The sequence below is a fragment of the Phyllobates terribilis genome, unplaced genomic scaffold (assembly GCF_046119375.1).
Source record: "Phyllobates terribilis strain yellow unplaced genomic scaffold, ASM4611937v1 Scaffold_5__5_contigs__length_657084704, whole genome shotgun sequence".
NCBI lineage: Eukaryota > Metazoa > Chordata > Amphibia > Anura > Dendrobatidae > Phyllobates > Phyllobates terribilis.
The window spans coordinates 573,656,071-573,717,018 of NW_027362765.1; the positions used below are offsets into that span (position 1 = coordinate 573,656,071).

General features: G+C 43.6%; 1 protein-coding gene across 1 annotated transcript; it reads left to right on the forward strand.

Annotated features, from left to right (window-relative positions):
• Window positions 1–2,499: 2,499 nt before the first annotated feature.
• Window positions 2,500–59,383, forward strand: LOC141271348 (elastase-1-like). The gene is made up of 6 exons (XM_073681453.1): window positions 2,500–2,596; window positions 31,167–31,276; window positions 33,205–33,299; window positions 47,498–47,778; window positions 49,790–49,953; window positions 58,765–59,383. The coding sequence occupies exons 1-6, from the start codon at window positions 2,500–2,502 to the stop codon at window positions 58,942–58,944; spliced, it is 927 nt and encodes a 308-aa protein (XP_073537554.1). The 3' UTR covers window positions 58,945–59,383.
• The last annotated feature ends 1,565 nt before the right edge of the window (window positions 59,384–60,948 follow it).

The window sequence follows — 60,948 nt, forward strand, 5'->3', positions numbered from 1 at the left end:
GAGGCACGGTGCAAGCAGCTCCGAGTGCAGGCCAAAGCTGCGAAGTGCAGAGCCCACCAAAGGGAGGAGTCCCACCCAAGCCCCCGTGAAGAGGGGCAGGTGGTCCGCTTCCACAAAGAGGCAGGATGGGGCTTCATCATTAGTTCCGGGCTGAGGCAGGACGTCTTCTTCAACCGATGCGACGTCGAGCCCCAGCTCAAAAAGTGACACCCTAGTCGGAACCTCACCCCGGGTGATGTAGTGTCCTTCACCAGCCACAGTGGGGTGCGAGGGTGGTACGCCCTGGATATTCACAAAGTCTCCAGGAGTGAGGCCCCCGCGTACCCACCTGTGGAGGGCCGGCCAGCCTCTGTCGGGAGGAATGAGTCCTTTCCCCGGCGGGAGTGCATGGACTAAGCAGCCTCCCCCCCCCCCCCGGCTGCTGTTGTAGTTAAATTGATTTTATAATTTTTGTTGATTTATTTCCCGTTACCAGAGACATTGGTCCATGTGGACTATATCAGGCGACAGACTTTACCTGTATATAGTTTGCATCTTTTCAGGAGCTCCATATTGGTTTTATGTAAAACCGTGTATACTTTTCTACCTCAACCCATCAGGAGGGAAAACCTGTCGGGGTGGCTCTCTGGGAGGTCCAACTTGGGATCTTCATGCCCTGCAGCCATCCCAGGGCCCACATTGAGGGATTGGGACAGGTCTCTTGCACTTCTGAATTGACTCTGTGTCTTTGCACTTTAACCCGCCTGTCAGCACAAAATGTCTCTGGAAAAATGCTAGCACTTTTATAATTTTATATTTTTGTACTTTTATACTGTATACCCTGTGCCTCCCATAAAGGGAAGATGGTTATGTTTATACTAAAAAGAAAATTCCTGGGTGTTACTTCTTTTGCAGCCCGCGGACGTGCTGTGTTTTACCAGGGGGGAATGTGGCGCCCCTGAGGGTTCGACCGCCACAGGGATGCTGCACTTCTCTAATGGAGTGTGGTGTTCCTCCTCTGAGGTAAGAACAGTGTGATAGTCGTGACCCAACCTTTGCATCCAACACCACATTTCTCCACCAGAGGGAGCTAGTATGCACTAGGTGCTGCTCCCCTGGTTACAGGGAGACTGGGGAACCAAGAGTTAGGGGAACCAGTTAGTGGGTGAGGGTGGAGGACTTACAAGTTAGTTACACTTTAAATTTCATATTTAATAAAAAGCCATAAACAGGCCTCCGGACTGTTTATTCTGCGCTACACCACACGACGCGGCGCCCCTTCTCCTCTACTACTACCCCCTCCATCCTGTCCCTCTGTCCTGAGGCCTTGCTCCGCCTGTGGGGAGTAGTAATAACTTTGGCCGCCATAACACCATGCCTCAACGGACTGTGGCAGCGCTGGTGGCCTTCACCAGGTGCCACAGGTGGCGTAGTCGTAAATCAGCCACTCAACCCGGATAAGCCCACACCATCCTTTTTAATGTGACGGCCCTGAGCACGGGTCGGGTCCAGGCCACGGCTGCACCCCATCTCTCCATCACAGGACCCGACTCCGAGTCACCCAACACCCAGGGTAAAATAAAGGGCTTTCTGAGAAGAGGCGTCACAGCGCCAGGTCTTATATAGACCTGATGACGCTATGCGGCCAGCCAATCACTGTAATGCCCACAACCAACATGGCTACAGCATTACAGTGCATGGCAGGCAATCTCTGCATGTTCATTGGCTCTCTAAAGAGCGCCAAACATTCAGGGAGGGGACCGAGTTCCCGCCCGAGCAACCCGGAAATACTCGCCGAGCTTGTCGAGCACGGGCGAGTACCGAGTAGTGGCGAGCGCGTTCGCTCATCACTAGTGACTAGTACTCCTGTGCGCCCTCTGCTACGTCTATCACACAACTGAGCAGCGCAGCGCAGTCAGAGAAGAGGATAGTTGTTCCTCCTCACAGAAGTTGGTGTACATTGTCCATGTCCACGCTGTCAGTCAGTGAGAATAGTACAATCTAGTATGTCATACTAACCCTTCAGCGCTCCGCAATCGCTTCATGGAACGCCAACAAATGCTCACACCGGCTGTCAGCATCTAAATGGTTAACAGCTGCAGCCAGAACTCAGAACTATTTACTATAGCCTGCATCAGGTGCATGTGCAGTCAATGCAGGGCAGATGTGCAGTACTCGCCTAATGAATCATAGCTTATATAATTCATTATATTCAGAACATAAATCCACTTATTAAATTATTTAATAAACCAGTTATTTTTATGGACTGACATTTCATATTGTCCAAACTGAGCCTGTTTTCTGCTTGTCAGTATAAAACTGCTGATATTCGTCCCAGTGGTCAGTTTTAAAGTAGAATGCAGAACCATCCAGGCCCATGTGTTTTGATCAGGATGCATTGTGTACGTGCATCAGGACCCTGGTAACAGCAAAAGTCCCCTGTGTAAAGCTCATAATGACACTGCCCCTGCTGTATAAATACCAACAGCACCATCCGCACAGCAGTTCAGGAACCTGGAAATGATTTTAAAGGATCTCCTTATTCTGCTTTTTGTGCTGTCATTAGCACAGGCAACCTCACCTCAACATATTATCCATCCCAAGTTTCTGCACCTGGGTGAGTGATTTTTATTTTCACATCTGATGAAATGGTGTAAAACGATATTAGTTTGCAGTTTTAAAAATTTGAAATATATAAAACATGTCTCCATATTTTTAAATATAGCAAATGATAACAGAAGGTTTGTGTTTGAGGATCCCTAAGGGTTCACTGACGAGGAAAACTGTCCTCCCTAACTAAACCATCTGTTGATTGTTGCAGAATTTGAGAACTATTATATGTACATATGCTGAGAATATCCAAGTAACCAAAGCAAAGTGACCTGAAAACAGCACAAATTTGCTATGGACGTTTCATCGTTATCCAGGCACAATTTCTGTTCTTTTTCATAGGCACAGTGATAAATTGGTAGAGTAATATTTGCCCATTGCATAGAGACCAATTGAGATCTATGGTTATGACAAGTAGGTCATTTATAATCATTATTTTGATAGAGAGCATGAAGATAAATTGTGATCTTAACTTGGATGATAACATGTGGTTAAAGTGATCATTACTCTGGTACTGATACATAGGTGATAAGTGATTACTATTTTGATAGTATAATCTATGTGCTGTTGGATCTTACCTTTGGTGGCAACACGGTGGCTCAGTGGTTAGCTTTGCAGCGCTGGGGTCCTGGGTTCAAATCCCACTAAGGATAACATCTGCAAGGAGTTTGTATGCTCTCCCTGTGGGCTTGCTCCCACACTACAAAGACATACTGATAGGGAATGTAGATTGTGAGCCCCAATGGGGACAGTGCCCATAAGGTCTGTAAAGCGCTGTGGAATTAATGGTGCTATATAGTGAGTAAAATAAACTAATTTAGTGATAACATATACATATACTTTTTGCTTGGATGTGTGGGCCCTTGTGGCTCTGCTAAGTATTAGAAAGTTATATGTTCCCCTTTCCTCAAAAAAATGCAGTATTCCACGGTATTTAATTCATTCTGTATTTGGGTGTGTATGCAGTGATTTGTCTACTTTATTGTTCTTGAAGCGACACCGTCCTTTCTGATGGGTTAACCACTTAAAATCCCCTAAATGCCTTAAATAAATGCAAGTTATATTGAACAAATTTTGCCACTATTACCACTATCATGAAGTACATTATGTTACGAAAAAAAACTATCTCAGAATCACTGGGATCTGTTGAAGCGTTCCAGAGTAATTACCTCATAAAATGACAGTGGTCAGATTTAAAAAATGAGACCCGGTCATTAACTTACAAAGTAGCTAGGTCCTTAAAGAAGTTGTCCACTACTTTTACATTGATGCCCTATCCGTAGGATTTACTTGCTGAGCTTGTCCGTCTAGTTGTAGTGGCCGCCGCAGGGTACAGCACATCCATCCCCTATTCAATTCAATGGGAGGCGGATGTGTTGTACCCCGAGATGGCAACTACAACTAGATGGCCAAGCTCAGCATGTAAGCACTTCCGGCAGGCAGCTGCCGCGGCCGACGCCGATGACAGCTGATCAGCAGGGGTGCCAGGTGTTGGACCCCGGCCGATCAGAAATTGATGCCCTATTCCTCGGATAGGGCATCAATGTAAAAGTAGTGGACAACCTCTTTAAAGGGTTTGTCCGGTCCAAATCGATAAGTCTGCAGTCATTCTGTGTGACTGCAGACTTATGAATCCCCACCAGCGCACGCACATACCCCCGGCCAGTACACTTAGTACCCCCGGCCATACACTTGTATTGAGCTTGAACCGCGCCCCGTCTAGAGATGCAGCCATCTAGTGGCTGTGGCCGACTAGAGGGTGCTGCCTTGCTCCATACAAGTGTATGGAGCGAGGCTGCAGCCACTGGCTGGGAGTATGTATATGATTTGGTCTGAAATCACCAAATCCCCGCAGCGCACAGTGCGACAGAGTGACAGCAGACTTACCTGTTTGCACTGGACAAACACTTTAAGGGCCGAGCCACTTTGTAAGTTGATGACCAGGCCCATTTTTTAAATCTGACCAGTGTCACTTTATGAGGTAATAACTCTGGAACGCTTCAATGGATCCCGGTGTTTCTCAGATATTTTTTTTCGTGACATATAGTACTTCATGATAGTGGTAAAATTTGTTCAATACAACTTGGAATTATTTGTGAAAATATCAGTAATTTGGTGAAAATTTTGAAAATTTCACAATTTTCAAACTTTTAATTCTTATGTCCTTAAACCAGATAGTTATATCACACAAAATGGTTAATAAATAACATTTCCCACATGACTACTTTACATCAGCACAATTTTTTTAAACAAATTTTTTTTTTGTTAGGAAGTTAGAAGGGTTAAAAGTTGATCAGCAATTTCTATTTTTTCCAATAAAATTTACAAAAACATTTTTTTTTAGAAACCACATCACATTTGAAGTGACTTTAGGGAGCCTATTGTTATGATCTGCAACAAGTACTAAGGAAAGAAAGGGGAAAGCTGTTCCTACAGTAAAACTAAGCTGAATCCCTACGATGTAGCGGGCTGCCTGTTCCTAGCAAACAGACCCGCCTTTGTCCTCGGCTAGTCTGAACGAAGACCTATAGCATAAGGGGAGGGGTCCCTAAAAGAACTAAGGACTGGGACAAAAATGGGACACCTCCTAAACAGCGAAGTTGTTGCAGAACACAAAAAGACAAGCTGACAAAAAGGTACTAGAGGTCCCAAAAGAACCAAGCGAACTGACAGAGAAAGGCACAGAAGCACCTGGCTAGAGAAACAGTCAAACACTGAAGTTCAGCACAGCCAAAAGGGCGGAGCTGGAATATAAAGGCAGATGGTCACGTGACCGCAAAACACAAGTTGGAAAAAAACAAACAGGAGGGTTCTAAAAGTACCCCCTCTTTTATGAGGATCCTCCGGATCCTCCAGGCCCAGGCCTATCCGGAAACCTTTTGTGGAAAGCTTTAACAAGCCTAGGAGCAGAGATATCATCCGTCCTTACCCAGGAGTTGTCTTCGGGACCGAAACCCTTCCAGGAGACAAGAACTGTAATCTCCCTCTATGCCATCTAGAATTCAAGATATGAGAAATTTAATATTCGCCGTGTTCAACCACAGGAGGAACTGTGACAGTGGCATCCCTATCTGACACATCAACCTTTTTTAACAAGGAAACATGAAACACAGGATTAATCTTCCAGGAAGTAGGGACATCCAACCTAACAGCAGACGGGTTAACAACCTGAAGCGCTTTAAATGGACCCACAAACTTAGGACCCAGTTTTTTAGAAGGAATCCTCAACCGCAGGTTCTTTGAAGACAGCCAAACCATGTCACCTACAGTAAACAAAACCTCCTTACATTTCCTGTCAAAATACTTCTTGGACTTCTTGTTAGCCTCTTGAAGGTTGCAACGTACATTAGTCCAAACTCTCTCCAAATCACCGGAAAAATTCTCCTCCTCCGGCACCACCGACCCCAATTTGGAGAACGAACCAAAAGACGGATGTCTCCCAGTACAACAAAAAAAAGGAGAACACCCAGCAGAGGAGGATGTATGATTGTTAAGAGCAAATTCCACGAGAGGCAGAAACTCAGACCACACCTCTTGATTGTCCGCCACAAAACAACGCAAAAACTGTTCTACATCCTGGTTCTTTCTTTCAGTCTCTCCATTAGACTCAGGATGATACCCAGACGAAAATGACAAATGGACTCCCAACCTGTCACAAAAAGCACGCCAAAAGCGAGCCACAAACTGAGGTCCTCTATCAGAAACAATATCCGTGGGAACGCCATGAAGCTTGACAATCTCCTTAACAAACGCCTTAGTGAGTGTCTTGGCGCAGGGCAACTTAATGAATGGAACCAAATGACACATCTTACTAAAACGGTCCACGACCACCCAGATGACAGTAAAACCCTCGGACAACGATACAACCTGTCAGGGATCGTTGCTGCGTCGCTATGTGGTCGCTGGTGAGCTGTCAAACAGGCAGGCTCACCAACGATCAGGGGAGCAGCGACATTGTGGAAAGAATCTTTCCACGATGTCCTGCTCCTGGTTACGAGCCTGCTGAAGCAGGAGCAGGCTGGTAACTATGGTAAACATCGGGTTACTAGGGGCACACGCGCTCCTAGTAACCCGTTGTTTATCATGCTTACCACTCTGCTACAGTGAGCGGGAGGTTACCGCTCACTTTAGCAGGCTCGTAACCATGATAAACAGCGGGTTACTAAGTGCGCGTGTGCCCCTAGTAACCCGATGTTTACCATAGTTACCAGCCTGATCGCTGCTCCCGCTGGTCACACACAACGATGTGTGCTGACCAGAGGGAGAGCAACGACCAAAAAATGGTCCAGGACACTTTGCAGCGATCAGCGACCTCACAGCAGGGGCTTGATCGTTGCAAAGTGTCACACATAGCAACATCGCTGGTGAGGTCGCTGTCGCGTCACCAAAACCGTGACACAGCAGCGATCTCGCTAGCGATCTCGCTATGTGAGATGGGGGCTTAAGCTGAATCCCTACAATGTAGCGGGCTGCCTGTTCTTAGCGAACAGACCCGCCTTTGTCCTCGGCTAGTCTGAAAGAAGACCTATTGCATAAGGGGAGGGGTCCCTAAAAGAACTAAGGACTGGGACAAAAATGGGACACCTCCTAAACAGAGAAGTTATGGCAGAACACAAAAAGACAAACTGACAAAAAGATACTAGAGGTCCCAGAAGGACCGAGCGACCTGACAGAGAAAGGCACAGAAGCACCTGGCTAGAGAAATAGTCAAACACTGAAGTCCAGCACAGCCAAAAGGGCGGAGCTGGAATATAAAGGCAGATAGTCACGTGACCGCAAAACACAAGATGGTAAAAAAACAAACAGGAGGGTTCTAACACCTATATGACATAAAATACCCAAAAGTGACACCATTCTCAAAATTGCACCCCCTCAAAGTCCTCAAAACCACATTCAAGAAGTTTATTAAACATTCAGGTGCTTCACAGGAATTAATGCAATGTGGAAGGAAAAAATTAACATTTTACTTTTTGTTCACAAAAATTATAATTTAGCCCCAAAGTTTTTATTTTCACAAGGGTAACAGGAGAAAATGAATCTCAAAATTTGTTGTGCAATTTCTCCTGAGTACACCGATACCCCATATTTATCGCGAAAACTACTGTTTGGGCGCACAGCAAAACTCGGAAGGGAAGGAGCACCGTTTGACTTTTTGAATGCAAAAATTAGTGGAATCGAGAGTGGACTTCTTGTTGCGTTTGGAGAGCCTCCGATGTGCCTAAACAGTGGAAACCCCTGCACAAGTGACCCCATTTTGGAAATTAGGCCCCTAAAGGAATGTATCTAGATATTTGGTGAGCACATTGAACCCCCAAGTGCGTCACAGAAGTTTATAACGTAGAGCTGTGAAAATAAACAGAAAATCACATCTTTCTCACAAAAATGTTCTTTTAGACCCAATATTTTATTTTCACAAGGGTAACAGGAGAAAATGGATCCCAAAATTTGTTGTGCAATTTCTCCTGAGTATGCGGATACACTATATATGGGGCAAAACTACTGTTTGGGTGCATGGCAGGGCTCGGAAGGGAAGGAGCACCATTTGACTTTTTGAATGCAAAAATGGCTGGAATCGAGAGCGAACGCCATGTCACGTTTGGAGAGCCCCTGATGTGCCTGAACAGTGGAAACTCCCCTTATTGACCCCGTTTTGTAAATACTAGACCCCTCAATGAATGTATCTAGATGTTTGGGGAGCACTTTGAACCCCCAGTTGCTTCACAGAATTTTATAACTTAGAGCGTGTGAATACACCATATGTGGTCAAAAATTACGTTTGAGGCACAGGGCAAAGTTCAGAAGGGAAGAAGCGCAATTTTGGAGTTTTGATTTTGCAGGAATGGTTTGAGGCTGCCATGTCACATTAGCAGAGCCCCTGAGGTGCCAGAACAGTAGAAAACACCCATAAGTGATGTCATTTTACAAACTATACTCAATGAATTCATCTAAGGATGCCGTGATCATATTGACACCCCATGTGACTGACAGAAATTTATACCATTGGGCGGTGAAGAACGAATAATTACATTTTTAATGCTAAAATGTTGTTTTAGCCCCAAATTTTAATTTTTTCATAAGGGCTAATAGGAAAAAATGTACCTTTCAGTTTGTTGTGCAATTTTTCCTGACTGCGCCAGTGCAACATGTAATCGAGAACTACTTTTCAGGCACAGTACAAATCTCAGAAGGGAAGGAGCGCCATATTATAGTGCACATTTATTGTTATGGTTTGCGGGTGCCATGACCTACTGGAAGAGCCCCTGAGGTGGCAGAACAGCAGAGTCCCCCTTAAGTGGCCCCTATTTTACAAACTACACCTCTCAGTGAATTTATACAGGGATGCAGCAATCATATTGACACCACGGGTGTGTCACAGAATTTTATACCACTGGGCAGTGAAGAAAAAAATAATTACATGTTTACCATAAAAATGTTGTTTTAGCCCCAGATTTTACATTTCTCATGGGAAATGAGTAAAAATGGCACCAAAATGTGTCACACAATTTCTGCTGAACATGGCAATACAGTACTGCTTAGCCTTAGGGCGAGACTTAGGAAGGGACGGAGAGCTATTTGCCTACTGGAACACAGATTTTCCTAGAATAGTTTGCGGACTCAATATACAGAGCCCCTAAGTGCAAGAAGAGCAGAATACCCCACTCATTGACCTAATTTTGGAAATTATACCCTTGTGGACACTAAATGTGGTCTTGGCACACTGGGGCTCAAAAGGGAGGGGGCATTAGGTTTTGGAGAGCAGAATTCGCTGAATGTCTTTTGAGAGGGGAGGAACCATAGCGCTTTTCCAGAGCCTTTTGTACTACTAGTAACGTGGAAGCCCCCTATATTTCCATTGACAGATGACAGCCCAGAATGGTGACTTGCTTTTTTTGTGGATTGAGTTGAAGCTTTTGTTGGGAACATTTTACATAACATTTTGGATCACGTTTATCCTGTGCACTACGCTGAGCACTTACATCAGGGTTTCCATCTAAATCTTCGAATGACGTGATTCAGATGAAACCCCTGAGGGATCCATTCTCTATGATGAGTCAGAAGAGTTACTCTGGACTCCATCTGGCCTTTGTTCAGCATTGTCCTTCTTTTCAGAAGTGCACAAAACTGAGGTCGACGGCACGTTTATGCACGCCTAAAAAGACGGACACCGCTGGATCATAGGCCAGACGGCATCCACAGTGCCTCCATCTGCCTTATTATAGGGAATCTTCTGCCGGGGGTTCCATCTGAATCACATATTTCAGAGATTTACTTGGAAACCCCGGTGTAAGTGCTCAGGGTAGAGCGCAGGATAAAGGTGAGCTGAGCCTTACTGCAATCTTTGGGAGACAGAATGAAAAAATCAACAGCAGGTGAAAATTTGGTTTTATTTATTTTTTACGCCTTTTCTCATGCGGTATAAGTGATTAGATAACTTTATTCTTCGGGTCGGTGCGATTACAGCGATACCAGATTTATATTGGGTTTTTATGTTTGGCAGCTATCACACACTAAAAGACGCTTTTTTTTGCAAAAAATAGTTTTTGCATCACCATATTTTAAGAGCTATAATTTTCCTATATTTCTGCCTACAGAGTGATGTAAGGGCTTGTTTTTTGCGGGATGAGTTGACGTTTTTATTGGTACCATTTTCGGGCACATGACATTTTTTGATCGCTTTCTATTCCTTATTTGCTGGGTTTTGTTCATTCTGCTTCCCAAAAATCGGAATTGTTTTTTGTTTTTTATGCCGTGTGGTAAAATTGGTAAGGCAGCTTTATTCTTCAGGTCAGTACGATTACAGCGGATACCTCATTTATGTCATTTTTTTATGTTTTGGCGCTAAAAAAAACTTTTATAGAAAAAAATCATTATTTTTACATAACTGTATGCTGAGAGCTATAACTTTTTAATTTTACCGCAGACGGAGCTGTACAGTCATGGCCAAAAGTTTTGAGAATGACACTAAAATTATATTTTCACATGATCTGCTGGCCTCTGGTTTTTATTAGTGTTTATCTGATGTTTATATCACATACAGAAATATAATTGCAATCATATTATGAGTACCAATAGGTTATATTGACAGTTAGAATGAGTTAATGCAGCAAGTCAATATTTGCAGTGTTGCCCCTTCTTCTTCAAGACCTCTGTAATTCTCCCTGGCATGCTCTCAATCAACTTTTGGACCAAATCCTGACTGATAGCAGTCCATTCTTGCATAATCAATGCTTGCATTTTGCCAGAATTTGTTGGTTTTTGTTTGTCCACCCGTCTCTTGATGATTGACCACAAGTTCTCAATGGGATTAAGATCTGGGGAGTTTCCAGGCCATGGACCCAAAATCTCTATGTTTTGTTCCATGAGCCATTTAGTTATCACCTTTGCTTTATGGCAAGGTGCTCCATCATGCTGGAAAAGGCATTGTTGGGCGCCAAACTGCTCTTGGACGGTTGGGAGAAGCTGCTCTTGGAGGACATTCTGGTACCATTCTTTATTCATGGCTGTGTTTTTAGGCAAGACTGTGAGTGAGCCGATTCCCTTGGCTGAGAAGCAACCCCACACATGAATGGTTTCAGGATGCTTTACAGTTGGCATGAGACAAGACTGGTGGTAGCGATCACCTCTTCTTCTCCGAATAAGCTGTTTTCCAGATGTCCCAAACAATCGAAAAGGGGATTCATCAGAGAAAATGACTTTGCCCCAGTCCTCAGCAGTCCACTCCCTGTACCTTTTGCAGAATATCAGTCGGTCCCTGATGTTTTTTCTGGAGAGAAGTGACTTCTTTGCTGCCCTCCTTGAAACCAGCCCTTGCTCAAAGAGTCTCCGCCTCACAGTGCGTGCAGAAGCACTCACACCAGCCTGCTGCCATTCCTGAGCAAGCTCGGCACTGCTGGTAGTCCGATCCCGCAGCTGAAACAGTTTTAAGATACGGTCCTGGCTCTTGCTGGTCTTTCTTGGGCGCCCTGGAGCCTTTTTGACAACAATGGAAGCTCTCTCCTTGAAGTTCTTGATGATGCGATAGATTGTTGACTGAGGTGCAATCTTTGTAGCTGCGATACTCTTCCCTGTTAGGCCATTTTTGTGCAGTGCAATGATGGCTGCACGTGTTTCTTTAGAGATAACCATGGTTAACTGAAGAGAAACAATGATACCAAGAACCAGCCTCCTTTTAAAGTGTCCAGTGATGTCATTCTTACTTAATCATGACTGATTTATCGCCAGCCCTGTCCTCATCAACACCCACACCTGTGTTAATGGATCAATCACTAAAACGATGTTAGCTGCTCCTTTTAAGGCAGGACTGCAATGATGTTGAAATGTGTTTTGGGGGTTAAAGTTCATTTTCTGGGCAAATATTGACTTTGCAAGTACAGTAATTGCTGTTAAGCTGATTACTCTGACATTCAGGAGTATATGCAAATTGCCATTACAAAAAATGAAGCAGTAAACTTTGGAAAAATTACTATTTGTCTCATTCTCAATACTTTTGGCCATGACTGTATAGTGGCTTGTTTTTTGCGGGACAAGATGATGTTTTCAGGGATACCATTTTTATATACATTCGTCTTTTTGATTGCATTTTATTCCACTTTTTCCAGCAGTATGATGAAAAACCATAGTTTACCATGTTTTTTTTTTTTTACAGTGTTCACTGAAGGTGTTAACTAGTGTGTCAGTTTTATAGATTTTTTGTTTATTTTTTTCCATAAAAATGTGTATTTATTGGTGTAATTTTTTTTATTATTATTATTTTGTAAGTTGGTTTTTTTTATATATATTTAACTTTTTTTTTGCTTTTTTGCAAACTTTTTTAACTTAGTACTTCTATGGGATCTTCAATTTTTTAACTTTGATCACAGGTATAATGTATTACAATGCATAAGCATTGCAATGCATTATATCTGTACAGAAAGCTGCTATGAGCATGGTCTAAGCAGCTTTCCGTAGCTTGTTGACCCCGGGGTGGTCATGATGACCCCAGGTCACCATGGCAATGATCGAACCCCCGCGATGATGTCTCGCTGTGGTGCTGATCTGATGGTAGAGGGAGCTCCCTCCTGCCTGCCTCGTAAATGTTGCAATCGCTCTCTATAGTAACATTTAGGGGGTTAAACAGCCAGGGGTGGTGCTGGAACTGCTCCTGTCTGTTTCGTGCAGGAGCTCAGCCACTGACAGCGCTGAGCTCCTGCTGTGATCGGGCGGGAGGTGCTGATATTTCAGCACCTCCTGCGTGATCATGCTGGGATCAGTCAGATTGACTGACCGATCACAGAGCCCTGAGTGCGGGTGACTGACAACATGGGTCCCCGCACCTTTTCCCGTGCCTATTTGCTGTCAGTGACAGCTGTCGGCACGGAACGGTCATTGCGTGTTTACACGCTGTGACAGTTTAAAGTCATGACTGACATAGCAGCTCATGGAGCAAAAACTGACACCCCGCTCATGACGTGCTATGTCCATCATTCGGTGTTAAGGGGTTAGAGAAGTTGGCCACTACTATTGAACATGCCCCCCATCAATGTAAACGGTGGAAATAAGACTTTTATCAAATACCTTGCACTGTCAATATTACCTGTGAGCGGCGCTATTGCTGACTGCTCACAGGCATCACGTGACCCCCGGCTGCAGCCTCCTTTGGCATCCGCTTATGTTACGTCAATTAGGGCGTGACTCAATGACGCACTCCCCGCTGAGTGATGGACTGTGGGGGTTCCCCATGCGTCACAGCCCAGCATCCACCGCACACTTTCCCAATGAATGCAGGAGAGGAAAAGCGCGTGGTGGATGCTGGGTGTGACACGCGGGGAAACCCCACCCACAGCCCATCACTCACCGGGGAGCGCGTCACTGGGTCATGCCCGGCTGCAGCCGGAACTTGACGTGACATCAGCGGATGCCAGAGGAGGTTGCAGCAGGGGGTCACGTGATGCCTGTGAGCGGCCAGCGATAGCGCCGCTCACAGGCAATATTGACAGTGCAAGCTATTTGATAACAGTCTTATTTCCACCATTTACATCGATGAGGGGCATGTTCAATAGTAGTGGCCAATTTCTTTAAGCAGCTGACATTTAATTGAGAATTTATTGTACCCTGACCAAGTCATTTTGTTGTGTAAATACTATAGAAAAAAAGGCGTTTAGCAGATTGGCCTTTCTTCATTCTCTTCCACCATTTCCCCCATAATATTTTAGAGGGAACCAACACTATCATTTTTAAATTTCTCTATTTATGCAGTTGAAAAATATTTTTGTATTATTTTTACTTTCTTTGACAATGAGTCTCTTTGTCTCAAACTTTGCTGTACTGATATGATTTTTTTTACACTTTTTTTTCAGTGTGATTATTATTTAATGCCTTGTCACTACCCACTTGCTTTAATTTCCTAAATGCTTTCTTTTCTTATTCATTGCACCACTTATAGCTCTATCTAACCATAGTGTTTTCCTCCTCCTTGTTTATTCTCACAGGGTATATTTTGTACATAGGTCCTATTCAGGATGCTTAGAAAGTGTAAATTTACCCTCCTGAAGTTTAGTGTCCTTGCAGCCCCTCTATTATACATCTTATTAAAGGACACGTGAAAAACAATTATTTTGTGATTAATATTACCTATGTGAACCCCAAACCAAACATGTGATACTCTGTCTAACATATTGGTTAAAATTAGGTCTCATAGTTCCCCCCTCTTAGTGGGTCCTGCACCAGTTGTGAAACATGGACCTGCAGGTTTCTGCTCCTCAATTTGAAGTCTCCCATAATAATTACTTCTAACTGATTCGCTGCCTCATGTATTTGCTATATGAGGATATTTTCTGCTGCTTACATGATGTTTGGAGACTTATAACAAAACCCTATCAGTATTTTATTATTCTTTCTGCCTCCCCTTATCTCCACCCACAGAGACTCTACATTTTCATTGGCTTCACCTTTATTATCACACAGGATAAGTTTTAGGGTCGATTTAACATATAAACAAGCCCCTCCTAGTGGCTTACTTGTACGGTCATTCCTGAATAGACTATAGCCTTGTAAATTAACAGCTCAGTCATAGCTTTTGCCTAGCCATATCTCTGTTATCCCCACATCATCACAATTTTTTTTTCAACAATTTTAATTCTAATTCCTCCATGTTGATGGTGAAGCTTCTGGCATTAATATACATGTACTTTATGTATGTTTATCTATCTCTATTTCTCATTAGTGTATTGACTGTCCTAACACTTCCCCCCATGCCACCCACAACTTTCATTAGTTAGGCTCAGGTCACTATCTACACTTTCTTCCTCCCAGTACAGTAATTGCTCTCCACCCCAGTCTCTAGTTTACAAACTCCTCCAACCTTCAATGTAGTTCTTTCTCCCAGCACAGCTACACCCTCCCCATTGAGATGCAACCCATCTCTAGCATACAGTCTGTAGCCAAAAGTTGGCCAGTTCTGCAGAAACCTAAAACCTTCCTTCTATACCAATTCCTGATCACGTATTTACTTCCCTAGTCTCTTACTGCCTTTCTGGCATAGCAAATAGTACAGGCAGTATTTCAGACAATATTCAATTTGAGGTCCTTGCCTTAAGCTCTCATCCTAATTCCCTGAAATCATTTTTAAGGACCTTCATTCTACCTCTAACTTTTTTCATTGGTGCCGATGTGCACCATGACCGCTGGGTCCTCACCAGGCACTCTCAGTAATCTGTCAACCTGATCTGCGATGTGTCCATCTTGAACACCAGGAAGACAAACACACAGTTCAACGATCCCAGTGTTTGTGACAGATTGCCCTTTCTGTTCCCCTAAAAATGTAATCCCCCACTACCAGTACCTCTTTGGCCTGCCCTGAACTCCTGTTTTCCTCCTTACTGGAGAAGACACTTCCCTGAGGATGTTTCTTACTGCAGCATTGCTTCCCATATACTGACATCCCCCTCATCTGCCAATTTAGCAATCTTGTTGGGGTGTGCCAGATCAGGACTAGCCCCCCTAACACTCTTCCTTCTAGCTCACCTTCTGTCACCCAACTAGCTGCCTCATTCTACTGAAGCTCCATGCTACCGTTCTCTCCCACATCTACCCGAGTAAGTGTCTGCTTAGTGAGCAGCAAACACATTTCCATATTGTCAATTTACTGGAATTCTTTTTTTATTAATGATAATCCAAATCGAAAGAAAAACAATACCGGTATGAGAAGACCTGTGAAGAAAATTATGTAAACTATAGAGGTTTTAGTAGGTCTATCTATAGACAATGCAAAGTAGCTGTTAGAGGTGTGTTTTCTGTAATATAAGGACGGAATATTAACAGGATGACCTTAAGGCTATTTTTTTTATAAAGTCCAGTCAGGGTAGTCACGTCTTCATAAAGACGCTGTACCTTCTGTCTTCCCAACTAGCAAGTTCCTCAAGATGATACGGTATAGCTGGTTGATTTTTGCCCAAAGGAGTACAAGTTGGGGGGGTCAGTTTAATTTTTGGATGATATGTGGAATTTATTAATGTTTCATCTTGGGCCCAGAGCCATTGATTTTTTTGGCAATTCCACATAAGGTGGTATAAATTGCCTTTAACCTTGACACAGGTGCTCTATACCAAGATATTGAATGAGTTTTCTTCTTCTTTTACAAGTATAAGAGACCCGCAATAACTGCATAGCAGAACCACTCCTTTCTAAAGAGAACATTTTGTTAGTGAGGCCCAACTCTATGTGTCTTCAAATTGGTATTGGGGTATTTCCCAAGTTTAGGCAGCCGTTGTACTCACTGCATATGCAATAACTGTATAGCAGAACTGCTTCTTTCTAATGGGAACATGTTGTTACGGAGGCCCTCCTCTATGTGTCTTTAAATTGGTATTGGGGTTTTTCCTACATTTAGGCAGCCGTTGCAGTCACTGCATTCGCAATAATTGTATATGTAAAAAGACATTTTTTGCTCAGTCTCTCTTGCAACATTCTGTAAACTTGAGTGCAGACTCGTACACAGATCTGATATAATGTTCTTAAAAGATTGGGACCTGGAGGAAACTGGTACAGATGTTCTTGCCTGCTGGCCACCCTCCTCTTCTAGCTGACTGGCTGAAGTTCTATCTACTGCAGCGTTACCCAAGCCAACACTACTCAACTTTAAGTGATTGGATTGTACACACTCATTAAGGATGACAAAGATGTCAGAATTTGATTTGTCCGATGGCGTTTCATACCTTAATCGACTGAAGTGAAAGGGAGAATATCTTCGAGTTCTAACTTTTCTTATAGTCCTTTAATAGGTAACGGGTTCATCCCATAATTCATCTTCATAGTAGGGTGAAGTATTGTATGTGCTTGAGTGTCTGCTGTCAGGTCTCCTAAAGTCTGTCCAGCGGTATGGGCAACACACAGTGATAAGCAGAGGATTTCTACACTTCATTGTAGAATGTGAACAGCTAGGAATCCTCCTGGAGTCGAACATAGTATGAAAAAGAGGTCCATATATGTACTTTTCTTTTGATGACTTTCGTAAAATCTCCTTTAAATTACAAGTAAACCTTACATTTTCCATGTCAAGCGTTTTCTGAGTAAGATTATCTGACACTGTTCTGTTACCAGAGAAGACATGGTTCAAGTCAGACCTAGAAATCTCTTTGCAGATTCTTTTTGTAGCACATTCAGGGTCTTTAATATTTCTAGTTACAGTAACATTACCATGATTTGTCTTGCTGTTGTCTTCACAATCCTTTAGACACCATAACATATTTTCATCAGCTTCATATAGACCACTATTTGAACCAGAGTGCTTTCTAAAGGACTTTTTTGTCCCATTTGCGGGAGTCAGCTCCTGAAGATGTTTCACTTCCTCAGGTAATAATCTGGGAGGCTCGGGAATATCTTCTTGGAAATCTTTTTGACGTGAGAGAGGTTCTGTATATGAACGTATATATTCAATATTGTCATCTGAAGTTTCAGAACAGCGATCATACTGTTCTTTACTTATACTTCCTATATTTACTATAAAGCAAATACACTATACTATATAGCAAGTTTTGGATATGCATTCTGCTCAATGCTGTCAGATACATCTTCAAAAGATGGTGATATTAACTGGTTATCTCGAGGAGGCATCACTTCTTCAAAGATCTCTGGTTCAACAATATTTTCATTTATCAATTCTTCTGATGATGAACAATTCTCCATTATAGTTTCTTCTACTACTATAGCACAATTCTCCATTTTAAATTCTTCAGGCTCAACATTGCAATTGTCCATTGTAGTTTCTTCAGCCTCAACATTGTAGTTCTCCATTGCAGGCTCTTCTGCTTCAACAATGCAATTATCCATTGGAGGTTCCTCTGCTTCAACAATGAAATTCTCCACTGCAGGTTCTTCTGCTTCAATAATGCAATTCTCCACTGCAGGTTCTTCTGCTTCAACAATGCAATTTTCTACTGCATGTTCTTCTGCTTCAACAATGCAATTTTCCACTGCAGGTTCTTCTGCTTCAACAATGCAATTCTCCACTGCAGGTTCTTCTGCTTCAATAATGCAATTCTCCACTGCAGGTTCTTCTGCTTCAATAATGCAATTCTCCACTGCAGGTTCTTCTGCTTCAGCAATGCAATTCTCCACTGCAGGTTCTTCTGCTTCAATAATGCAATTCTCCACTGCAGGTTCTTCTGCTTCAGCAATTCAATTCTCCACTGCAGGATCTTCAGCAATGCAATTCTCCACTGCAGGTTCTTCAGCAATTAGCTGCAATACTGGTTTTCCATACAGATGACGGCAGGATGGCAACGGGACTGATACTCTGATATGGGAAAAGGTTTGGCCTTGCTGCGATGGGCTCTAAAAAGATTGTCTGGCAAGATACTTAATCCTAGCAGCCCTTGTACCCTATGCCTCACCTCTAGGCAGGCTTGACACTCTCTAACCACCAACTGGCAACTGCCAACTCCCCCTGGTCACCATAGTGACCAGACTATACAGGATGTTGATCAGACATCCTCCAATACTGTCCATTGCCAACCCTTATACCACCATCTGCTGGTCTCCAGTGGTATTAAAGAGCAACAATTTACATTTAATTTAACAGAATGACACCAGGTAATACATCAAAGCATAAATGATTCCACAGACTCCTATGAATGCAGAAATGTTTGTAATGGCCCCTTTTGGGTCACTACATATAGCAGATCCGCTCCTTTCTAATAGGAACATGTTGTTACTGAGGCCCACCTCTATGTGTCTTCAAATTGGTATTGGGGTATTTCCCAAATTTAGGCAGCCCTTGTAGTCATTGCATACGCAATAACAGTATAGGAGACCCACTCTTTAATAATGGGAACAACAAAGCATAGCCGGCTGATGGCCCTCTAGCAATAGTGAGGGCCAACTGCTGGCCTTTTAAGAATAGTAAGGGCCGCCTGATGGCCCTATAAAAATGGGCTTTGTGACTTTCAGAGTCCCTCCATCATAAATGAAACAGGATGTGTCTGATGATGTCTCACACACCACATGGTAAGGATAAGGTAATAAAATGTTAAAATGACATTTACTGGTAAATGTATTTTTCACCGTTGAAAGCAACGCAAAAGTGCAAAAACGCATTAAAAACGCTACATGTGAACATAACCCTAGGTGTGGAGGAGCATTTTTGTTTTTGGTTATTTATTATGCCTTATATACAGTGCTGGCCAAAAGTATTGGCACCCCCGCAATTCTATCAGATAATACTCAGTTTCTTCCTGAAAATGATTGCAATCACAAATTCTTTGGTATTATTCCCTTCATTTAATTTGCTTGCAAGGAAAACACACAAAAGAGAATGAAGAAAAAATCAAATCATTGATCATTTCATACAAAACTCCAAAAAAGGGCCGGACAAAAGTATTGGCACCCTCAGCCTAATACTTGGTTGCACAACCTTTAGCCAAAATAACTGCGAACAACCGCTTCCGGTATCCATCAATGAGTTTCTTACAATGCTCTGTTGGAATTGTAGACCATTCTTCTTTGGCAAACTGCTCCTGGTCCCTGATATTTGAAGGGAGCCTTCTCCAAACTGCCATTTTGAGATCTCTCCACAGGTGTTCTATGGGATTCAGGTCTGGACTCATTGCTGGCCACCTTAGAAGTCTCCATTGCTTTCTCTCAAACCATTTTATAGTGCTTTTGGAAGTGTGTTTTGGGTCATTGTCCTGCTGGAAGACCCATGATCTCTGAGGGAGACCCAGCTTTCTCACACTGGGCCCTACATTATGCTGCAAAATTTGTTGGTAGTCTTCAGACTTCATAATGCCATGCACATGGTCAAGAAGTCCAGTGCCAGAGGCAGCAAAGCAACCCCAAAACATCAGGGAACCTCCACCATGTTTGACTGTAGGGACCGTGTTCTTTTCTTTGAATGCCTCTTTTTTTTTCCTGTACACTCTATGTTGATGCTTTTTCCCAAAAAGCTCTACTTTTGTCTCATCTGACCAGAGAACATTCTTCCAAAACATTTTAGGCTTTCTCAGGTAAGTTTTGGTAAACTCCAGCCTGGCTTTTTTATGTCTCGGGGTAAGAAGTGGGGTCTTCCTGGGTATCCTACCATACAGTCCCTTTTCATTCAAATGCCAACGGATAGTACGGGTTGACACTGTTGTACCCTCGGACTGCAGGGCAGCTTGAACTTGTTTGGATGTTAGTCGAGGATCTTTATCCACCATCCGCATAATCTTGCGTTGAAATCTCTCGTCAAGTTTTCTTTTCCGTCCACATCTAGGGAGGTTAGCCACAGTGCCATGGGCTTTAAACTTCTTGATGACACTGCGCACGGAAGACACAGGAACATTCAGGTCTTTGGAGATGGACTTGTAGCCTTGAGATTGCTCATGCTTCCTCACAATTTGGTTTCTCAAGTCCTCAGACAGTTCTTTGGTCTTCTTTCCTTTCTCCATGCTCAATGTGGTACACACAAGGACACAGGACAGAGGTTGAGTCAACTTTAATCCATGTTAACTGGCTGCAAGTGTGATTTAGTTATTGCCAACACCTGTTAGGTGCCACAGGTAAGTTACAGGTGCTGTTATTTACATGAATTAGAGAAGCATCATATGATTTTTCAAAGGGTGCCAATACTTTTGTCCACCCCCCTTTTTTAGGTTTGGTGTGGAATTATATCCAATTTGGCTTTAGGACAATTCTTTTTGTGTTTTTTTCATTGAAGACAAATTAAATGAAGAGAATAATACCAAAGAATTTGTGATTGCAATCATTTTCAGGAAGAAACTGAGTATTATCTGACAGAATTGCAGGGGTGACAATACTTTTGGCCAGCACTGTACAAGTCATTACCCTGGAAAGGATGTTCCTTAACATTTTCCCCAGGAAAATCCATTTTGGTTTAGTTTTTGTACGTTTTATTGTGAGCCCGTAAAAGTGGCGTAATACTCTGACAACATTGTTCACAGCAATGACTGAGAATCAGAGATGCTTCCAGGGCTCTTCCCCATGCTGTTGCCATGTCATTTGAGCATTGTTCCAATCGATTTCGGCAATTTTTAGGCCCTCTGCAGACCTCTGGGGGGGAGCCGCCGGAAAAATGCTAGAGTTTCCCATAGACTTACATTGGGCTCGCTGCTCGGGTCGAGCACTCGAGCATTCCAGTTTGCTCGACTCGAGCAACGAGTACCAGAGCATTTTAGTGCTCACCATTTATTGCGCCTCAAATACCCTTTTAGTTCTCATTGGTACTGACAGTGAGAAAGCTTTTGATATGGTCAATTGGTAGTTCATGATAGCTGCCCTATCCAAATTCAGTTTTCCTTCCCAATTGTCAAACATGTGGATCATGGACACACTGTGCCACGATCCGTGCTTACGTAGGTGTGGCATAGCTAAGCGGCTACCTGGTGTTTGCTAGAGCTCCTGATGGTGCAGTAAGGACTTGAGCTGCAGGTAACAGCCAGGTACCTCTCCTAGACAGTACCCAGTACTGCAGCTGACTCCAGGGGTCAGGATTGCAGACATGGACACGGGCTCAGAGTCGTTGGCAGGACAGGATTCAGACACTGTTCAGACAACACGGGTTCTGGGTCACTGGGAAGGACAGACACAGATTCAGAGTCACTGGCAGGACAAGATTCAGATACTTGAACAGGCTTCGACAGTACGGACAGAAATTGATGCTGGTTCAAGTAACGCTGGAACGTTACAGGTTCTGGCACCACTAGAGCGGCTTCTGGGTTAAAATACCACAGGAGCAGTGTCAGGGTTCATGTACCGTGGGTAAGGCTTCAGGCACAGGTACTGCCAGAGCGGTGTCAGGCTTCAGGTACCGCAGGTGGGATTTCAGGCTCAGGCACCGCAGGACCGGCGTTAGGGCTCAGGTACCACGGGTCTGGTTTCAGGCACAGGTACCGACAGAGCGGTGTCAGGCTTCAGGTACTGCGGGTGCAGTTTTAGGCTCAGGTACCGCAGGGACTGTGTCAGGGTTCAGGTACAGCGGGTGTGGCTTCAGGTTCAGGTACCGGCAGAGTTTTGTCAGGAATCTGGTGTGGTTTCAAGCTCAGGTATAGCAGGTGCGGTGTCTGTGTTCAGGTACCGCTTGTGTGGCTTCAAGTTCAGGTACCACAGGTGCTGCTTCATGGCTGGAATACCGCTGAAGTGGCTGAAGGGTTCTGGACTATGCAACACAGGGTGTATGAAAAGGTTCAGAAACATATGATACAAGATACAGGGACATGGAAGCTCACTAGTTGCTCAACACTACTGAATGGCGAACGTGAGAATGATGCTCAGGCACCTCCCCACTGGGAGTGTGCCTTATATACTTGATGCCTTCCAGGTATTGGCTGGGGGCGTTTCCAACGTGCGCGCACTGCCACTTTAAGAACGGGAGCGTGCACATAAAGTATGCCGTCGAGAGACGTACACGGCGTGCGCAGGTCCAGGGAAAACACGGTAGGGAACGGGGACACTACTTCATGGCCGGCGCGGTAAGTTTGTTGGCGTCTGTTTTGCCAAGTTTCTAGCACTAAGGTTCTGATACGTTTTTAAAGAAGGCAACCCTTTGCGATATAACGCAATTTTATTTATAATAGTTGATTTAAAAGGTAACATTCATAATTAAAGGAATAGTATGATATGATGATATTGCATACACTTTTGTAAATGTTATAATACAAAAGTTAAGTACATACATATATATACTCACTTCATCACCAAGGAGCTTTTAAACATCATCCGTCTGGAAGATCAGAGAAGCAATTTCACCAAGACAGAGAAACCCCTGGAAGTCTTCACAACACTGCATGGGCAGGTACATACAACACTACACATAAGTGCAGGTATAACTTATGGCTTCTTCATCTAGGAGCTTATGAGCATCATCTGTCTAATTGACAGAGAACCCCTGAGAAGTCTACACAAGAAAGCTTCTGTCTGTATCATGATTCCAGTGACTTTTATAAGGCTTAGACAATGGAAGCATAAAACTGGTTAATGTTTATAAGTATGAGTCGTCGATAACACAGAATTGGCCAGGTTCTGTAATCTCGAGAAGTCTACTTATAAACATTGTTTTAGACAATAGATCTGTGTATTTCTTATGGAACATAATGGTAAGTGTACACACATTATCTGAATCAGTATTTTGGTTACATTAACACTATTTGTCAAAGCAAATATAACACTGGTCACTTGTGTACAAATCAGGATAATGAATCTTTGAAACACACAACTTCATAGACCATAGAACAATTAACATTGTCTTACTGCATTGACGCCTAGCAAACACTTTGTGGATAGCATGCATCAAGGACAGTTCATGTGAAAGAACTACTTTATCAGTATCAGAGTATATCAATGATATTACACTGCAGTATATTGCAATATATTCCACACTTGGTCTAATGACCACACTTTATCAAAGCATATAAACAATATGTTACAATATGTAGGCTATAAGATATCCATATTTTTATTAGCACTACAGCGTCCCTGACGGGAGGAGGGGTGGGGAACATGCCTTGACGCCAGTTAGCGTTACAGCTATTTTTTCAAGCTATTCTAAAAGTATATTCCACCACTAGCACTAAACTCTAAGTTGATGGAATATTTCCCCTCCCTTCAGTATCACAAACTTCAAGAAAAAAAAAGTTACCCCCTTTCACCACCCTTATTGCTCATCCAAAATATCTGACAACACAAAAGGATTCAGGGACTTAAGATTGGAAACTACTGCAATATCACAGAGGAGTTTCCAATGTCGTCCTGATTCTCACAACTAACTCTAAAAATGTTTCCCATACATTCTCTAAATGTTGCAAGCATTCAGTGAGATTTCAAACTTCAAAATTAACTAAAATAAATTAGAAATTCTCAACATCTCCACCCCCTTTTTGAACCTATCACACAATAAAACTACAGCACCCTTTAAATGGCCAGCTAAAGCCAGTTACCCAAAAGAGACACTATTTTAAAAACATGCATCCCTCAAAGTGATCCAAACCACAGTCAATAAGTTTATTAACCCTTTAGGTGCTTCACAGGAATTAAAGCAATGCGGAAGGTAAAAATGAAAATTTACATTTTTCCCACAAAAATGTTGCTTTAGGCCCAAAATTTTCATTTTCACAAGGTTAACTGGAGAAAATGGACCCCAAAATGTATTGTGCAATTTATCCTGAGTACGCCAATATCCAATTTGTGGTGGAAAACTACAGTGTGGACACACATCAGGGTTAGGAGGGAAGGAGCATCATTTGACTTTTGGAGTGGCTAGAATAGCCATGTCTCGTTTGTAGAGCCTCTGATGTGCCTAAACAGTGGAAACTCCCCACAAGTGACGCCATTTTGGAAACTACACTCCTCGAGGAATATATCTGGAGGTGTGGTCAGCACCTTGAACCCACAGATGCTTAACAGAATTCTAGAACTTTTAGCCATGAAAGTATTAATTAAAATTATTCTCACAAAATTGTTCCTTCAGCCCCAAATTTTTCATTTTCACAAGGGTAATAGGAGAAAATGGACCCCAAAATTCATTTTGCAACTTCTCCTGAGTACGCCAATTCACCATATATGGCAGAAAAATACTGTTTGGCACACAACAGGGCTCTGAGAGAAGGAGCATTTCACTTTTGGAGCGCAAAATTGGCTGGAATAGATAGTGGACGCCATGTCACGTTTGGTGAGCACCTTGAACTCACAGGTGCTTAGTACAATTCTTTTTAAAACTTTTTTTTTAACTCTTTTACCTTGTCCCAGAATGGGACATCGACTTTCCTTGCCCTGATCGCTGATTTAATACTCTGCAATGCTTTTGCACTACAGGTTACTAGATCAGTGAATCGCATAAAAGGAGGAGGCATGTCAGCTGCTGCTCTCAGCAGGGATTTACAGGCCTGGGGTCACCATGGAGACCCATTGGCACAACCCGATTGCAATCGCATTGTGCCGATCGGAGCAGAAAGAGAGCTCCTTCCCTATGCACGCCGATCACTGTCACTATTGACAATGGCATCAGAGGGGTTAAACGCCCGTTTTCGACACTTGCACCGATCATGGGCATTACTTCAGGGTGTCAATGATGTATATCCAATCTCCACTGATGATCAATACAACTACTAGTGAGCCAGCGCGATTATCGCTCCATACTCGTATGGCTGTATATGTATGGCGCATTTCGTGAAAGGGTTTTCTCTCTTCCTGAGAATAATAGTGCTGCAAAGCCATGTGATCGCTGTTGAGTTGTCCAATACCATTATTCCTGCCACATAGAATTACCTGCATCGAAGTTATTCTGGGCAGTTACATTAATCAGTCATCAAGGCCGAGCTACTTCCAAGAAAAAAAATCACACCAGGAAGACTGTAAGTCAATTGTGATGTGATAAATGTTGAGATGAAAGTCCAACATCATCGGATTTGTGCTTGAAATCTCGCACATGTGTGGCTCCTACTCTACGGGCATGCACTATAAGGCAGCACTACTCAGACATCCCTGATTTTGCACACACACAAAAAAATGGTCTGAGCATCATTAGTGTTTTGGATCAGAGTTTAATCAGTGTTTAGTCAGTGTCAGATTTTATCATCAGTGTTTCATCAGTGATTTTCATATATGGATATGTAGCGCCCCGAGGGTTCGGCCGCTACAGGGGTATTGCACCTCAGCCCAGAGGTGTGATATTCCACTCCCGGGTAAGGATGGATTATGGACCAGGGCTCAGTTAGCTGCATACAGCACACACACCCCATTTCCGAGGGACAGCTCAACGGTGCTCCCACTAGACAGAAGTGCAGGCACGACCGACTATGTCCCTGACTGGAGTGGGGAGGGGGGTGGAACACCCAGTGCTGTAGGGGCAGATAGGGGTTGGTTCCTGAGCGTAGGTAGGAGCCCATTGGTTGCTGGTCACCTGGGCTCATGGTCAGAGGGAGGTATAAAAGGTGGGCACCATCTTAGATCTAGGTTCGTTCGTTCAGTCAGAGGAGAAGACCGGGAGTGGAGGCTCTGTAGGAGCTCCACTCAGGAGCGGGCCTAGAGAAAGGCCGAGGAGGAGAGTGGAGAGAGAGAGGAGGTGAAAGGGAGCTGTGATTAAGTCTCATCCCAGCTCCACGAGAAAGGAACAGAAAGGAACAGAGAAAGAGAAGAAGAGACAGAGAAACAGAAGGGCTCAGGAACAAGAAGGTGGAAGGGACCCTAAGAACCCACGAGAATCCAGGGTGAAGGGTCAGGCAGATTAAGGGTACTGGATCCCAAGTTGGTGGAGGAGAAACTACCCTCAGCCAAAGACCGGTCGTCGTGATCATCTATTGGTGCGACACCTCATCAAACCTGCTAGTAAGGCACCATATAGGACAGCGGAGGACGGGGCCCACGTTTAACCGCACAAGTCCGCGGCAGCTGGACAAAAGTGGGTCACTGGTGAGGCAGGCCAGAGAAAGGATTAAAGGGGGTCCTGTGCCATGCTCCTGAACTGCCTGGGAGTTGACCGAGCCCCTCACCTGGTGGACGCAGCACGGCTCGGGCGGTCACTACCTGTACAGAAGTGATCTGGAGTACCTGAACTGTGAGTAAACGACATTGGACTGCAGTACGTTGTCGGTGTGCTCTTTCGCTTCTCCAGCACTATCAGCACCGGGACTCTCACTACCATCACTCCCAACATCCACTACACTGCCCTGGGGCCGCACTCTTCCCGTGGGGAGTCACACCATCCCAGCTGCACACGTCATCAGCCCCAGCGGACTGCCTTGCAGCGGCGGATCCTAACAACCGCAATCCACGGGTGGCGTAGTCGGACTTTATCGTCGGTACGTAGCAGGCTACCATTGGTCTGACCACCCTGAGCCGCGGGACCGGGCCGCCACTACTACCCCCATCGTTCCCCTATCGCCCGGATCCGTGTGCCCCACGGCCCAGGGGGCGAGTCAGATACATAAAGAAAAACATTACAAAGCTTCTCCTATACATTGCAATGTCAATCACAGACAGCACACAGACTGTACATTGTATTGCTGTAAACGTTAAAAATGTAAGGTACTTTGCATTGTTTGATTAAAGAGCGCAGAAGCCATCCAACCACGTCAAGGTGTACCTAGACATGGAAGGTCCCTATCACTTATGTTCTACATCTCCATGTGCCAAACCAACCTCATCTGAATGGGGAAGTGAAAGAAAACCAGACGTCGCTTGCAATGAAAACATTTTTTTTTGTTTGTTGTACACTGATGTCATCCATGCTTTTTACAGATCGTGATTTTTACAGACTCATAGACTTGTATGGGTAATTTATATCTGTGTTGCCATTACAAAACTGACATGTTTCCAAGATTTTTGCAAAAAACACAGACATATGAACAACCCCATTAACTATAATGGGTACATGTTCTATCTGCGAGAATCATGGATAAAACACGAATGTGAATAATGTCAGCCTGAATGAGGCCTAAAGCATAGTGTACTCCATCCAGCCGCATTGGCGCTCTGCACTTGCACGGGTAATTGGGTGAGGTACTGACAGGTACTGCAGATTAGATCAATTTATTAGAACACTAATAAAAACTCCAGTTTACTGCTCATTCCTGGGGAGCTATAAGAAGCCACACATGCAAGATTTCAGTCTGCTCAGCCTAACCTGAGAGCAAATATTTACAGCTCTCCATGTAGCTAACCGCTATGGATGAACACAAAGAACATAGCTAGCGGCTATCTTTCTATAGGATGTGATAGTTCCAAAGTCTACATGTATATTGTGTAATTTTCGGCATAACCTCACTGCAATGTACTTGCCTGTTAATATATGGCATCGGCCTCCTATACTAACATCAGGGTTTAGATTAGCATTTTCCATCTTCATTAATACTTCAGAATAAAATCATTGTGACTGGAGCATTACCAAAATTCACCTTCCTCTTTCTGAGACAAATGTTTTTCGAAGAAGTGAAAGTGAACTTTGTAAAGAGATAGAGAAGACACGTTACATTTGCAGTGCATAGCCATAGCCAATAGTAATTGAAATGTAGCAATACATATTACTGTAATTGTTCAAATAAATGTCCGACCATGTAATGTAGGGACAGGTTAAGTCTACTAGAGCAAGAGCCTCTTAGCTAACCATTCTCCACTACGGTTTTTAGGAAAGACTCAGAGAGGTCCAAGCTGATGTATATCTTAAAAGGACATATAAAAAGAACTGCTAGTTCTGCCGAAAGCTACCATTAGGCAAATCCATACATGCATTTTTATAGGCATCCTTTAATAGATCTAAACAGATAAATAAACTAATGCGCCCTCAGCAGCATTTCTTCAATTTGTATTTCAATTAACTATACTAGAGGATAAAAAGTTAAATGAAAAATGATTCTAAATCAATTTAAAAAGTACCCGTCTCCCCCATAAATAGAATTTATAGACAAGTCCCTCCTCTTCCACAAAAAGATCTGTAAGTTTTGCCCACACATAGCAGATATAGCCAATTAACTCCGGCTGCTTAAAATCGTTCTATAAGGGATTAACACAAACACATACTGCTGAGAGCCAAATCTCATCAACCACAAACAGCAATTGTTAACCAGTCACCACTGTCACACAAAAGTTTTCCTAAAGGATCCCCCTTTCCTCTCATTGACTGTTGAATGGGAGATATCATTTGTGTGAAGAGGGCTGTGTGAGCCATCATTCTGTGTGGGGATCTATGGGGGCAATTAGAAAGTGTTTGGGAGGTGGGGCTAGGTGGCAATAATCTTGTGTGAGGGGGCTTTAGCTGCCATAATACTGTGTGTGGGGGGGGAGGCAGAGGTTGCAATCATTCTGTTTGGGGTTGTGGGGCTATCATTCTATGTGGAAAAGTCTGTGGAGCAATCATATTGTGTTGGGGCTGTGGGGCATGCATACTGTGTGGGGGGATGTAGGGGCAATCATCCTGTGTAGGGGGCTGTGAGAGCCATCATTTGTGTGATAAGTACTGTGGGGACAATCATACTGTTTTGGGGCTCTGTCATACTGTTTATGTGGAAAAGGCCGTGGAGGCCATCTTATAATACTTATGGGGAATACTATATGGGGGAATAGTGTGTGACGGGAATATTGGGGCAATCATCCTGTGTGGTGGGATACAGGCGTCATCATTTGTGTGAAGAGGGGGAGGTGTGAGTGCCGTCATACTGTGTATGGGGGCTGTGGGACCATCATACTGTGTGTGAGTCACCATAATGTGTGGGTTTACTATAGGGCCATCTACTGTGTGTTGGTACTGTAGGGCCATCATACAGTGTGTAGGAGTGTGGGGTGGCCTCATCTTTCTTTTTGGGGGTAATCATTTTATGCAAAGTTGCCTCTAAGGGCCATCATCCTGTGAAGGGGACTGTGGAGTAAGCCTTGTGTGGGGTAGGATGAGGCAGCGACCATACTGTATGGGGGAGCTGTGGGGGTCATAGTTTTGTGTGGGCAAGCTGTGGGACCTTCATACTGTGTGGGGAAGCTGTGGAGTACATCATACTGTGTGGGGAAGCTATGGGGGCCATCTGGCTATATGGAAATCATACTATGTTGTGGGCTTTGAGGACATCATATTGTGGGAGAGGGGGTGGACTGAGGGCATCATACTCTGCAGGGGGGTCTCTTTCGGGGCATCATACCATGACGGGGACTGTAGGGGCATCATACTGTGTTATGAGTCACTGTGGGGGGACCATACTGCTTGTGGGAGAATTATGGGGCATCATGCTGTGAGGGATCATTATGGGAGTATTAAACTGTGAGAGGTCACTGTGGGGGCATCATACTTTGGGGGTCATTGTAGGAGCATCATACTGTGTGAGAGAGATGTGGGGCATCATACCAGGTCAGGTTATGTAGGGTATAATACTGTGTGGGGATCTGTAAGTGGATCATTCTGTGTGGGGAACAATGGGGTCATCATACTTTGAAGGGTGACTTCGGGCATCATACTGATGTGGGGGGTCACTTTTGAGGAATCAAATTGTGTGGGGGAACTGTAGGGACATCATATTGTCAGATGATCACTTTGGGGGCATCATACTATGTGTGCGGGAAAGTGGAAGCATCATACTGTGGGAGGAGCTTGAAGGATCATACTGTGGAGGCTGACTATAAGCATCATACTGGGGAGGTCACTTTTGGGGCATCATGCTGTGTGGTGGGTCATTGTGGAGGCATCAATGTGTGTGCTAAACTGTGGGGACATCACACTATGTGAGGGGCACTGTGAGGACACTTTAATGTGTTGGGTGCACTGTGGCAGCATCATACTGTGTAAATATCAAACTTTGATGGAGGCACTGTGGGGTCATCATACTGTGCATGGGGGCGTACTGTGGAAGCATCATTACCTTGTGTGATTTGGGTAATCATAATATATATGGGCTGTGTAAGGGGTACCAGAGTGGGTGAGAATTTTAAAGTACTTCAGAAGGGGCATAATTACGTATGTATGTGCCGCAATACAGGTCCTTTTCTCTGTCTTTAAAAATTGGTAGGTGTGCCCAACTGTGACTGTGCTTATGTTACATGACCCCACCTACTCCGCTATTTTTTTGGGGGGTGGTTTGTTGGGAGAAGGGGTGAACAATTAGGATTTTGCTTTGAAGCCCCATGTACACCCCTGACAGCAAAAAATTAATATTAAAAAACAAAACAAAAGCTCCTACGAGGCTCCTCAGTCTTCATTGTGGAAGCAGCATAAGAGGGAGGAACAGGCTCAGCGAGCAGCAAGACTGAGGTGCCAGTGAGGCGGAGTGAGGCTATGCCAACTAACACACATGGCTCTCCTGCCTTTAGAAAAAATAAGGTTCCTATTAACTGAAATTGCTGCCGGTACAGGATAAACAGCAGCGCTAGGAGCTCTCTATCCGCTCTACCTTCCCCACTATACAGATATTTACTCTGTATGACTGTTAGTCTTTGAATATGGCGCCTACTTCCCACAACAGCACAGCAATATTGTATATCTGTTGTAATAAAGGAAAATATACAAATACCTCAGCATCGCATTCTTATAGAATCTTATATACACAGTTGTTATTTTTCATAGTATCACACAGAAGAGGGAAAGTCATTCATATAATAACATGATTTCACAAGTACTTTCTTCATTTTCTTAGATTGGCCAGCAGACTGTGGGGTTGCATTTTTCCAACAAAACACAGCGGGAAGGATTGTGTCTGGGAATGAAGTACGCCCGTTCTCCTGGCCATGGCAGGTTTCTTTGCAGGTAAATTTCTAATTTCTTATAACTTTGTAGGCATCTATATTGTAAAAGCTTACTTTAAAAATGTCATACTAACAAAATCACATTATTCTACGTCCTCGAAATTCCAATTGGTTTCATATATATGAACGTCAGAAGATATATTATTTTTTTATTCTTACGATTCATCTTTCTGTATCTAATTTTAAAGGGGTTTATCCAAAACTGATGAACCTAATGCTAATCAATAGTCCTTGTGATTTTAAGAAACTTTGCAATGTACTTTATGTACCCATTTAGTTATTTTTTAGAAGGAAGTCATTTGATGTGTAGACATTGTAGGCATTTTCTCTGCTTCTGCTGACGTCAGGTGCTCTGCTCTATCCCACCGACTTCCTGTTAAGTGCATGTATGGAACATCAGCGGAGCGGCACATCACCAGCAGAGGGCGAGGTTGGGTAGTACGTTCTTGAGGCTCTTCTGAGCATGTGGGAGAAGAGGTAATCTGTCCGCCAATCCCACATGATCAAAACAGCTCTGTATAGCATATCATTAGCTCTGATCATATGCTGTACTGGGTGCAGTAAACTGAGAATTCCTCATTGCCATCTTGAATGATACTGTTGAAGGGGGAGACTGAGCACAGGTGAGACACTGCAAAAGGAAACACAGCAGGGACTAGCCCCTGAAACGAGCAACCTGATGACGCTTCATTTGTTTCAAAGCGGAAAAGGAGTGACAGCAGTTTCAGCCATCAGATGACGATTCATTTGAGTATCCCATCATGCACTGGGGATTCTCAAGCTAATCATCATAGGAAGTGGGTAATATAAACAGAACCCGAAGTTGCAGAACAGATAAATGATAGGGAATTTTACCAAGACTTAAAGTCTAAAAGTTATTAGTTTTTAGAGATTTATTAATCAAAATGTACTTTTGGATTTCGGACTAACCCTTTAACCCTGTCACCCCTGACTAACAGGAACTGCAGCCTCCCAGAGTATAACACATACAATACAGTACATTTTCATACATTTAACAGGGGTCTCCAGAGAAGTGCCACGTCATCCTCTCCATCCCTACACTATGAGGAGTTCATGTGCATTTTAATTCAGTGGACGGGGTGGAGGAACAGGTAGACCAAGAGGAAGCTGAAAAGTTTAGGGGGCAAGATCGAGGGCTAGAGTATTATGGGAATCAGGATAACAGGAAGCAGAGGAAACAGGACGTTGTCGATCTGACCACTTTATAGCAATGTGAAATGGCTTTTCAGAGCCTTTGCAAGAATAGTATTGGCCAAACCCTTACAGACATGCTTTTAAAGTAAATTATTCTGGTTATTCTGGTTAATGGGTTAGCTATATGGAATTCAGAGGGTGCAATCCCATAAGTAGACCAAGTGGAAGCACATTAATAGACGGTGTATATGGTTAGTAAATATGCACCATTATAATGGTGTAGACCTCTTCTCGCAGTCCATGATGCTTAAACTTTCTCTGTCGTTCTAAAATGGGCAAAATTATTTCTGCTCACTTCTTGTGTTGGTGATGGGCTCTGAGGCTCTGATTGTCAGGCTTAGTTCATTAACTTAGCCAGCCCCCTTTTTCCATCACAGCTGAAGGAGAAAGGGTGCTGGCTTGCTAATGAACTGCACCTGACAACCAGCTTCCTTCATACAAGTCATTGACACGTCTGAAGGACAGCAAGAGTGAAGATACTTGCAATTCAAGAGGAGATCTGAAATTGGACCATCAGTACATGTTTCATTTGTAAAGTTAATAATTAGTAAGTTTTACTCATTTCATTTTCAAAGCATCTTAATGACTTTTTATATTGCCGAACAACCCATTTTATGTGTTTGACCTGCATCGAGAAAAAAGGTGAACTGGCTATAGTAATTTTACTGATTGCTTTATTTGTCAGCCTAAATGAATTGTGCCTTTCTTTTAAAGGTTCAGGCTAGAGGAAATAAGAAGTATGTTCATGTCTGCGGTGGGACGCTCATTCACAAAAATTGGGTACTCACTGCGGCCCACTGTTTTCAGAAGTAAGTCTTAAGCATGCATGTTAGATAATTAGATCTCGAAATTTCCCCATTCAGAGAAATGTTCCCCATTCACAGCACTCCTGTGTTCTCTATAAGTGAGCTACTAGTAGACTCCTATGGCAGCGGCTTATCTTTCTGCTAATCAAAAGGCTTGGCCTTTGAAATGATGTTGGGGAAGAGTCAGGAGGCCGACCGGAACGTTAGATGGTTAACTGATCCAGTTGAGGTCAACGGTTCAACCAACTTTTACCTAATGTGTATGGGGCCCTTTATAAATGAAGGCTATCAGTTGAAAATTTGGTTTTGTATTGGTGAAATATAAAGCACTTAGGCTGTATTCACACATCCATGTGACACATCCAAGTGCTGTCCGATTTTCTTATCATCCGGTTCTCTCGGATTGTAACACACAAGTGTGTGAGGGCAGTCTTGGCCAAATAAATTCAGGTGAGGAGAATATTGAAAACCTTGGTTGGAGCTACATATCGGCTTGGCTGCGACAAGCAAGTTCCAAAATCTACAACACAGTTGGACTTTTTGAGATGTGCTTGGCATAGTCACAGAACCCTCATGGTTGCATTGTGACCCCATTCACTTGTAATGAGCTGAGATGTAGCAACGACACTTTAGCCATGCAAAAGGTGTCACAGCCCAATTGCAGTATAGTCCCAGCCTAATTGAAACATTATGCTGGATTTAGGCAGGATTGTATTTACAACTCTTCCTACAGTCTCTATTTTTTGGAGCAATGATAGTAATAAGTCTATCTATAAAGTAAAAAAAAAAAATAATAAAGTATGAAAGAATATAAAGAAGTAAAATATAAAAAAAACAACAACAATAACATAATTTTTGTCAGTTTTCTGAAAGATTCCCTCAGGAGTATATTTTGCTACTGAAAATCCGTTTAATTAATCTGACATGGGTTATTTGGCAGCAAGCCAGGGGCAGACTCACCATTGGTGCAACCTGTGCGGTCACACAATAGCCCAAGAAGTATAGTGGCCCACTTCTACCCCCAAGGCAGCAAACAGCTTTTGCCACAGACACATTATTGCACTCCAAAGTGTCCATGTACTATTCTGGTATTGGGGCCCTCCTCTCTGTGTCTCTCCTTATTAGAGATGAGCGTTGTTCTACTCGAACTGTTCGCCAATCTCAAATTCGAGCTGTTTTGGGCGGTGTTCGAGCCGTTCGGCGAACACGAACAATTTGAGAAAAATTCGGCTGTTCGAGGTTATGTTCGATAACTGTTCGTGCACCAAAATCATAACTGGATTTTTTCTCAGTAATGATGAAAATTAATGTTAATACGCAGTTTGAGTGTACAGCGGGGCGGGGGGAGGGGCAGGGGATGGATCTCTGCAGGAATAATGAAGATCTTCATTTTTTTTTCTCTTTCCCGCATTTGCAGTGGGGAGGTGCAATCTGTCAGCCTATCAGCAGCGCACACACGGAGCGAAGTGCTTTTTTTCACACAAGCAAGGGCATGTGTCATTGGCAGTGTATGTCACATGTCCTTGCCCTATAAGACCAAGCCATTTTCCCCGTCGCCACCATTTTCTCACTGCTGCAGCTGCGTGTTAGACGGCACCGCTGTTGCTGTGTGCGCTATACCTTGTTAATTTCAAGCCAATTTTCGCACAAAAATACAGATAGCTTGGGAGTAGGGAATAGTTGTGATTGCAGTCCTTTTAAGGACTAGGTTACAGCATTTCCTACGACTTTTATCAGGGAGGTCTGTGCTCTTAAATAGATAGGTTGTGGGAGTAAAGACTAATTGTAATTGGAGTCCTTTTCAGGACTAGGTTACATGAGTTCCTATCAGTTTTTGCCAGGCAGGTCTGTGCCAGTGCTGTGCAAGTTTTTTTCACAGCATTTGGCTGAATCTAGCAAAGCTAATCCTTTTTGGCCTATTGCAGAGTGTGTTAGTCAGTGGAGTAGCCTATCTGTGTTGCAAGATATACCACCTGTGTATAGAATACCAATTTTTTTACTGCACCTAGTGAAGTAAAATCTTTTGGGCATAGCATCATTCTATTAGTCCATCTATACTGACCTCCATCAGGTTGCAAACTGAATATAATTTTTTTCTGCATCTAGCTCTGAAAAAATATTTGGGCTTCTAGCAGTGTGTGGGACTTGGTCTATTAGTCCATCTATACTGACCTCCATCAGGTTGCAAATTAAAAATAATTTTTTTCTTCATTTAGCTCTGAAAAAATATTTGGGCTTCTAGCAGTGTGTGGGACTTGTTCTATTAGTCCTTCTATACTGACCTCCAGCAGGTTGCAAATTGAATATAATTTTTTTCTGCATCTAGCTCTGAAAAAATAGTTGGGCTTCTAGCGGTGTGTGGGACTTGGTCTATTAGTCCATCTATACTGACCTCCATCAGGTTGCAAATTAAAAATAATTTTTTTCTGCATCTAGCTCTGAAAAAATATTTGGGCTTCTAGCAGTGTGTGGGACTTGGTCTATTAGTCCATCTATACTGACCTCCATCAGGTTGCAAATTAAAAATATTTTTTTTCTGCATCTAGCTCTGAAAAAATATTTGGGCTTCTAGCAGTGTGTGGGACTTGGTCTATTAGTCCATCTATACTGACCTCCATCAGGTTGCAAATTAAAAATAATTTTTTTCTTCATTTAGCTCTGAAAAAATATTTGGGCTTCTAGCAGTGTGTGGGACTTGTTCTATTAGTCCTTCTATACTGACCTCCAGCAGGTTGCAAATTGAATATAATTTTTTTCTGCATCTAGCTCTGAAAAAATAGTTGGGCTTCTAGCGGTGTGTGGGACTTGGTCTATTAGTCCATCTATACTGACCTCCATCAGGTTGCAAATTAAAAATAATTTTTTTCTGCATCTAGCTCTGAAAAAATATTTGGGCTTCTAGCAGTGTGTGGGACTTGGTCTATTAGTCCATCTATACTGACCTCCATCAGGTTGCAAATTAAAAATATTTTTTTTCTGCATCTAGCTCTGAAAAAATATTTGGGCTTCTAGCAGTGTGTGGGACTTGGTCTATTAGTCCATCTATGCTGACCTCCATCAGGTTGCAAATTAAAAATAATTTTTTTCTGCATCTAGCTCTGAAAAAATATTTGGGCTTCTAGCAGTGTGTGGGACTTGGTCTATTAGTCCATCTATACTGACCTCCATCAGGTTGCAAATTAAAAATAATTTTTTTCTTCATTTAGCTCTGAAAAAATATTTGGGCTTCTAGCAGTGTGTGGGACTTGTTCTATTAGTCCTTCTATACTGACCTCCAGCAGGTTGCAAATTGAATATAATTTTTTTCTGCATCTAGCTCTGAAAAAATAGTTGGGCTTCTAGCGGTGTGTGGGACTTGGTCTATTAGTCCATCTATACTGACCTCCATCAGGTTGCAAATTAAAAATAATTTTTTTCTGCATCTAGCTCTGAAAAAATATTTGGGCTTCTAGCAGTGTGTGGGACTTGGTCTATTAGTCCTTCTATACTGACCTCCAGCAGGTTGCAAATTGAATATAATTTTTTTCTGCATCTAGCTCTGAAAAAATAGTTGGGCTTCTAGCGGTGTGTGGGACTTGGTCTATTAGTCCATCTATACTGACCTCCATCAGGTTGCAAATTAAAAATAATTTTTTTCTGCATCTAGCTCTGAAAAAATATTTGGGCTTCTAGCAGTGTGTGGGACTTGGTCTATTAGTCCATCTATACTGACCTCCATCAGGTTGCAAATTAAAAATAATTTTTTTCTGCATCTAGCTCTGAAAAAATATTTGGGCTTCTAGCAGTGTGTGGGACTTGGTCTATTAGTCCATCTATACTGACCTCCATCAGGTTGCAAATTAAAAATAATTTTTTTCTTCATTTAGCTCTGAAAAAATATTTGGGCTTCTAGCAGTGTGTGGGACTTGTTCTATTAGTCCTTCTATACTGACCTCCAGCAGGTTGCAAATTGAATATAATTTTTTTCTGCATCTAGCTCTGAAAAAATAGTTGGGCTTCTAGCGGTGTGTGGGACTTGGTCTATTAGTCCATCTATACTGACCTCCATCAGGTTGCAAATTAAAAATAATTTTTTTCTGCATCTAGCTCTGAAAAAATATTTGGGCTTCTAGCAGTGTGTGGGACTTGGTCTATTAGTCCATCTATACTGACCTCCATCAGGTTGCAAATTAAAAATAATTTTTTTCTGCATCTAGCTCTGAAAAAATATTTGGCTTCTAGCGGTGTGTGGGACTTGGTCTATTAGTCCATCTATACTGACCTCCATCAGGTTGCAAATTAAAAATAATTTTTTTCTGCATCTAGCTCTGAAAAAATATTTGGGCTTCTAGCAGTGTGTGGGACTTGGTCTATTAGTCCATCTATACTGACCTCCATCAGGTTGCAAATTAAAAATAATTTTTATCTGCATCTACAGTACCTCTGAAAAAATATTTGGGCTTCTAGCAGTGTGTGGGACTATTTGTATTAGTCCATCTATACTGACCTCCATCAGGTTGCAAATTCAAAATATTTTTTTTCTGCATCTAACCCAGCCAATAGTTTTGGCCTAATACCACAGTTTGGCCACTCAGCTCTGCTCGGTTACCATCCATTGTTTTTTTGTGCAAACAACTCCAGAGTTGTGAATTAGTTAACCACCAAAATGAGTGGAAAAAGGCCTGCTGCAGGTGGAAAGGGGAATAGGCGTGTTGGGAAGGGGAAAAAAGGTTGTGTCCGTGGGGTAGGTGTTAAAGCAACAGTAACATCTGCAGAAGAAAGACCATCTTCCAGCCAAACTAAAATGTCTACTTCTTTTAGCGGACAATGTGATAAGATCCCTTTCTTACGGCCACGCCAATCGCTACAAATTCCAGATGAGGCACAAAAACAGCAGGTGCTTCAACGGATATCAAGTGCTCCTTTAAGTGGGCTCTCCTCCACATCAACTTCAACATCACAAATACTCCAGTCCTCAAAGGTGTCACCCAAATCGCACTTGCTTCCTCACAGCTCCCAAATCTCCAGCTGCCCGTCTGAGTATGAGGTAGAACAGATGGTTGAGTCTGCAGAGCTGTTTACTCATACTATAGCCTGGGAATCAGAGGTCGACTCCAGCGCTTCTGTGAATCCAGACGAAGAAATGATCTGCACTGATGCCCAGAATCTTTATGAGTCGGATCCAGGACCAGACGCAGAAGGTTCTGACCATAATGTAGACCCTCATTCCCAAACTGTAACTCCTGTTGGTGGAGACAATGAGGAAGACGATGATAAGACTCAAATACCTGATTGGAGCGACAACTTTAGTTTTTTGTCAGGGCAGGAACAGGTTGGCTCTGAGGACGACGGGTGTGATAACGCACAGGGTGATGATGATGAGGTCGGAGATCCCACTTACTGTCAACCCACAGTCAGCCAAGAGATGAGGTCAGCAGAGGAGGTGGAGGAAGATGCTAGTGACGACGAGGTCAGGTTGCGCCTTCCTGGACAGAGACGTAGTACTGGAAGCACGTCAACAACTGCATCCTCAAACACAACTCTGCCTCTCACCACAAGTCGTGGTGGCTCTTCAGGTCGCATGGGTGCTAAGCCTTGCATAGCCTGGGCATTTTTTCAGATCGATAAAGATGACCCAACTCGTGTTATCTGTAACATTTGTCAGCAAAAGCTAAGTAGAGGCCAAAAAATACATAGTTTGAGTACTTCATGCATGAACCGGCACATGGACATGAAGCATAAGTTGCAGTGGGAAGCTCAGTGTGCTACAATGCGGCCTAGCCGGCCGGGCCAATCACCGTCTGCCATATCTTGTGCATCCGCGGCCTCTTCATCCTCTGTGACTGGGGGGACAGCAGTCACACCTGTTTTGGGGCGCAGACCTGCCACCTCTTTACCCGCAACAGCCAGCGTGATTGGCAGGTCATCATTTTCTTTGGAGGTGGTAACACCAGCTGGTGTTGAGCGCTGTCCGACATCGATAGCACCACCTTTGGATCAAGGCAACCTAACATGTCCGCCTGCATCTTCCTCACAGACCGGCAGTTTGCCGGGGACACCCTTATCAACCCCGTCTAAGCACAATAGCCAGCCCTCGGTCCCTCAGATGTGGACAAGTAAAAGACCATTTCCTCCTAGCCATGAGAAAGCTAAGAGGTTGAATTTCACCATCTGCAAGCTCTTGGCTACAGAAATGCTGCCTTTCCGCCTGGTGGACACAGAGGATTTTCGAGACCTTATGTCCGTCGCAGTGCCCCAGTACCAGATGCCCAGTCGGCACTACTTCTCAAAGAAAGGTGTGCCTGCGCTCCACCAGCATGTCGCACACAACATCACCGCTTCTTTGAGAAACTCTGTGTGTGACAGGGTGCATTTCACCACAGACACTTGGACGAGTAGGCATGGACAGGGGCGTTACATGTCGCTGACTGGGCACTGGGTAACTATGGTGACAGCAGGACAAGGGGCTGCTGTCCAAGTCTTGCCGTCCCCACGAGTTGTGCGTCAATCCTCTTTATGTCAAAGTTCCTCCACTGCTTCTGCCTCCTCAACCTCCTCTCGGTCTTCCACCTGCACCCAAAGCCTGTCTGGTCATGCCACAAGCTTTCTAACTGCGCAGAAGGGATCCTGCACACCTCCTTACTATGCTGGCAGTAGGGCTCAACGTCATCAGGCGGTTTTTACATTGAAATGTCTGGGAAATGTGAGTCACACAGCTGAGGAGTTGTGGTCAGCTCTGGAGAACCAATTTCATGAATGGTTGTCTCCACTGGACCTGAAACCAGGGAAGGCCGTGTGCGACAATGCTGCAAACCTGGGTGCGGCCCTTCGCCGGGGCAATGTCACACACGTGCCTTGTATGGCTCACGTGTTGAACCTGGTTGTCCAGCAATTTTTAGCCCACTATCCCAGACTAGATGGCCTTCTGCAGAGGGCACGGTCGCTGTGTGCTCACTTCCGCCGTTCGCATCCCGCAGCTCAGCGACTTACATCTCTACAGAAGTCGTTGGGCCTGCCACTTCACCGGCTAAAATGCGATGTGCCTACCCGGTGGAATTCAACTCTGCACATGTTGCAGCGACTGTGGCAGCACCGACAAGCCCTGGTGCAATACGTTCTGACGTATAGCCTGGGCCAACGAGATTCAGAGGTGGGGCAAATCACGCTGGAGGAGTGGTCTCAGATCAGGGACCTATGCACCCTTCTGCACAGTTTTGAAATGGCGACGAAGATGTTTAGTGCTGACGATGCCATTATCAGCATGACTATTCCGGTGATTTACATGCTGGAGCACATGTTAAACAGAATTCGGAGTCAGGTGGTGGCACAAGAGGAGGTGGAGGAAGTAGAGGAGGAGGAGTTGTATGCGGAAGGGCTAACATCTGCAAGGTCCAGACGGTCGGCAGCACCAAGGCGGCAGGCATGTGAGGGTGGGGGAGATGGTTTTACCAGGGCGCATGGTAGCAGCCAAACTAGTAAGGAAGGTGCAGGAGCCCAGGAAGAAGTGGAGGATGAACTGATGGAAGACTCATCAGATGAGGGAGACCTTGATCACATTTCTGTTGTGCGAGGTTGGGGGGAGAGGACAGAGGAAGGAAGCATGATTGTTACCTCGCCACCAACACAACAGGGACTTGGTGCTCCTGGATGCGCAACACACATGAGTGCCTTCTTGCTGCACTACCTGCAACATGACCCTCGAATTGTGAGAATTAGAAATAATCCTGACTACTGGGTTGCCACACTGTTAGATCCCCGGTACAAAAGTAAATTTGCCGAAATTATTCCTGCCATAGAAAGGGATGCACGCATGCAGGAGTATCAGCAGAGACTGTTGCAGAATCTTACATGTGCTTTTCCACAAAATACCAGTGGTGCACGTAGTGAATCTCACAGTTCCAACTTGCCAACCGTGGGACCGTCAAGTGTTCAGCACTCAAACCGTAACAGAACCACAGTATCTGCTGGTAACATCAATTTTGCGGAATCATTTCACCACTTTTTTAGCCCATCCTTTGCAAGGCCACAGGAGACAAGAAGTCTGACACATAGTCAACGCCTAGAGACGATGGTACAGGAGTATCTCCAAGTAAACATTGAAGCCACGACTGTGTCACTGGACCCTTGCTCTTTTTGGGCTTCCAATCTGGATAAATGGCCGGAGCTAGCCACTTACGCCTTGGAGATCTTGTCATGCCCCGCAGCCAGCGTTCTGTCTGAACGTGTGTTCAGCGCTGCTGGTGGTGTGCTGACAGATAAGCGCACGCGGCTCTCCACTGATAATGTAGACAGACTCACGTTCATAAAGATGAACAAATCATGGATCCGAAACGACTTTTCTACCCCTGTGTCATCCTGGGGAGAGTAAAAGCTTGATGATTGGTTAAAATCACCCTACCAACCGTTTTAAGCTTTCAAATTACTAATCATGTTTATCTGTATCTTGACTGGAAAATAATTTGGGCTTTGTAGCAGTGTGCAGCACTGATCCTATTAGGCCATCTATACTAAAGCTTCACCAGATTTAAAATTAAAAATAATTTTTAGCTGCATCTAGCCCGGAAAATAATTTTGGGGCTCCGAGATGCGCAAGGCACATAAGTGCCTTCTTGCTGCACTACCTGCAGCATGACCCTCATATTGTCAGAATTCGAAGTAATCATGACTACTGGGTTGCCACACTCTTAGATCCCCCAAACTTTTCGATCAACCTTTTCATTTTAATAAAGACCAAAAAAATGGTCATTTTTGAAATTATAAGCATTAGCAGGTTGTTAGAAACTGAAATCAAACAGTTTTCAACTCAAAACTTTATTCTAGGTGATGTTACATTTTCACATAGGACCCCTTGTTCGAAAGGAGCTTCTGAACTCTCTCGTCCATTGAATTTGTCAGGTTTTGGATGGTTTCTGCTTCAATTGTTTTGCATGAGGACAGAATACCCTCCCAGAGCTGTTGCTTAGATGTGAACTGCCTCCCGCCATCATAGACACTCCTTTTAATGATGCTCCAAAGGTTCTGAATGGGGTAGAGGTCAGGGGAGCATGGGGGTCACACCATAAGTTTGTCCCCTTTTATGCCCATATCAGCCAGAGATGCAGATGTTTTATGTGCAGCATGAGATGGTGCATTATCATGCAGAAAAATGATCTTGCTGTGAAATACACGGTTCTTCTTCTTGAACCATGGCAGGAAGTGCTGTTTGAGAAAATCCACATACATTATGGAGTTCATCTTTAGCGCCTTCAGGGATCCTAAAGGGGCCGACAATCTCTCTCCCCATGATTCCAGCCCAAAACATTACTCCACCTCCTCCTTGTTGGCGCTGTAGCCGTGTTTGCGTGGGGTGTCCATCAACCAGCCATCCTCCACTCCATCCATCTGGACCATCGAGCGCTGCATGGCACTCATCCGTGAACAAAACAGTTTTGAAATCAGTCTTCATGTAATGTTTGGCCCACTGGAGCCGTTTCTGCTTGTGTGAAGTGGATAGAGGAGGTCGACAGGATGGCGCATGCACAGCTGCAAACCTCTGAAGGACCCTGCATCTTGTTGTTCGGGGGACGTTGGAGGCACAAGCAGCTTCAAAAACTTGTCTGCTGCTATGACAAGGCTTTTTTGCCGCTGCTCTTTCAACCTGACGTAATTGCCTGTAGGAAAGAGTCCTCAATTTGCCCTTATCAGCACGCACACGTGTGTACTGTGAATCAGCTACATACTTCTTGATTGCCAAGACACTTCATCCTGATCATTGCACAATGTTGATTGTAGTCATGCCTTGACCTAAACACTCCACAATTTGTTGCTTCTCAGCAGCCGACACATCCTTTTTCTTTCCCATTTTGGCAGAAAATGTAGGCTGCTTAATAATGTGAGAGAGCCTTCTTAAGTAGTCTTGCCTTTCATTGGACACACCTGCCAAACTAATTAGCACAGGTGTCTGCAATTGCTTACAGTGATATAAAGAGCCCTGACACACATCACCATCAATGAGTTTAACTGACAAACAAACAAATTCTTCCCTTATCACTCCTAAACACTTTTTGTATAATAATTTGGAACGCAGTGTACATGTGCTTTTCCACAAAACACCAGTGGTTCACGTAGTGAATCTTACAGTTCTAACTTGCCAACCGTGGTCTGTATGGAGTTGTTCAATAAAGGGCCCAAAATTAAGATAACATAGATGGGAGAGGTCTCTATGAATAGGAATTCCTAAGTATTTGATACCCTGTGAGGGCCAGGCAAAGGGAAAGTTGGACTGGATGGAATCCTATATGGATTTGGGGAGGGAGACATCGAGGGCCTCAGACTTCGCTGCATTGATTTTAAAATTTTACCATGTAACAAAGTGATCTATTTCAGCCATAACAGCATGGATGGATATATGTGATTGAGTGATATATACTAGGACATCATCAGCAAATAGAGAGCACTTGTACTCGGTGCCTCCCACCTCAATCCACTAAATATTGGGGTTATGGCGAATTGATGAGAGCAGGTGCTCCGTCACTAGGATGTATAAGAGAGGGGACAGAGGACATCACTGCCTTGTCCCATTGGTGATTGTGAAAGGTGATGAAAATGTTCTGACGCACCCCCTGGGCCTTGGGACACCCGGAGCCGGACCCTTTTTGGTGGATACTGTTGGTTGTAGTCTTCGTGGCGGCGACCCAGTTCCGTGGCTCAGGGCGGTCAAACCAGTGGCGGAACTATTTATGTGGTTTTCATGTTTAAATGTCCGACTACGCCACCCGTGGATTGCGGTCAGAGTGAACCGCCGCTACAGGGCAGACCACTGAGGCTGGTGTTGTGGGTGCAGCAGAGCGTAGCATAACTCCCCACGGGAGGAGTATAGCCTCAGGGCAGTGTATGCGGAGGATGGGGGTGATGGTGCAGGGCAGCAGCAGTAACGACACGGAGTCAGTGATGCAGTTCAGGGCCTTTACTCACAGTTCTTATTATCCAGACCACGTCTGCAGGTAACGGCTGCCCACGTCGTACTGTGCTCACCAGGTGAGGGGCTCAGACAACTCCCAGATAACTTTGGAGCACTTCACAGGACCCCCTTTGTGTGTCCTTTGTCTGGCCTTTCTTACCAACACTTCTGTCCGGCTGCCTCGGGCCTCCTCTTGGTAAACTTGGCGCCAGTTTCCCTGACCCTATGTGGTGCCTTCCTAGCGGGTGTAGCGAGGGGCTGCGCCACATAAAATGTCAGAGCCTCCGGTTTCTAGCTGAGGCTCGTTTCCTGCCTCCACTAGTTCGGGGACCGGTCTCCCCCTTTGGCCTGACCCCTCCACGCAGGTGGATTCGGGCGTGCGGTGGCGACTCGCCCGTCCGCACCCCTGGGATCCCTTCATTCCTCGTTCCTGGAGCCTTCTCCGCTCCTCTTCCTTCCTTCTCCCTCTTCCAGGCCTGGGCCTCTGTTACTAGGCCCGCCTCCGGAGCAGAGCTCATGCAGAGCCCCTGCTCCCTGCCACTTCTGCTCAGACTTCTCTGCACTGAACTAAGATGGTGCCCACCTTTTATACTCCCTTCTCAATGCACCCAGGAACTGCTTCCTCCCTGCTCCTGCACTACAGGGTTCCCCTTCCTCAGTGTTCCCTCCCCCCACTCCAGCCAGGGACAGGGACTGTCGTGCCCATCTCAGGGGCATATTGGTCGCCCTGCCCCACGGCAATGTGGTGTAATGCATGCAGGTGTCGGGTCCTGATCCACACTCCATCCTTACCTGAGAGTGAGATATCACACCTCTGGGTGAGGTGCAATACGTCTGTAGCAACCGAGCCCTCAGGGTGCTACAGTTCCATTTATCTTCAGCCTAGGTGACGTATTGCGATACAGGGCCGTGATTTTGGCTATAAAAGGGTCCCCTAGACCCCTACCCCAAGCTTTTTCAGAGAATCATATATGGCGTGCCAGGAGACTCTATGGAATGCTTTCTCAGCATCCAACGAGAGTATCTAATTACAAATTTTTAACTGCATCTAGCCCAGGAAATACTTTGTGCCTAGTAGCAGTGTCTGCTAGTGAGCGGATTATCCCGGCTGTTAAGCAAGCTGCACCACTTGTAGTTTAGACACTTAATTTTTTCAAAGGAAATGCTTCGGGACCATGGGATACTTAGTGAAGAGCATCAGGAGGCACCCCAAGGCATAGGGGCTGGGACTGGCAGTAGGATGCCTTGCGGTGGACAGCCGAGCTCGATCCTTATAAAAGCTTTTTAACTGCAGCAGCTTTAGTGGACGCTACTGGAGCTGGAATTACCGCGGCTGCTGGCATGAGACTTGCCCTCCAATAGATCCTTGTAAATGGATTTAAAGTGTATTCATTCAAATTAGAGAGACAATTTAAATTAAAAAGCTTAGAGCTGCCTCCACCACAGGGGGGCTCGCTCGACCCACCAGCGGACAGGCACCAGTATTGGGAGAGGGGGGCTGGCCGTCAGGGTTCACCGCGGCTCTGGCACAAACCTGGCGACACGGAGGTGGCACGGGCAGGAGCGGACTGGCCGTGTCGGCTTCTCACTTTTTGGATTTTAGAAGGGCATGACATGCCTATATCTGTGTCTCCCCCTCCTTTTACTCCTCCACCTCTTTTATTTTCGCATGACTATATGTACTTGTCACTTTTCCATGTGTTAGTTATGTCTTCTGAGCAGTTTGTCAGCTTTTGGACACCTTTGAAGGTGTTTTCTATGTGTTTCTATGTGTTTTTGTTTGCCTGCCATTGGTTTTAACGGTGTTCGAAGGTGTTCGACGAACAGTTCGACGAACAGTTCGGCGAACACACGGGTGTTCGACGAACCGAACCGAACTCGAACACTACGGGGGTGGCTCAACACTACTCCTTATAACAAGCACATGTATTTATGCACGCCCCATTCAGATAAATAGCCCACTAGTAATACTTGTGCAATAAATCTGCTGTGGGTGAATATATCATAAAGAGTATATAAACTTACAATATTTTTTGCTTTGGATCCTGGATAGTTGCTTGCATTATAAGAAAAGTGCCATGTCCTCTTTCTTTCACATGTTTGCCCCAAGAGTTGTGGAGTTTATTCCACAATGTAGGAGCCAGAAAACGACCAGCAGAGCACTCTGGGAAATAACGGGATTATAGTATCTCGCTCAGGAGCAAACACACTCCAAAGGTGTCGCCCCCTCCAAAGCCCAAATCCATGCGCCAAATATACACAAATGGAGTATGGATATGAGTCAATACAAGAGGAGGCAGGCTATTACACCGGGTAAGTAAGCACAAGGGCGGACATATCATTGGTGCAATGTGAGCAGCCGCACAGGGGCCCAAGAGGTAATGGGGCCCACTTTCACCTTCAAATCAGCAAGCAGGTCCTGTCACAGACACAAAGCGGGGCCCATATACTGTTTTTGCACAGAGGCCATCTTCCATCTGTGTCCGCCACTGAATAAACAAGAAAAAAAAGCAATTGTGAGCTTGGTTACCTTAAAGAGATTATCCACTACTTTTACACTGATGGCCTACCTTTAGAATAGTCCAAATATAATCCAAATGTTAGTCGGCACAACGTGTCTCCAACTGTTGCACATGGGGAATCCAATAAACCAAAGAATAAATAGCCCCGGCACTCTCACGTGTTGAATAAATGCTTCTTTAATGGCAATCCACAGAACTCAGGCTGAGTTCTGTGGATTGCCATTAAAGAAGAATTTATTCAACACTTGAGTGCTAGGGTTATTTATTCTTTGGTTTATCTTTAGAATAGGGCATCAATGTCTGATCGGGCGAGGTCCGACACCCGGCAACCCCGCCGATCAGCTGTTATCGTGGCGGCGGCTGCCAGCCGGAAGTACTTTTGCGGAGCATGGCCGCCTACTTGTAGCGGCTGGGGCTTGTTACTACACATCCACTTTCTATTGCTTTGAATAAGAGGCAGATGTGTAGCACCATGAGGCGGCCACTACAAGTAGATGGCCAAGCTCCACAAGTAAGTACTTCCGGCCGGCGGCCGCAAACACCGATAACAGCTGATCAATGGGGGTGCCAGGTGTTGGACCCCGGCTGATCAGACATTGATGGCCTATCCTATGGATAGGCCATCAATGTAAAAGTAGTGGACAACCCCTTTAAGCATCTCCATAGGAAGCTATTAACAAATAGTTATAGAAGATAACTTTTAAAGGAAAATATTTATCATTATGTATCCTACTCATCTGATTGCCATTTGTTTATTGAAGGGGGAAGGCCGAAGATGCCGCTAACTGGAGGATCGTCCTTGGGAAGCATAACCTCAACCATACAGAACCTACGGAAAAAATTTACAATGTGAAGCGCATATACAGGCATGAACGCTTCCGCTACCCTCACCTGAATGAGCTGGACTATGATATTGCACTGGTCAAGCCTGTAGGAGACATACTAACCACCCACTTTATACAGTATGCTTGCCTTCCAAAGAGAGAAACGACTCTACGCCCAGGTCATTTTTGCTGGGTAACAGGATGGGGAGATACCAGAGGTAACATGTTTGTACTTTCAATAAATGGGAACTCACATTGATTACTTCTTCAAGGGAATCTGTCACCAGGTTTTTGCTACCCCATTTGAGAGCAGCAGAATGTAGGGGTAGAGAACCTGATTCCAGCAATTTATAACTTACTGAGCTGCAGTTTTGATAAAATCGCAGTTTTATCTGCTACAGATATAGTGCCTGGAAAAAGAATTCATACCTCGTGAACTTTTCCCCATTTTTTCATGTTACAGCCAGAAACTTAAATGTATTTTACTGGGATTTTATGTGATATACCAACACTAAGTAGCAAGTAGTTGTAAAGTGTAAATGAAATGATATATGGTTTTCTAATTATTTTAAAACTAAATCTGAAAATTGTGTTGCGCATTTGTACTCAGCCCCCCTGAATCAATACTTTGTAGGACGACATTTCACTGCAATTATTGTTGTAAGTCTTTTTTTTGGGGTATGTCTCTATGAGCTTTGCACATCTAGAGGCTCAAATTTTGGCCCATTCTTCTTTACAACTAGCCCTAGCTCAGTGAGATTGGATGGAAAGTGACTGAGCAACAATTGTCAAGTCTTGCTACAGATTCTCAATGAGATTTAGGTCTGGACTGCGAATGGGTCATTCATACACATATGTTATATTGCCCAAATGCATGTCAGCCATTATGTTTCTGGTATTGTCGCTTACTAAGTCGCCCTGTTATAGTAGACGAGGAGCCTTCCAGTGTGATATTTCATACAGTGTTCTGCCCGGAGGACAATGTGGAGAAGGTGCCTGGTCTGGAGGTGTCACCAGTAAGCACCTGTCCTGCGTGTGGCACTGTATTACCACAATTCAAAAGAATTACTCAATGGGTCATTTAAGTCATTTAAAGTCTCGGGCCCTAATTTCTGCTGTCATTGGAAGAGTGCACCTTGCAGCACAAATTCAATTCCAAGGAGCAGTCCACGGTCTTTGTCACATGAGAGTACAAAGTAGGTCAGCTTTCTTCAAGAAACAATGGTGGCTATTTATTTTCCATCAAGACTGTGGACAAGCCATCATTTTGCAAAAGGCAGTACAATCCATGTGTAACGGAAGCAATTGTGGTAAACTTGGACATGTGGGAGTTGAGTTTCCACGCAAACAGACACGTGAATGCATGTTTCCTGGGCACACATATGGCTAACTGACAAAGCAATATAGGAAGAGGAGTACAGAATTCAGTTCTTTTTGGAATTTCCATACGGCAATTGTATGCTAAAATAAAATATGGCAATAACCAAGGTAATGTAAAAGAAAAAAAATATGGCTAAGAATGTGGTAGCCGCACACAACAGCATCACCACCTCCGGCACCAGCCGACTGGGCAGTAGTACTACCAAATGCACATCACAATTGGCCTCCTTTCCCACTAGCAAGCTTATTAGTATAGAGCAAATGGAAGGTGCATCGTTCATCTCAGTCAAAGCATGATAATGTGACCACTGACAGTGACACCTTCAGTTTGAGTCAATGTTTGGTACAAGTTCTCTGCCGCCCTAAAATAGCTGTTGCATTTCCTCCCTCAGCTGTTATAAAAGCTATGGCAGTCCATTCCTTATTGACTGCACTATATCATGTGGTCATGACGGAAGTCATGTTAGCCTTCTGTGGCTGATGCAGTCTTCTGCTATGGGTAAAATGGAGGCAGGTATTTTTTGGGTGATTCAGTCGAATCACAAATTGTTCGCATTCACAAGAAAAATCACATTTCCTAAAATTTTACATGAATTTGATTCGTATTGAATGGAATGGCTCATCTCTAACTTCCAAGTAAGCAGCTGTTTCAGTATTCCATATAACAGCCATTCAAGAAAAGTTTTTTCCAGGCATTGTTCTTTTAGGTGTTTGGTAGTGCTGGATTACAAGACTCTGGTGCTAATAATGGTACTGTAATCTCATGATGGTTTTTTCAGCTTCTTAGACGCCGTCAATGTGGAACCTCATTTTATACAATCTCTATGTGTTTTGTATTTTTTGAACAAGGTGGAAAAGAGAACCTTACACTGTCAGAAGTTCTGAATCAAGCCAAGCTGCCAATTATTGATACGAAAACATGCAAACAGAAAAAATTCTGGGGTGAAAGGGTTCGGGAGTCAATGATCTGTGCTGGCTTTCGAGACATTGGAGGATCCCCTGCTGCCTGCCAGGTAATTTGCACATCATACTTTCTTAGTTGTTAAAGTGTACCTGTCATTTGGATGGAAATTTAAAAAACATGAAAATCCTACATAGCGCGTTAGGCTAGATTCATACACATAAAGTGCCCTTTGCTGGTTTTGTTGGCTTCCCTGAAAAAAAAATGATTCCTGGGTCAACTGAGTCACTTTGGACACTGTCTGGCCTCTGTCCTGGCAGTATGTATCGCTTTCAGACAAAAACGTAGCAGACCACGTTTCTTTGCATGCATGAAAAAGATGAACACTGGACGAAGGCCAAAAATGTCCACACTGACTCCGTCGGCTTCATTGAATTGAATAACTCCCTCTAGGATTGTCAGAATCTTATTATCCAGGGATTCCAACAGAAATCCTGGCATAGTGTTCAGCAGAGAGCAGAGTGTGTGTGAACCTAATCATACTTGTGTTTTCTGCCACTTTTGATGCCACCTTGTTGTTTTTAATGCCTCACCCAACTGCTTGATCATCTGACAGCATCACTTGAAGTTCTCTCATACGTAATGAGTGTTTACTCTGCTAGCTGAGCATGCCAGCACAATGTTCTCCAACTTCTTTCCCATTAGTACCCACAATGCACTGCTAACGTACAATGAAAAATAAAGGCAAGTGCGATACAGGGTGGGGAACGTAATAAGACTGGGATGAAGAGACAACAGGAGAATAGAAATGCAAATATCTAATAAGTAACAAGGAGGCAAATGGAAAATGTGGAGAGGTTTCACACACAGCAGACGTGGAGGAGGAGAGCAGGGGAGAAAAGAGGTGCGGATAGGATTTAAATTAACAGGTAAATGAAAAATCACAGAGGAAAGTCTGATCCTACTACGATAAAAAGTCCAGCAGTTTACTACCAACTCTAATACACAGTATGGCACCATTACTGCAGACAGAGAACAGACTCATCTCTCCTGCTTGGCTCAAACTATAGGGAGATCAGTCTTGACGCCAAGTAGTGGACAGCAAACTGCAATGAATGTAGACACCATATGGCCACACTTTTAATACAACTTTTCATGTCCCAAAAATTTTTTAATAAAGAAAATAAATCATATTTATAATAGTGGATAAATAGGTAATATAATCAGCATAAGTTTGTTGAAATGACAGTGACCAATGATTTATGCCCTTTAATACTCCATTTTTAGTACCTACACTAAAACTAAAAGAAAAAAAGGGCCTAGCTAACCTTTTGGCATGAAGTATAAAATATTTTTGAATGCATTTTTATATAAAAGTCACAAAATAGTCATATATCCTACACAGGTCAAAGCTGTCTTACAAAGGCCTAGAACAAATACAGTTCTGTTGCAACCTAAATTTGTAACATGTATTTAAAGTCACAATTTGGGCAAAATTGTACATTGTGCAGCATTTTACACATTGGACTCCAACTCTTTTCTCCATTAGGAAGTGTAGTAAATATGCTTATAAAATTGCACTAGCTCGATATGCATCAAATTTATCATTAAGGTGCAATATTAGATAAATATGAATTTTTAAATTGCATTCCCCTCCCCGGGAGCCAAGAGGTATCAGTTTACAGGAGGCCTAAGTTTGTCCACCTGCCATCCCGACCCTAAATGACAAACAGTCATGAGTGATAATGTGCTGGAGCAGATCTAAGTGTGATGAACTGACAGTTTTCATCTCCAGCAGATAAGTATGGGCTATGTTTATTTTACATTGTGAATGCAATATTTAAGAAGGGGTTTCCTAGTAGTGCATAATCCCTTTAAGGCCCATGCAGGTCTGATTACTAAGGGGTTAATGTACAGTCATGGCCAAAAGTTTTGAGAATGACACCAAAATTATATTTTCACATGATCTGCTGGCCTCTGGTTTTTATTAGTGTTTGTCTGATGTTTATATCACATACAGAAATATAATTGCAATCATATTATGAGTACCAATAGGTTATATTGACAGTTAGAATGAGTTAATGCAGCAAGTCAATATTTGCAGTGTTGCCCCTTCTTCTTCAAGACCTCTGTAATTCTCCCTGGCATGCTCTCAATCAACTTTTGGACCAAATCCTGACTGATAGCAGTCCATTCTTGCATAATCAATGCTTGCATTTTGCCAGAATTTGTTGGTTTTTGTTTGTTCACCCGTCTCTTGATGATTGACCACAAGTTCTCAATGGGATTAAGATCTGGGGAGTTTCCAGGCCATGGACCCAAAATCTCTATGTTTTGTTCCATGAGCCATTTAGTTATCACCTTTGCTTTATGGCAAGGTGCTCCATCATGCTGGAAAAGGCATTGTTGGGCGCCAAACTGCTCTTGGACGGTTGGGAGAAGTTGCTCTTGGACGACATTCTGGTACCATTCTTTATTCATGGCTGTGTTTTTAGGCAAGACTGTGAGTGAGCCGATTCCCTTGGATGAGAAGCAACCCCACACATGAATGGTTTCAGGATGCTTTACAGTTGGCATGAGACAAGACTGGTGGTAGCGCTCACCTCTTCTTCTCCAAATAAGCTGTTTTCCAGATGTCCCAAACAATCGAAAAGGGGATTCATCAGAGAAAATGACTTTGCCCCAGTCCTCAGCAGTCCACTCCCTGTACCTTTTGCAGAATATCAGTCGGTCCCTGATGTTTTTTCTGGAGAGAAGTGGCTTCTTTGCTGCCCTCCTTGAAACCAGCCCTTGCTCAAAGAGTCTCCGCCTCACAGTGCGTGCAGAAGCACTCACACCAGCCTGCTGCCATTCCTGAGCAAGCTCTGCACTGCTGGTAGTCCGATCCCGCAGCTGAAACAGTTTTAAGATACGGTCCTGGCGCTTACTGGTCTTTCTTGGGCGGCCTGGAGCCTTTTTGACAACAATGGAAGCTCTCTCCTTGAAGTTCTTGATGATGCGATAGATTGTTGACTGAGGTGCAATCTTTGTAGCTGCGATACTCTTCCCTGTTAGGCCATTTTTGTGCAGTGCAATGATGGCTGCACGTGTTTCTTTAGAGATAACCATGGTTAACTGAAGAGAAACAATGATACCAAGAACCAGCCTCCTTTTAAAGTGTCCAGTGATGTCATTCTTACTTAATCATGACTGATTGATCGCCAGCCCTATCCTCATCAACACCCACACCTGTGTTAATGGATCAATCACTAAAACGAAGTTAGCTGCTCCTTTTAAGGCAGGACTGCAATGATGTTGAAATGTGTTTTGGGGGTTAAAGTTCATTTTCTGGGCAAATATTGACTTTGCAAGTACAGTAATTGCTGTTAAGCTGATCACTCTTTGACATTCAGGAGTATATGCAAATTGCCATTACAAAAAATGAAGCAGTAAACTTTGGAAAAATTACTATTTGTCTCATTCTCAATACTTTTGGCCATGACTGTAATACTGGGAAAATGTTGATCGGACCACCATTTTTAGGAAGACATGTAAGTTTTCAACATTAGTGATAATGGCTCTGACTTCATTGGCGTTAGAATGTAAAAGTGCCCTAACTCATTCGATAACTGCCAAACCGTTCAGCTGACGACTGTCCCAGCTTGGCTTGGTCATTTGAGTATCTTCAAATGGAAGAGGAGAGTAAATTGTTGCCAGACACCTTTGGTGGCAGCTTATCGTCTGGAAAAGCAAAATGATTGTGTGTTGTTGAAATTCAAGGTCCTGATTCTTTTCTTTACCGATAACAGTCTGGGAGAGTTAGGAGGCCCCATTACACATTCAATGGTTATTCAGCTCCTCTCTTTAAACAGAACCTGATGGCTGATACATGTTGCAGTGCATTGGGCAGCATGTATTAGCCACTGGCTGTACAAGCCAGTAAAAAATACTTTTAACAGACGCTGGGGACCGAGCCACGCAGCAGATTAGTCGGACAGGCAGGTCCCCGGCTTCTCTTGGCCTGCTGCCTTGGATAAGTTTCTACCTACGTGTGTGAATAGGCAAAGACTTGTAAGTCACTGGCAATGGGCAGGGAGAAGCCGCCGGGGACCCGCCTGTTTAACTAGTCGGCTGTGCGCCTCGGTCTACGGTGGCTATTAAGAGTATGTTTTTCTCGGAAACTCCACAGTATTTCAGAGTCAAACATACCTGGCTGAGGTCATACAGGCAGTGCATGATACATGCTTCCCACGGATTGGGCAGCATGTATCAGCTGAAAGGTTCACTTTAAGGTGCATTGGGGCTCTAATCAATAGCATTAATTCTCTTACTAATTTTCTTTGATCATAGGATAGTGTACTGCTTATTTAGATCATTCATTATATATTATGTTGCTGGAGTTTCATAAAAGTCTCCTGATCAATGAAGAACATTACTTATATGTTAATGTTTTTTTCTAACCACTGGTCCTTAAAATATACACATACAGATACATCATACATCCCTCACAGAATATAATGACACGCCCCCTGGGCCGTGTGTGGGGGAATACCCGGAGCCGTGGCTCAGGGTGGTCAAACCAGTGGCGGATCTGTTTCTTTGGTTTTGTAATGTTTAAATGTCCGACTACGCCACCCGTGGATTGCGGTCACTGAGAACCGCCGCTGCGGAGCAGACCGCTGAAACTGATGTTGTGTGCGCAGCAGAGGGTAGTATAACTCCCCACGGGAGGAGTATAGCCTCAGGGCAGCGAGTGCAGATGATGGGGGTGATGGTGCGCGGGAGCAACAGTAATGACTCAGAGTCCAGTGATGCAGTCCAGGGTCTTTACTCACAGTTTTACACTCCAAGCCACTTCTGCAGGTAATGGCTGCCCACGTCGTACTGTGCTCACCAGGTGAGGGGCTCGGCCAACTCCCAGGTACCTTTGGAATGCTTTTCAGGACCCCCTTCGTGTGTCCTTTCTCTGGCCCGTCGTACCCCACAATTGACCACGTTTCTGTCCAGCTGCCTCGGGCCTTGGCGGGCAAACGTATGTTCCGTTTCCCTGGGCCCTATATGGTGCCTTCCTAACGGGTGTAGTGAGGGGCCGTAACACGTGCAATGCCACGGCCTCCGGTTACTAGCTGAGGGTAGTTGCTCTCCTCCACTAGATGAGGGATCCGGTTCCCTTTCTTGGCCTGACCCCCCTACTCTGGTAGCGGCGGGCGTACGGTGGTGACTGGCCGGTCCGCACCCCTGGGGTCCCTTCACTCCACTCTTGGAGCCTCCTCCGTTCCTCTCCTCTCCATTCTTCTCCTCCAGGCCCAGGCCTTGTGACTTTGCCTGCCCGCGGAGCAGAGCTCGTACAGAGCCCCTGCTCCCTGTCTTCTTCTCTCTCTGCTCTCTCACCTCTCTCTCTAACTCCAAGATGGTGCCCACCTTATATACTCCTACTTTTCAGTGCACCCGGAATCTGCTCTCCCCACCCACACACTACCGGGTTCCCCCTTTCTAGGTGTTCCCTCCCCCCACTCCAGCCAGGGACAGGGACAGTTGTGCTCACTCTTGGGAGCATTGTCGCCCTGCCCCCCGGAAATGTGGTGTAGTGCATGTGGGTGTTAGGGTCCTGAGCCACACTCCATCCTTACCTGGAAGTGAGATATCACACCTGGGTGAGATGCAATACGTCTGTATCGACCGAACCCTCGGGGCGCTACAATAACATATTGTATTTGCAAAGTCAAAAAACAAAATCATTGTTTTCCATAAATTGACAGAGAACATCACTGTATTCCCCAATTATCACATTCCTTTCCATCAGACAAATCTCATTCCAGCATCGTACTCTTGGCTGAACTACAAGTGATACTCCACTGTCTTTATCTACCTTTACCCATTTCTTTTCACTTACTCAGACCTTTAGGCATTCTCACTGGTTGTCAGCTCATACAGGGGATAACACACAACCACTCTCAGACATACCAAGAACTGGAGTGAAATTCCTGGGAGGCTTATATGCGCCAAAATGGTGACTCATCCTGCAATAAAAGCCCTTTACATAGTTTTGTCAGTAGTAATTAAGAAGTTATGGAGCTCAGAATATGGTAACACCAAAACATGATGATTAAGTATTTCTAAAAGTGGGTATTGTAAAACATAAAAAACTATTTCAATTTGGTATGGCAATAATCATACTGTCCAAGTTATCAGTAATGCTGCTCAGTGAACACAAAATCAAAACCTGAAAACAATATTGGAGTTATATTTTTCCCCACTGTTCACCCCCATAAAACAGCAAAAGTTTTGATACCGAAAAATGTTGTCATAATCCAATTCAATAATGGCCCAGGCAATTAATATACCCAACGATTTTTCACCAAAAAAACTGCTACACTCCATAGGTGACCTCCATACATTCAGCAGAGATTATGACATTTTGGACCCCTGTCCTGCATATTGGACTAGTGAATAAGCTAAAGTTTACGCAACACTGGAGCACAGATATTGTTATGATACTGGTGGAACATGGCTGGAATCCGATGGCCGGAGACACACGAGCAGGGACAGCAAGTGTAGTTGGAGTTCTTGGTTGTAGCAATGGAGATCATAGGAAATAATCAAGAAAGCAGTTGGAATAGTCTGGGTAAGACAATTCTAGAAGCTGGAGACTGGAACTAGAAAGAAGGCTAGACACAATACTCAAGCAATGAGTGAATGTTCCATGTGGCTTTAAGTAGGCCCAAACAGGAAACAAGAAGACATCCACAGGTTCAGAATCTGTCATCTTAGTAAACAGGACACAATAACAGCCTCGAATGGTAAGGAGTGGAATTGTAGCATAATTTAGTAGAGTGAATAACAGCAGCCACTAGTGGTCAATATGCAAAAGAACAACAGAATCCTGACATATTTTATATTGAACCCAATTTACTGAATTGTCATGTCCATGCAGCAAACAAAGATGAAGCACCAAAATCACCAAATTATGTCTCAAATGTGTATGGGTCTCTTTTACTAATTTGTCATGCTAAAACCAAAATAAATGAACTGGAACATAAGTTGGTATGCATGCAACATGTAGGCGCATGTTCACACTGGCTCGGCCCTTATTCACATTTATGTCATTTGACATATGGTAAGGTTTTAATACTAGAGGTTAGGATCGTCCCGAGTAGGGTCACCTTGATGTGGTGGGATGGCTTTTATGGTTTTTGATCAAAATAATGTTAATTAAGTACCCCATGATATTTTCATGCACTATTGCTATTTATTTACTTACTGCAGGGTATTTGCTCATTTTATTTTAGGTTTTGTCTAATTAGTCATGATGTATGTCCAGGAAAAAGATTAGGGGCCACATCTAGCGTGTTTTGAATAACAGAAACACAAACTTTTTGCCAGCTGGGTACAATATACTTGGCACTGAAATTACACGTGTGTAAAAAATGCAAATTACATTCTGCAACATTTACTGTGCTCTACTTCCTGGAATGCACCTGTGGGGTCTAAATGCTTACTACACCCCTATGTGAATTCAATCAGAGGTAAAGTTTCCAAAATTGGGGTGATTTCTGTGCAGCCTCTACTGTGCTGGTAACTTAGAGACTCTGCAAATGCGATAAGGCCCCTGAATACTATTCGCCCACCAGTTTGCCACCACATATTTGCCTTACTTGGGGACATTTACATAACAAAAGTGTTTTTTTTTTTCCTCTTACTTTTTTGAAAATTAAAAATTTGGGGCTGAACTATTTAGGGTTTTCTGCTGTTCTGGCAGGGAATCCAAATGCTTCAAATGCAGCAGAGTGCTCACAAACTATTCCAGCAAAATCTGCATTCCAAAAGCCAAATGGTGGTTCTTTATCTGTGAGCCTTACCATGTTCCCAAACTGTAGTTTCTGATCACATATGAGGTATTATCACACTTGAGAGTAGTAATGTGAGTACAAATAATGTATGTTTTTTCTCCTACACTTTGTGGTGATAATGAAAAATTTGGGGCTAAAACTAAATTTTAGTGGGGAAAAAAATAGAATTTTTACATTTTTCATTCCACTTTGCATGAAGCACTTGATTGGGTTAACATTAGAGTTGAACAGATTTGCAGGACCCAGGTCTGGCATCCATGTCAGTACTTCATAGCAGTTGAAAATCATTACGTCGCTAGGGCCTAGTAATATCAAGAGGAGCCCAAGATGCCATCATTCAAGTACTGGCTGAAGAAGTATGACTGTTTTAATGGTTTAAAAATTTGAAGATTGCTAATTTTCTACATTTCTTTGTCAAATTTGAGATGTTTTCCTAAATAAAGGCGAAGAATAGCGACCTAAATTTACCACCAACAGGAATCTCAGAATCACTGGGATAGGTAGAAGCGTTCCAAAGTATATGTACATTAAGTGACATACGTCAGATTGTCAGATATGTCCAATTTGAAAAAATAGGACTGTATCCTTATGCAGAATAGCCAAAACCTGAAGTGACAGGAAGGATTAAAGTCCCTTGAACTATCACAAAAAAGCTAGCAATTGCTTTTTAATACAATATTGAAATTAAAAAATAAAATCAACAATCTAATAGCATTATTTAGAAAAATCTGAGTTATCTTTTATTTTTATAAAAATGTACAGCTCCTATATCGTTTCCACAGAAGCTGTCAGCTGATGTGCTAGACTCAATAGGAAATTTTCTAGTTTTTCAAGGATATGTTGACTTCCCATGGTCTGCTTGGGATAAGTTGGCCATAAACTGCTAGACAGGTAAGATGGGTCTGTCATTAAAGCTCCCACTTCACTGGCACAACTTCTAAATAAAATGTTCTGGTTCCAAATGTTTGTGGAATTCTTAAAATATGTAGTAAACTGCTCATATGCCTGTTAAATTTTGAGGGTTTTTTTTTCACTCTATACTATTATCATAACATGCAGAAGCATATATGACATGAAGACTTTGTTGTCTACAGGGTGACTCAGGAGGACCTCTTGTATGTCAAAATGGACGAGAAAGATGGGAAGTCCATGGTATCGTCAGCTTCGGACCCATAGGTTGCACGGTAGAGAACAAACCAAGTGTCTTCACTAGGACTTCAACATATATACCTTGGATTGAGGCCACAAGGATTCGCGATTACTTCTTACACTAATAGAAGGAGCAAAAGTTCAATGTTGCCACCTGTTCAAATCTTGGATTGTAAAAGGGATTTATGCTTTTTTCTTCATAGCAGGGATATAGTCTTATCAAACAAAACACCTTGTATGTAAACCATCTTCACCAATGTTCAAATTGCAGTTGTGTGTAGTATGAAAGATACGGTACTTGTAGAACAAAAGTGAATAATAAGATGTGCTTCGTTTTAATGCGGGGTGGGTAAGTTGGAGGCAGTGGCCAAGCGCGGGGGATGGTTTCCCCTGGCATTTAATGCTATGGGGCCATAAAATTTCACCCATAGCCATCACTACCTCTCCTTCTTGAAGCAGCACAGAGACACAGTGAGTGCCTGTCCAGTGGCCAGTGAACTAGATGCTAGCCAGTGGCAGCTTTGACATCTTCTTTGGTGTCACAGGTTCCTATGCAGAGTGCAGAAGTCAAAATAAGTTTACCATCGGCTGCTACGCTCTGCAATATGCAATGACCGAGATGATAAAGCTCTCAGTATAATAAAGTGAGCTCTGTCATCTTGGTCACTGCAGAGCACAGCAGTCGATGACAATATCACCCTGACTATTGCGCTTTGCATAGGCAGCGATCAGGATCACGAAACCTGTACTATGCTCTCCCACAGCTCCTTTATACCCATCTCTTCTCTCACTTGTAATTTTTTGACAAGAATAACAGAGACCTGCTTGGAAAGCGGTCTCAAATTTTAAAAAATTGTCTCCTGTAAAAAAAGAAAAATTACTAACATTATATTATACTTTAAAGTTGTTACATACCTTTCCAACCCTAACTAGTGCTATAGTTAGGACTAGAGTTTGGATTACGGTCAGGGTTTTGACGAGGGCTAGAACTAAGGTTAGGAGCAATGCTAAGGATAGGGTTAAAAAACACAAAATTGTAATAAAAAATAACGATATACCGTAACTTTCTTTTTAAAATTTTATGTTCAGAAAAAAAAACTAATTGGCGGTTGTGTTCTAGTTATTACTCCATAGTTGTGATTGGCATTACAAAAAAGTTAATATTACCACTAAAGTGACTGTTTGCAGTGTGGTTCGTTGAGTCAGAAAAGTGATGTCAGTTTCTACACTGATTATATACAATTTAAAATACTAAAGAACAAGAGCAAATTGCAGACTTAAAAGATCAAGCTGCTGGATTTTTAGTCTTCTTTATGTATTAATATAATCTTGTGTCTACAAAGTACCAGCATTTTATTTAGCACTCCAAGTTAATGTCATTATCAGGAGCAGTCACTTTATCATGAATTTGTATTTTATGTCTACATAAGTGCACAGATGATACCACATATTGAATGTCTATAAAATATTACAAAATGTTAAAACGTAACTTACCAAACAAAATTTGTTAAGGCATTTATTTTTTTTTTCCCAATACTTACCTAACTAATGGCTACATTTATTTATATATATATATCTTATGCGAGAAAACTATAAACTCTTAGGGGTAGAGGTGAGCAGATCTTTTGAAATTTGAATTCGCTGACTTTGCCAAATTTTCCCCAAAAGACTCACAGTGAATAAATTTGCGTGGATTTCAATACTGAAAAGCTTGTAATTTCTCATAAAATACACGTGGGGAAGAGGAGAGGTAGAGGACCCCACCTATCATAGGAGCTTACACTCTGCAGGAGAGAGAGAGAGGACTCTGCTGACCATAAGAGCTTACACTCTACAGGAGAGAGAGAGAGGACTCTCCTCGCCATAAGAGCTTACACTCTACAGGAGGGAGAGAGAGGACTCTGCTGACCATAAGAGCTTACACTCTACAGGAGAGAGAGAGGACTCTGCTGACCATAAGAGCTTACACTCTACAGGAGAGAGAGAGAGGACTCTCCTCGCCATAAGAGCTTACACTCTACAGGAGAGAGAGAGAGGACTCTGCTGACCATAAGAGCTTACACTCTACAGGAGAGAGAGAGGACTCTGCTGACCATAAGAGCTTACACTCTACAGGAGAGAGAGAGAGG

What these genes read in the sequence shown, in the direction of transcription:
- LOC141271348 (XM_073681453.1), top strand. Translation starts at nt 2,500, where the DNA reads ATGATTTTAAAGGATCTCCTTATTCTGCTTTTTGTGCTGTCATTAGCA. An exon ending in CATGGCAGGTTTCTTTGCAG is followed by an intron (nt 31,277 to 33,204) that starts GTAAATTTCTAA and finishes TTTCTTTTAAAG; the next exon opens with GTTCAGGCTAGAGGAAATAA. An exon ending in AGGATGGGGAGATACCAGAG is followed by an intron (nt 47,779 to 49,789) that starts GTAACATGTTTG and finishes TTTTTGAACAAG; the next exon opens with GTGGAAAAGAGAACCTTACA.